General features: G+C 41.9%; 1 protein-coding gene across 2 annotated transcripts; it reads right to left on the reverse strand.

Annotated features, from left to right (window-relative positions):
• Positions 1-12075: 12075 nt before the first annotated feature.
• On the reverse strand, positions 12076-31770 carry RFC3 (replication factor C subunit 3). Of its 2 annotated transcripts, XM_061628419.1 has the most exons (9): positions 31504-31768; positions 28095-28232; positions 25106-25173; positions 21370-21467; positions 18826-19007; positions 16930-17066; positions 16751-16849; positions 12749-12818; positions 12076-12393 (listed from the first exon to the last, which is right to left on the reverse strand). In XM_061628419.1, exons 1-9 carry the CDS (start codon positions 31588-31590, stop codon positions 12202-12204), a joined length of 1071 nt encoding a protein of 356 aa, XP_061484403.1. In that variant the 5' UTR covers positions 31591-31768; the 3' UTR covers positions 12076-12201. The 2 variants fall into 2 exon arrangements, with proteins under 2 accessions (XP_061484403.1, XP_061484404.1); XM_061628420.1 differs by lacking the exon at positions 28095-28232 and having other exon boundaries at positions 31504-31770.
• Positions 31771-72089: the final 40319 nt, after the last annotated feature.

Raw genomic sequence — 72089 nt, forward strand, 5'->3', positions numbered from 1 at the left:
TCTCTGGCAACCCCTAAGTTGTGGAACTCCCTCCCACCGAGGTGAGTTTGGCAACCTCACTCTACAGCTTTAGGCAAGTGCTGAAGACATAGCTCTTTACCCTGGTCTTGGATACCTGAGACACATATTTTTAGGACCCATCCTATTTTGTGATTTTGGTTGTTTTTAATGGTTTTAAACACTGTATTTTAAGGTTGTTGTAGCCTGCCCTGGGACCACTGCTAATGCTAATGCTAATAATAATTTGATCCACCAAGCCATTTTGAACAAGCCACGCCCACCCGCCCTACACCTGACATCATGCAGGTAGAGTGGGGTTTGTCCAAAAGGGTGGAGCTTGCCCAAAGTCCACTTTGTGCAGCTCCCAAAGAAACCAACAACCAGCCAGTTGTCGGGAGCATTTGAAGTGCTGCAAAGCAGGAACACAGCCCTAAACAGGCTCACTCTCTCTTCACATCAGCCAATGCAAAGACTGATCCTGCTTAGTGCTGGGCTCGCTCATACACCCAAGCACAATGCTAAGCAGGATCATTGCCCCCACATTGGCTGATGTGAAGGGAGAGCGTTCAAGCAAGTGCTGTTCACAGCAGTCCCCCCACCCACCCTGGAGCAAACTTTAAAGGGGGGAGACTGCAAACAGGCATTGGCTGTGTCTGGCAGGGAGTGCTCTGTCACACAGCAATTGAGAAAAAAAATCTGTCTGCTTGCTTTGGAAAGACCACCCTATACTGCAGTCAAAAAGGTTTCCCACCCCTCCTGTAGTCACATGCTCAAAAGTGGAGCAAAAGCAAATATATAACTTATTTGGCATTTCAACTGGATGCTTACAGCAGGCAATACTTTTTAATTCGTCAGTGACTCCCAACTGTATTTTTAGAATGTAGTAGCTTGTAGTATTATTATCATACGCAGCATTTTAAACTGGTTTTTACCTGCTGTTTTTAAATTTCTTATATGTTTCTTGTGTAAACGCCTCTTTAGAGGATTTTATAAAAGTAATGTACGTATGCCTGCTATTGCCCTATACAAAATTTTAAAAAGCAAGCTTGATAGATAATAAATGATACAACCTTGGGCTTTTCAATATTGCCTTTCTATTTTTATCCAGATCCCGAAACGTTTTTTTACTTATGTGCGCTTTTTGTTGAGCTGACTTTGTTTTTTGCATTGCTTGTGATCATTTGAAGAATCATCCAGTTTACAAACCTACTTATTTACAATGAGATAGCAGGAAGAAATGGATTCTTGTAAGATATGCAGTTAAATAAGGCATTCAAGTAGAAAGAGAAAATATTAGTGGAAGGCACTGGCAATCTCAAAATATGATCATGTTCATCCCCCTAATATATCCAGGGAAACCCTTGTGCAAAGTGGCCTCTGACACATGGCTCTCCTTGCAGGACTGGGAACTGTGTCCAGAGCAGAAGCAAAGCAAGAAGAATCAACATAGTACCTTGTCCAATTGCATTACTTTTATTATGATGTGCATTAAACACCTACCTTACAACGTGGCTGGCTGGGATGACACAGCCACATATGCTGTTTCTGGATACTTGTCAAGTAGTGGCAGAATGAGATGCTAGCATTTACAGAATATAAAATGGGCTGAACCATTTCAGACTGCTGGGGGGAAAAAGATAATGCTTCTTAAATTGTCCTCCCTGTACTACAGGTGTGGGTGTGATAAATGAGATATATAGTTTGGGAACTATAGTATGTAGTGTTAATATGACAAAGCAGAAAATGGATTAACCTGAATTAACTTAGAAGCAGAAAAGCAAAATTCCTCTGTGGATACTAAAAGTGCCTGAGAAGGTCAAAATGCTTAGTTGCTGTTTGATGCTCAAAATGCTAGCTTACCAATGTAACCGGGCACCTTCCAAGAAGATAGGGACTGAGCAAAGAATATGCTGTGCCTGGGGGAGTTAAGAACACAGCACAGGGAGCGCTCAAGATTAGAACGCTCTAAATGCAGAGACAATGGAGTCGCTGACAAGTGTTGCGAACAAGCAATAAGGGAGGGGCTATGTGTATGTGGAGGACTTGAGAGCCATATATCAATCTATCTGTGCAGCTATGCTTTTCAGACCAGGATTCGGGCGTTAGCCGAATACTTTGTCTCTCTTTTGCAAAAGATGTAGGTAATTAATCAATAAAGGTGTTGTTTTATATCTGGTTTCTCATCTGGTGATTATTGAAGCTTCCTCCAGATGTAAAGAGCCTTTTTGCGTAACATGGGGAACTCTTGGTCCTCAAGGTATTGCTGAACCAAAGCTCCCATCATCCCTGGCTTATGGCCATGCTTGTTCGGCTGCTGGGAGTTGTAGTTCAGCAAAGTTCCCCATCCCTGCTGTACAAACCCTCTCTTTAAGAAGAAAACTTGCACTTGGAGAGACAAAAGCTGCAGCTCACCCCCTTTGGTGAAGTGCTAGTTTTCTGCTTGCTGAAATCTCTTTAACATTAAAGAGAATGTGTTTTTCCACCACCTGTAGCCCGAAATTGTGTACAGTCCATCATATCATCTCACAATTCTGCCACCTCATTCTGCTGTCTATGAAGAACTATCCTGTTGCAGCAGATAAAGGCCAAAGTGTGTGTAAATCAGCAGAGCTCCCCTTTATTAACAAAACTTAGCTTGAACGGCTAGATTAGAGAGAAAAGGCTAGATTTAGAACAGAAAAAGACTTTATTTGGAACAATTAAAGCCCATCCTAACATTTTTCCAATGTTAGGCGTACACAATTGCCTTTTCTAGACTGCACACTTAAACTGATTTACCTCTGAAAAGTGAGGCAGTTAGCACCAATTTTAATTATCTTAAATTGTTTTCATTTCTACTCTGTATCTCCCTAAAGGAAGAAACCCATTTAAACATTCGTTTTCACCTTACCTACTCTGGTGAATTAATGTATTTCAGACTTGACAGTACTGATAAAATGATAATTATCAGGGTCTATTCTATTTATCCTTAGAGAAATGAAACTATTCAACAAGAAGTTAAAATAAAATCTTGCTCTGAGGGCATCATAAGCCCCACTATTGCATTTTCTTCCCAACTGTCCTCTATCAATTGTACATTTGGAATCGCTTTATGAAATTAATGCTGCAGTCCAATGCACCAGGGAGTAAATCCCATTGAACTCAGGGGTACTTAAGTCTGAGTAAACATGCTTAGAAGCTGGCTGCATAATACATGCCAACTGAACAAACTGCAAAAGGCTTGCCTCAATCTCCTTTTTTAAAAAGCAATTCACGCAGCCTTCAGGGATTCCCCCCCCCCAAAAAGATTACAGTAGCCGCTGCCACACCAATGATCAGAGATGTTCCAAATTACAATGCAAGATTTAATTATGCAACCTTAAGCCAATATCAAGAACCTGTAGCAGAGATGGGGAATCTGTGCCCCCTCGAGAGGTTGTCAGACTACAACTCTCATCATGCCTGACCATTGGCCAAGCTAGATGGGGTTGTTGAGAGTTGGAATCCAACAACGTCTGGAGAGCAACAGGTTCCTCACCCCTGCCTATTGCCACTTGCTTCCATTATATTTTCCTGATTTTTAAAAAAGAATGCAGGTACAAAAGATGCTTTCACTACAATGTGAAAACCCTAGGCTCTGTACTACAGACCCACTATTTAAAACTACTAACAGTATTATTTATTTATTTATTATTTGATTTATATCCCACCCTTCCTCCCAGCAGGAGACCTGGGTGGCAAACAAAAGCACTTTAAAACATCATAAAAACAGACTTTAAAATACATTAAAACAAAACATCTTTAAAAACATTTTTAAAAAGCTTTCAAGACATTTTTTTAAAAAAAGGTTAAAAACATAGTTTTTTAAAAAAAGGTTTAAAAACATATTAAAAAGCAGTTCCAACACAGAAGCAGACTGGGATACGGTCTCAACTTAAAAGGCTTGTTAAAACAGGAAGGTCTCTGAGTACTCAGTACTCAGTACTGAGACAAAGGACAAAAAAGGACAACCCCAGACCTCTACATGCCCTCAGTCAGCATGCTTCGGTGGAAGACAGAATTAGAATGTTGAATTATTTTAACTGAAATTCACTATTAGCCTTTAGGAAAGATGAATGCAGGCATGGTTAACTTGGTTGCTTTCAATTTGTCCCCCCCTTAAGGTAAATTTAAGAGCTACACTTAAATGTTCGTAGACATTCCTTCCTAAGACCCATCATGCTGAAGATGTCTCCATGATAAATGACAGCAAACTAAGATGATACAGCAAAATCACTATGAAACTATTTTTAATGAGAAAATTCCAAGACAAGTTGTGAAATTTTAATCACACTTTTAATCTTGCTGTCAAAGAATGTATGACAAGACTATAATCGGCTGAACATCAGGAAGAACTTCCTGTTAGAGTCATAAGACAATGGAACCAATTACCTAGGAAGGTAGTGGGCTCTCTGACACTGGAGGCATTCAAGAGGCAGCTGGACAGCCATCTGTCGGGAATACTTTGATTTGGATTCCTGCATTGAGCACCTTCTAACTCTACTCTTCTATGATTCTGTGATTCTACAGGTGCTTCTTCTATGCTAACAACAATCCAGTAAAGACTAAACTGAGTACACTAAACACCCAATGAGTTTCCAAGATTGAAGACCAAACTAGACAGGATGAAAGCTATTGAAATTCTATTGAAATTTTTTTATTATGAAAAATAACAGTCTTGGGGATGGTAAGGGGAACTCATTTAACAGGGTGCCCTGTTGATAAAAATAGCCTCTCCAGAGGTGCCATCTGCGTTGCAAGAAAAACCTCTATTGGTGCCAATGGGAATCTTCCCTGTAATGCAAATAGCACCTTCAGAGAGGCCATTTTTATCAGGACTGTGGCAAGGAAAGAGTTAAACTCCCCACCCCAAGTCGTCACACATCTATTTATTTTCAAGGGCCTTGGGTTTTGCTCCTATGAGATGTCAAGATAAACTGCAGCAACCCTTGCACATGGCCCTGGAAATGACAGAAGAGCTGGTCTAACTTCTAGATGCCAGATTAACTTTTAAAGAATGCCAAATAGTGCAATCCTATGCATGTTTACAAGGGTTGCCAGATATCTGGTTTTTGACTGGAAACTCCAGTTTTTAGGGGTCCTCTCTGGGTCTCCGGGTGAGTCACCTTAATCTCTGGACTCTTAGCATTCATTTAAAAAAAATAAGTTTCCAGGTGGTCTGGTTCAAAAGATATAAACCAAAATGTCACCCCACACACAATTTATTACCAGCTGCTCTAATCCTTGCCCTTTCAGGTATTTAGCCAATAAGTGAAGTCATGGTTGTGATTGAAAATAGCAATAACTAAACCCCATTTCAAGTTCTGAGAAGTTTCCTTTTCCTGCTTGTCTCACATCAGGAATTCAGTAAATATATGGCTTTCAAGAGTACTTTCTCTATACAGGATTGAGACTTGCTTCTGAGTAAACATGCATAGGATTACACTACAACAGAAAACCACAGCAGAATCTTTGGTACACATAAAAGTGTACATGCAGGTTTTTTATTACTTGCAAAAAATGGCATATTATACTTTTATCTTTCAAATAATTTTTGAACAGATGCTTTAAAAAGTGCACATGCTGCAGTGTTATACTTCTCTAATTAAGGAATCAAACAAGTTTAAATTTTACTGAACTGTTGAAGAGGGAAGTTTATTTGTCTTGTTCATAACCTGTTTTGAAAACCTTCCCAATATGAAGTTTTTATGGGTATAAAGCTGCAATGCTAATTCCTCATACCTAGGGATTAACCCCATTGAATTCAGTAGGACTTACTTTTGAGTAGACATGGTTAGGATTGTGCTGAAAATCAATGGGACGTTTGAGTGAACATAGACAAGGATTGTGTTGTAAATCTTTCCCCCTCTGATCCTTTTTTTAAAAGCAGTTAGGCAGGGCTTATTTAGATGTCACTGCATTTATTTGGCAGGAAACTAATACTTTAAAAAATGTTCTGCAATGGCCAACTGGTTTTGACAATAAACTATTATATGGGGTGTATTTATTTTTACATCTCCAGTGTGTGTGTATGAAATATTTCAAACAACCCTGTGAGGTAGGCTTGGAAGCCAAGGCAGCTCAGAACAAGAAATAAAGCCATTTAAATTCCAAAAAACATAAAACAAATATAAAACACTTGCAAAATAGCTTAAAGTGGCATGATTCTGAATTTTGGGTTGGGTGAGTGAAGTACCTTATTACTGAACTGCAGTCCCGTGCATGCTTCCGTATGAAGAAGCCCCATTGAATACATTGGAATTTGCTTCTGAGTAAACATACATAGGATTCCACTAAAATATCTTAACAGGTTGTGTAAATAATAAACATTGTTGACATTCATGCTTATATAAATATTTCTTCATACTATGTCTTGATGTGTATCTGATTTCACACTATGGTTGTCAATTATGATTTACAAATTATTGTTTCCTCTACATTTTAAGTGTGCCCTTCCTCCTTGAGGTGGTCATGGTCCCCCTCTGTTGTTTTCACCCTGAGCAGCAGATTGGGCTGAGAGACGGTGCATAGCCCATGGTCACTCAAACTTTGTAGCTCATTTCCAATTTAAAATTTAATTAAAATGATTTATACACAGGCAAAGTTTATGAAGTAATGCAGATCCACATAATACATTTAAAGAACATCCAATTTGCATTTAAAGCACATGACTTCCCCAAAGAATCCTGGGACATGTAGTTTCCCTCTGTTATAGTTCCCACCACCCTTAAACTACAGTTCCCAGGATTCTGTAGTGGGATTCATGTGCTTCAAATGTGTTGAATGTGCTTTAAATGCATGGTCTGGCTCTGCCCTAGTATAATGTGCATTCATTAGTGAATTGAAAAGATCTTAAGTTGTGCCTGTGCCTTGTTCCGGTCCTCCCCACACCCGCAGGAATGTTGGTTGTCCTATCAGCCAGCCCTCGGATCTCCAAGTGTTGCTTTTAAATGCCAGGTCGGTATCTAATAAGATCTCCCTCGTCCATGATTTAATTGTTGACGAGGGTGCTGACCTGGCATGTGTAACCGAGACCTGGGTGGGCGATCAGGGAGGAGTTGCTCTTTCCCAGCTCTGCCCACTTGGCTATACGGTTCAACACTGTGGTAGATCCGAGGGTCGGGGAGGTGGGGTAGCTGTGGCCTATAGGAGTTCTCTCTCACTCATCAAGCACCCTGTCCAGTTGACGACTGGTCTGGAGTGCCTCCACCTTGTGCTGGGTCGAGACAGACTAGGAATTCTGTTGGTGTACCGCCCACCCTGCTGCCCAACAGGTTCCCTAACTGAGCTGACTGAGATAGTCTCGGAGGTATTGTTGAGGTCTCCCAGACTATTGGTACTGGGAGACTTCAACATCCATGCTCTAACTGGCGCAGCTCAGGACTTCATGGCCTCCATGGGGCTGTCTCAATTTGTTACTGGCCCAACGCATGTGTCAGGGCACACTCTTGATTTGATCTTCACCACTGGACACGGAGATGGTGATCTGGAGGTAGGGAGTCTTTCAACGACCCCATTGTCATGGACAGATCACCGCTTGCTGAAGTTTAGTCTTACAGCGTCCCTTTCCCTCCGCAAGGGTGGGGGACCTATTAAGTTGGTCCGACCTCGGAGACTAATGGATCCACAGGGTTTCCAAAGGGCTCTGGGGGATTTCCCGGCTGAGAAGACTGGCGCTCCTGTCAAAGCTCTGGTCGAACTATGGAACACCGAAATGACCCAGGCCGTGGACACGATCACTCCTGCGCGCCCTCTCCCTTGCAGAGCTCATGCAGCTCTGTGGTATACCCCGGAGCTGAGAGCGATGAAGCAAGAGAGGAGGAGGCTTGAGTGCAGATGGAGGCGGACTCCCGACGGATGCAATCATGCCTTGGTAAGTGCTTCCACTAAACGGTATACGGAAGCGGTGAGGGCAGCAAAAAAGCGATATTTTGCTGCCACTATTAAATCATCTCTCAACCGCCCAGCAGAGCTTTTTAAAGTTGTCCGAGGCCTTCTTCATCCTAACCCTCCAGATATCTTAGAACCATCTCAAACCCGCTGTAATGAGTTTGCTGGGCACTTCCAAGATAAAATCTCATGCATCCGCCGGGACTTAGACTCCAATATTATGGCAGTTGAACCTAATGAGATATCCGGAGCACGGTCTTGTCCTCACTTATTGGATGAATTTCAGTTGGTACAGCTTGAGGATGTTGACAAGGTACTTGGACTGGTGCGTGCAACCACTTCCGTACTAGATCCTTGCCCTTCTTGGCTAGTGAAAGCTGCCAGGGTTGGAACTGCCGGCTGGGCCAGGGAAGTGATAAATGCCTCCTTGAGAGAGGGAGTGGTCCCCTGCTGTCTGAAAGAGGCGGTGGTGAGACCACTCCTGAAGAAACCGTCTCTGGACCCAGATAATCTGAACAACTATAGACCGGTTGCGAACATCCCATTTTTGGGCAAGGTTCTAGAGCGTGTGGTTGCCAACCAGCTCCAGGTACTCTTGGATGAAACCGATTATCTTGATCCATTTCAATCCGGTTTTAGACCCGGTTTCGGCACTGAAACAGCCTTGGTCGCCCTGTATGATGACCTATGTCGGGAGAGGGACGGGGGGAGTGTAACCCTGTTGATTCTCCTTGACCTCTCAGCTGCTTTTGATACCATCGACCATGGTATTCTTCTGGAAAGACTCACGGAACTGGGAGTTGGAGGTACCGCTTGGCAGTGGCTCCGCTCCTACTTGGTGGATCGTCTCCAGAAGGTAGGGCTTGGGGAACATTACTCGATGCCCTGGACTCTCCATTGTGGAGTCCCGCAGGGATCGGTTCTGTCCCCTATGCTCTTTAACATCTATATGAAGCCGCTGGGAGCGGTCATCAGGAGCTTTGGAGTGCGTTGTCACCAGTATGCTGATGACACGCAACTCTATTTCTCCTTTTCATCTTCTTCAGGTGAGGCTGTTAATGTGCTGAACCGTTGCCTTGCCGTGATAATGGACTGGATGAGAGCTAACAAACTGAAGCTCAATCCTGACAAGACTGAGACGCTGTTGGTGGGTGCCTTCTCGACCCAGGTGGTGGATGTTCAACCTGTTCTGGATGGTGTTACACTCCCCCTGAAGGAACAGGTTTGTAGCTTGGGGGTCCTTTTCGATCCATTCCTGTCGCTTGAGGCTCAGGTGGCCTTGGTGGCACGGAATGCGTTCTACCATCTTCGGTTGGTAGCCCAGCTACGCCCCTATCTGGATAGTGATGACCTCGCCTCAGTTGTCCATGCTCTGGTAACCTCGAGAATGGACTACTGCAATGCACTCTACGTGGGGCTGCCTTTGAAGACGATTTGGAAACTACAGCTAGTGCAAAACACAGCAGCCAGACTGCTGACAAGGACCAGACGGTCCGCACATATAACACCTGTTCTGGCGCGTTTGCACTGGCTACCTATTTGTTTCCGGGCTAGATTCAAAGTGCTAGTTTTGACTTATAAAGCCTTACATGGTGCGGGACCACAATACCTTGCGGAACGCCTCTCCCGCTATGAACCTACCCGCTCACCACGTTCAACATCTAAGGCCCTCCTCCGAGTCCCGTCCCATAGGGAAGCTCGGAGGGCTGTTACTAGATCCAAGGCCTTTTCAGTGGTGGCCCCCGAATTATGGAACAGTCTTCCCGATGAGGTGCGCCTGGCGCCTTCTCTTCTATCTTTTCGGCGCCAGGTTAAAACCTTTTTATTCTCCCAGGCATTTTAATGCTTGTTTATTGTCAAGTTAATTTTATTCCAAGTGGTTAAATGCTCAAGTTGTATGTTTTTAGTGATTTTATCTGATTTTTATTTTTACTGTATTGTATTTTATTCTTTGCTGTGAACTGCCCAGAGAGCCATTGGCTAAGGGCGGTATAGAAATGGAATGAAATAAATTAAAAGATACATTTTTAAACAGGGCTGTAGTTCAGTGGTAGGCCATATGCTTTGCATGCAAAGGTCCAAAATTCAATCTCTGGAAGAGACGATTGCCTGGAATCCTGGAGAGGCAATGCTAGTCTATGTTAGCAGTACCAATCTAGATAGTACCAAATGGCCTGACTCAGTACAAAAGAGGAAAGAGACCCAAGGGCCACAATGTCTCCAAATTTTATTTATGTATTTTATTTACAACATTTATATACCGCTTTATTGTAAAAAGAACCTCAAAATGGTTTATAGAGGGAATTCAAACAATAAAATTATTGGCAAAAACAGTTAAAGACAGGTATTTAAAAATATTCAACATAATAAAACCAACAATGATTTAAAAACACAATTGCTTCTACATGCCTGGGTAGGCTTGCCTAAACAAAAATGTTTTTAAGAGGTGCCAAAATTAGTACAATGAAGGTGCCTGCCTAATGTAAACAGAACCCGTAACATGGAAAGCACACCTTGAACTTGGCTTGGTATCAAATTGACAACCAGTGCAGATTTCAGAGCAGAGGTATTATGTGCTGATAGGGTCTCACTCATGTCAGCAATAGTGACACAACATTCTGCACTAACTATAGCCCCTGGGTCAGGTTGTGCTACATGGGGATTTCTGTGACCTTGGCTGACTGGCTGCCAGGATTTTTGTTTTGGTTAGGAATCCTGACTGGTTGTAGGATGCTGAGTTTTCTGTCTTACCCACAGGAATCTTGTTGTTTGTATGGTATTGCATTTAGGAAATCACCACTGTCTCATGTTTTTCTATTTGCATTTCACTTACCTCTGACCTTATTCCCTTACATCCATAAAAGCAACAATAGTGGTTCCATGGAGTCAGCTCAATCCCCTTAAACCCACTGAATGATGCACCTTGTTGTTTGCATGACGATTTGTTTCTTGCACAATAGGGGTAAAAGAAAATTCACATACTGGGAAGTGTGGCTTCAATTGCTGTTGTTCCCTATCTACTGCCTATGAAGGTAGACCAAATCTTGTGTTTTCTCTCTGTCCATTATTACTTACTGGAATTGGGTTGGCTGTCAAAGTAAGTTTATAGCAGCCCACAGAGGCAGCAGGAAAGAGGAGATAATCTTTACTCTTACTCATTTCTCAAACCTCTCTCTGCAGTGAAGGGTCAAGTCTATAAAGAAGTTTGGAGCAGCCACATTAAAAGGCAGATAGGGCATTCCAGGCAGGGGACTGCCATCCCTGCTTTGTTATGGATATCACTGCAGAGGATTCCTAGTCAAGCCTTACTAAGAGCACAATCCTAACACTATCTACTCAGAAATAAGTCCTGTTGAGGTCTATGGAGTGTAGACCCTTAGTAAGTGTGTTGCAGACTTCAGGAGCATCCATCTTTAGTCCTCAGTGCTCCCATCTAACATCTCCACATTAGGCTCCCTTCTTCCTACAATGGCTTTCTGGTGACTAGTCTGGTCTGAGGGCACTTAAACCCTTCTTGCTAGAAACAAGTGGGCTAGATTAGATGTTCCCTACCCAAGCTCTCTAACCAGGTAAAAAGGAATGATTCTGTCACTTCAGCTTGGCCTAGAAAAACCCTCATTGAGCTAAGATTTCTGTCTTAATTTCCGATCAGAGAAATGTTTTTGTTTGAGTGGTATGCTCCAAGCAACTGAGGTTGATTCTTAATGTATCATGCTTAATGATATCACTAGGGCCCACAGGATCACCCCTGAAATCTCAGGGTTTGGGATGCTTCTGACCTGGCAACCCTAGGTAAGTTTCACTGGAGCTTACTCCCTATGTGCATTGGAGACTCCATAGGCTTTCTAGGAAGTAATTTCGTTTGTTTTGCTTAGCAAGAGATGGCTTAGAATGAAAAGTGTATTTGACCTTATTGAATTATTTCCAAGTAAATATACTCAAGTTCAGCCATCCCACCCACACCTCACCATCATGAAGCCTATTCAAGATTCATGCTTATAATCATGTGCCAGACTTGAGCTAAATAGGACCACCTCGAGGCACTGGATTACTTTTTGGAAAAACAGACCAGGATCCTGGCACTCCCCTGCTGCCACGTTTGTGGGTTCTTGTTTCCAAAAGTAGCTGAACTGCTATTAAAGGTCACATATAAGAGTTACAGAATAATTGAAATTCAACACTTTGGATTTTATTGTCCAACACAGCGATATATCCATGATCTGTGGTTTGTACAGCTTTCTAAACAGAACCCATCAGCATCACAAAAGCCAGGAGAGTTCTCAAAGCTGCATATTAGAACATCATTGCTTCTAGTCCATCTTCCATAAACTTCTTATAGATGGCCATAAACTTAGCCACAAATGCTTCCAGGTGATAAATGGCCTTGCTCCCCAGCTGCAATCGGTGCTCATAGAAAGCGGCCATCTGTGCAACCTCTCCTTTCAGTTGTCCATCACAGTTGTTCAGAAGTTCAGATAGAAGACCCTAAAATGAGCAATGCCCAACATTAGTAGTTAGATAAATATGTTTTCTTTCCTGCAAGCTCTAACCCCTGGAACGTTATTATTACTGCAGACACTGAACAATCCAGAAGACTACCTGTGAGAATCAAGGTCAAACGCTAATCTGATTTGGTAAGGAAATATTGCCGTACAACTGTTTTTAGTCACATTTACAGAGATATTCAATACCAGACGCCCCAGTCATCAAGAACTGAATTACTAAAATGCCAAGCGTTACGAATCGTGAAAAAGTAATACTAACTCTTCGCCATACACAACACTTCCAGTTAATCCTAGCTTCAGCTACTAAACCCATAAACAATCATGACATCAGTTACCTTTATTATAATCTCTGGAGGAATACAATGGGTTAAGAGTTCATAAAGTCTCCCACGAACTTCAAGTAGTCTATAGGAATAAATAATTGAAAAGTTAATGCATTGTAATCTAGGTTTTAAATCATTTTAATGCAAAATGTTTTTCACTTAAGTTGCTGGTGATGGGGAATTTTGTAGTTCGTTGGACTGGGGGTCCTTGAGGGAATTGAAGACACAGGCTTGCAGCAAAAAGGTAGGCCTTTATTGGATGACAAGCACACGCTTGGTCAGTCTTCCTCTGAGCGAGTGGAGAACTGCCACATGGCACTGGTTGCCTGGGGTTTTTATACATTTCAGAACAAAGACTTTAGCATCTACCAATCAGGAGGTTACTCATCAGTATTACACAGGCATTTGCACAGGTATTGCATAGGCATTGCATAGGTACTGTACTTTCTGCATCATGTTCTGGTTAATTTGTCAATGTTCAAAAGTACATTTTCACTGTGAGCTAAGCATTCCAGCTAATGCAATCCTTCCTATGTCTAGGAGAGCAAAAGGTTGTTCAGAGATGTTCAGTGTCTATTCAGTGTTATCATAATTGTTTACTCTGTTCCATACAAACCAAAACAGTCAAGGAAGACAGCTCCAAGATGAAAAGGGTCTGGCTGGCTACTAAACTTATTAAACATTAAACTAAACTATTAAAATGTTATAAACCTTTATAGCTTTATAAAAGAATATATTCTGCTTATTGTTTGTATATAATTTCCCCAACACTGGACTGTTTTGTTTTTATAACTGCTTTTAAGTATTTTTGCTTGCCTTCTATATAAATGGAAAATAGAAGCAGCTATGACAGTTTCAGTTGAATTACTAAGTCAGAAAATTCAGTTCTGAAAACACTACATTCAATTTACAATTCACCCTGTTATTGCTTTTTAAAATCATGTACAGAGCAACCATGGCACCAAAAAATATAAGCTGGAGAGGGTTAGGGTGCATCTCTACTGGCAAGGAGCCCACATGTATCATGAAGGCATCCACTATGCCCACTTAAAGTTCTGTGGCCCCAGATCTTTCTCCAAGTGTTACTGTGAGCCATAACTAGCATTAGTCCCAGAACCAGTGTGTTCAGGGTGTCTGGCACAGGCAGCCTTGAACCTGATGGATTCAAAGCTCTTCTGTGGCTCAAGGGTGACTTCTGATGTCCTGTATCTTTGTCATTTTCATATGTGCTTTTTAGACATTTGCAGCAGAATCACAACAGATTTTTAAAAATCATTCTTAAGAGCTCAACTGCTTATATTGCCCATCCTTATCTTTACTGGTTTGCAAGTCACTATACTTTCTTCCACGTTGAATATCAATTGGGGGGGGGAGAGAAGGGAATAATAATTAGATGGCAAGATAAATACAAGTTGTTCTCTTGTTTAAGTGCTTTTTACAAAATCAAATCTTTTAAGTTACAGTACAGTGACAACATTGATGGAAATTAGGTTGCCAAACACAATGCCAGAAAAATATGTTCTCTACCTTCCAAATTCTTTTCCTTTTTTAAAGGATAGACATTAATTATTTTTATTCTGTTTCCTATGCCACTAACTGCCCTGGAAAGACAAGACTTAATTCAGTATGCCAACATTTTCTGCAAGAAAACAGGGTTTTCCTCTTATCTTTCAGGGATGCTACAAGAAAAACATCCAGGATCCCAGCTTACCTAATTTTGCAATTCTTGGTGTATCATTTTTATCATTCTGAAGAATCTCCTAAATCTGAAAGCCTAAAATTGGCCAATTGCCAAAGCTAGCAAACAATACTGCTATTCTCCTGAGCAGCGTTTTCCAAGATGGAACAGCTTGTTAACAGTGGCATAGTCAGTGCTCTGCAATTTCTAAACAAGGCTTACAATAGCAACAAACTTCTCTAGCATGTCATGGTCCAATGAAAGAAGTCTCAAAATGCTTGTTGGACTACTTGAAACACCAGGAAACCATCTACAAGGCACAACAGTCGACAGCAACCTAGCCAACATGACAGTTGTCATTGTCTCTTGTCAGAAATAGAGAGCTACGGGTATCTTACTTATATACACCTGAAAAAATCCTAAGTGTCAAAAAAAAGTGATGAGACAAATGCCTTGGAATTAAAACATTTTTCCTGGCTCTGGATTTAATTGGTACCTGAATCATTTACCCCCACAGTGTCTTACACTTGGTCTCAAAGGCTCTACTCCTCAATTTCAGCAAATATTATTCTGGCACTGAGGCAACAACAGCCCACACTATGTAGCAGAAACACTCGTTTCACAACCACAGAGCTGCTACTGTCCAAAGATGCAGGATGTGCTCTAAAATGAGGGTGTTTGCTGTAAGGTGATAGGGCAGGAGGAAATACAGGCTAGAGACTTCCTTGTACCTCTAAAATATTTTTTTTCATTAAGAACAGTTATGGAATCCTAGAATGACAAATTAAAAACAGCTCACATTAAAAAGGGCCATGTATAAGGGAATCCATGTTTAAAACAATCAACATTGCCATATCCTTAGAATTGGACATTTACAATGGCAACAATAATGGAAGTTGTTATAAAGTTTTAATGAGATCAGCAGCAGAACACGTGACTAACAATATCATTTGTTCACACCAAGGAAAGATTCACTGCTCCAAGTTCACCATGACAGGATGTCATTCTTTTTCTGCCAACGCAACGTATCTAAAGCCAGACAAATGGTTGGCAGCTGTAATGACACTAGGACAGCAATAAATGAAGGCCAACACCATGGCACTTCATGGATGAAAGGGAAACGTTTGATAGCACTGCACAAACAAACAAAAAAGATGCTATTATTATTATTAGCTTTATATCCTGCCCTTCCTCCCAGCAGGAGCCCAGCTGGAAGTTCCAGATGGAAATACCTCATTGCACTGAGCAAGCAAGTCTGTTTTACAAGAGCTTGATTCACTGCAACAGTTTTTAGAATACTGAAGATGGGAGCTTAATCTCCGAATGAGTTATTTTATCCGCTATATTCCACAGTAGCTTCCTTGCTGAATAATAACCAAGACTCCAGCTAGCTATCTGGGAACATAAATTTTATCCCATCCTCACAAAAAATGAAAGCAAGAAGAGTAAGTGGGGAAATGTACTCCACCACATAGCCACTTACTATAGACAACCTTTACACAGTTGAAATTGCTCTGCAGTGAACTTACAAGCAGCCACTGTATCCACCACCAGAAGCAGACATGACAAAAGTCGTAAGAACAAAAATAAAGGTTTGGCCCAACAATCCAAAACAAGAAATCTGGTGAAGGAACCCCAGCAGAAAATAGGATTTTATTTTAATGAGCTTAAAAAAATTATAGTACTTGTCTTGGAATATCAGCTGCCAGGATAACAGAAGTTACTTTCAACACCCTGTTATTTGTTTGGGAACAGAGGAAGTCACCTCAGACCAGGGAGGCTGTTTGCCCATCCAGTCCAGCTCTGTGTGAGACTCAGTTCCCCAGGGTCTCAGGCAGCGTTTCCCATTACCAGCTGTTTTGTTTAACTGGAGATGCCAAGAACTGAACCTGGAATCTTCTTCATACAATGCATACACACGTGGCTGCGACACTGTGCAGTAGTTTCAAGATCCCTGCATGCAGAAAGTAAGCTACCTGCTTCTGTAGGACGCTTTCAGAAATGTTGTTTCATACAAAACGGAAATGGACTGCCTTCAAGTCAATTCCGACTTATGGCGACCCTATGAATAGGGTTTTCATGGTAAGTGGTATTCAGAGGGGGTTTACCATTGCCTCCCTCTGAGGCTGAGAGGCAATGACTGGCCCAAGGTCACCCAGTGAGCTTCATGGCTGTGTGGGGATTTGAACCCTGGTCTCCCAGGTCGTAGTCCAACACCTTAACCCCTACACCACACTGGCTCTTTGTTTCATACAAAACATTTTTAATTTCAGAAAACTGACAAGCATCATATATTTTGCAACACTTACCCACTGCAGCCCACCATGATTACTTACCTCTGCGGGGTCTGCTGACCAACAATGGCATTTGCTGTCTCTCTCAGATATACCTCCCAATCTGTCTCAGAAATGTCTTGGTCCAGTGTGAAAGGATACCTGTGCAACAAACATAAGACTTGCTAAACAAACTTTCTAACAAAACTGTCTCCTGTGTCCATCCACACTTCTGGACTTACTGTTGCACCCTGCATGCCTCGCACATCAGAAGGGCCTTTCGGAGATTCCGGCCAGACTTTTCTGCAATCCTCCGAGCTAGTTCCCGAGGAAGAACCAGACCCTCCTTCTTACAAACGATGGACAAAACGTTGCAGATCTAGAAATTCAATAGGACAATTAATAGTTTTCCATGATGGCTCACTTTTCAAGGATTCAAGTATCTCTGCACTAGTCAAAATTTCTTGCACGAGTCAGCTATGGGGCAAGTCCCTAAAATAAAGCAATTTATATCTGAAGGCAGAGAAGGACCAGTTTTACAAGTAATGCTTTCAGGTAGCCTGCACCCACCTTTTGAGTCACCTGTTCCCTCTCTTCCGGCTGCCACAAGCCCCATTTGCCTTGGAACAGCCCTCCTGGGTGCCAGGCAAGAGCAATACAATCACTTCCTATGTATATTTTTCCGCAGAGGAATAAATTCTTTCCTGCTGCTCCTTGAGTCAGAGACAAACAGAATCAGCAATTGCTCTCTGAACACTTTACAGGAGAAGGGAGATAGAACCTCACATATGGCCAACATGGCAATGCCCTGCATTTATGGATCAATCAGTCTCTAATATCACGGAGCAATTCCTATTTGCCACTAACAACTAACAATTTTCAAATTTACTAAGTGTCATATACAAAGCGCATTTCAGGAATCATTGCATTATCTGGCACAGAATTTAAACATTATGAACAGTTTAGCTTTCATGTAACGGAGGGGGGTGCAAGAGTTTCACTGGTAGCTGCTCATGTTTCATATTATTTATTTATTTATTTATTATTTCAATTTATATACCGCCCTTAGCAGAATAGCTCTCAGGGCGGTGAACAAACAAGATAAAATACAATATATCATAGTAAAAAATCACAAAAACATGTACAAACAAACAACAGAAAGCACAACAAAAACGAAATAGAACACAAATTAAGAAGGATACATGTTAAAAGTAGAAAGATTAAGAAAATTAAAAGATTAAAATGCCTGGGAGCATAAAAAGGTCTTTACCTGGCGCCGGAAAGATAGAAGTGTAGGCACCAGGCGTACCTCTTCAGGGAGGCTGTTCCACAACTCAGGGGCCACCACAGAAAAGGCCCTAGATCTAGTAACCACCCTCCGGGCTTCCCGATGAGCTGGTACCCGGAGGAGGGCCTTAGATTCTGAACGAAGTGAACGGGTAGGTTCGTAGCGAGAGAGGCGTTCCACAAGGTATTGAGGTCCCACGCCCAATCCCTGGACCCAAATCTCACACTGGCTATGAATTTGTTGGGTGGTATTGGGTAAATCACTCTGAACCTCACCCCCCTTTAATAACATGGACATACTACTAGCCTACCTTACAGGGTTGTAAGAAACACACAAACATGTCATTGAAGTGCATTCAGTAACTACTTGACAGATTCTGAAGAGTAGATGTTTGGACCTTCTTTGTTTCAGACATGCTTGGAGAGTTTGGATCAGAAAGGGGTTGAAAATACTGACAGTGGCAAAGGAGTGATTCCCAAAGATCCTCACAGCTCGTTGCATTTCTTCCATGATTTCTTCCCGGCCACCAGATGCCCAGCTAGCTTCCCAGTCCACATATTCTTCTTTCCCATTTCAGTCCTTGCTAAACAAATGCCAAATTCTTTACAACCCACGTTTTTGAAGAAATATAGGTGCCCTAAGTAAACATGAACCTAATTTGGAAGACACGCAGGCACAGCATAAACAGAACTTTGTTGTTAAGCAGAGATTGACCAGATAGGCATAGTCATGGAAAGACAATGAAGATGGAATCCCAAATATTAAACTCGTTGCAGACAACATTACATAAACTAAACTGTAAGTGCTTAAAGTGTCCCGAACGACTGTTTGCCTTTGCCTTGAAACTTACATCTTCAGTGCTGGGTGCAGGCACTCGGACAGCAAGGCACCTACTTCGGATAGGTGCAATGACTTTCGATGTAGAATTGCAACACAGAATTAATCTGCAGGTGGCCATATACTTCTCCATGGTTCGGCGCAATGCATGCTGAGCATCTTTTGTAAGTTTGTCCACTTCTGTCAACAGCACCACTAAAAAACAAAACAAGTCACCCTTTATCACACTCTCTCAGAGTAAATCTTAACTTGGCTTTTAGTTTCAACTAATACAGTGGGCCAGGGTTAAGGAAAAACCTTCCCACTTGTGGCTCTTTCACTGACACCCTCTTCTCACACGCACCCAGAAGCCAGGAGCTGCTTCCCCATGGTGCAATCCTATGCTGATGGCAGTTTGAGTAAACTTTAGGAACATAGGAAGCTGCCTTATACTGAGTTAGAGCACTGGTCCATCTAGCTCAGTATTGTCCACACTGACCGGCAGTGGCTCTCCAGGGTTTCAGGCAGGAAGTCTCTCTCAGCCATACCTGGAGATCCTGAGATTGAACCTGGGACCTTCTGCATGCAAAGCAGAAGCTCTACCCCTGGGCTACGCCCCTTCCCCATGAGTGTGAAAGACATGTCAAATGAGTAGCTGGGAGAATGGCTAGCTTAGCCACAAGAGCACCAAAAAAGGACGCTTCCAGCCCTCAGACCTTTCATTTTCAGGAAGGGGGCCAGAACTCATATGCTTTGAATCCTTCTGCTTGTAGTTTCCAGCAACTCCAGGTAGGGCTGGAAACGACTCCTTTCTCCAATGCTGGAAAGCCACTGCCAGTCTGTGTAGACCAGCCTTCTCCAACCTGGTGCCTCCAGTTGATTTTGGACTGCAACTCCTATTATCCCTGACCATGGGCCATGCTGGCTGGGCTGATGGGAGCTGTGGTCCAACAACAAGCTGTAGTCCAATTATATGGCAGCTTCCTATGTACTTATGCTCATGTGGGTGAAGTCAATCATATGGGTTCCCCCCCACCCAAGAGAAAGGCACCTCTCACAAGAAGGGAGCGTATTGATGGGGTGGGGTGAGAAACTGTGCACTCAACCTCTTCTGTGTGGTCAGAATGTATTCACAGACACTCGTTAGCAGCACAGAATCACAGCACAAGGAAATGACTTCCACAATGTTCTGTATGTGTGAGTGTTACATGTGAGGAGCTGGCTTGAGCTGGTGCTACTGGTGCAAAATAAATAAATAAAACTGCTACCTTGCAACTTCAAACCAAGAACAACAAAAAAGCTAGCTGTTTCGCCAAAGAAATAGCTAAAGAAAATTGATGATCAAATGAAGCAGATGAATGAATACTGTTGCACAGCCAATGCATGCTGCTGCAAATCTCTTATCTCCAAGGTTCAAGGTATTTATTTAAAGCATTTTTACTCAGCCCTTCAGCTGAAAAAGGCTCCCAGAGCAGCTTACAAAAATCAGGTATAAGACAGTCCCTGGCCTCAGGCTTAAAATCAAAAAGACAAAACACACAAGGAAAAGGGATTGAGCGGGAGGCAGGGGGGAAAAAAAGCAATCTTGGGCACTAGGTTCTTATTTACAAAATTCAGATCACTGCAGTCAGGGCTCCAGAGAGCCAACCTTTACAAGTAGTTATGTTAGTGATACCACCATTGCTATTAATAAATGAATACGGCAAATAAATATTGCACTTGACTGGGTTATTAAAACAAACAACGAACTTAAGAGTTGCTTCGGGAGGTGGCCAGTTTCATATGTTGTAAAACAGAGTATCTCAAGCACATGCTGCCAGAGTGCAGTCTGGAAGTTTGCCAAGCATGTTGCTTCTGCACGGCCTTCACATTTTGTCTCCTTTTGCCTCAGATTCCATCTGCTGGGTCAAGTGAAGGCAACTGCTGAATGTTTTGAGAACAGGGACACAAAAATCACAGAACGACCAACACGTCAGCAGAGTCTGAACACTTTTTAAACATGAGCAAATCTTCTATTTTTGAAATACCATGAAGCCTGGTGAAAATTCAAACACCAATTGCTACAGATCTTTTGGGCAATCGGTACAATTGTCCAATCTGAGTTATATAGGTCAACATAATTTCAGTTTTCTGACACTTCCATATAGCGGGAATGGTGGCTTATGGGCTTCCCTTGGTGAATTCTGACTTTTACACTGAGTTTATGTCTGTGTTTATGTATATTGTTTATGTATTTTGCTTTGTAAATTAATATGATTTTTTTATTGTACCTTGCGTATTCTATTGTAAACCGCTTTGAGATCTTTTAGATAGTAAGCGGTCTATAAATGGAAATAATAATAATAATAATAATAGTTACTGTATTTGGAGAAACTCCTAGGGAAATGTGAGATACGTGCAAAACTTATATCTTCTGTTGGGGAACAACAGTGTTCCTGGAAATGTTACTTGTCTAAATAGGACAGAATACAAAAAGAGCTGGAGAATATTAAAAATTAAAAACGTTTGAAGGACATGTTTGAATTTCTGCAAAAAATTAAGAGAGATGGTTCTTCAAGACTGTAGCTCATTTACAGACCTTTAAAATCTCGCTGAGTGCTTGTTTCAATTTGCTGTGACTGTGCTACTGTCTTCAATAATTCTTGAATTACGACCCGGTCACTGTTTCCTGCATCACTAAAAAAAATTCAGATTAAAATATTGTATTTTCCCTACTACAATATGTCTTTATCTGACACCCTGAACATTTATGCAGAACAAAGCCCCAGTGAGGGTTAATTCCCATTAAAATACACATAGGACTGCACCTTTTGTTTATGGATTCCTATTCAACACTATCCATTTCAATGGTGTACAGGTCAACCAATCCATATCTAGAGCTCCCATGCAAGCATGTGCCCTTCATTAATTTTAATGCTCAATGTGGACATGTGTGCAGAACTGTGAGAAACATCAAGATGCTTGGGGAAATACCCCTGTTTGTGAGAGAGGTCCATGTGCCCTTCAAATTTCCTTCATCTGGACTGGAGAATAGTATCTACATCAGGACTGGGGAATCTTTTTAAGCCCCAAGGGCTGCATTCCAGGATTAATAAAAATCAATGATTTTTTTTTAAAAAGTCATATTTTTAAAATTTAAACATTTTTTAAAATTCAAATTTCAAACTTTTCTTACTACAATTAGTAAAAAAAGAGCCTAAGTGAAAGATATCATCATGAATCCTAATTATACAACTTGTAATGATATTAGGTCAATGAACAGAGAATTTGGGGAGATGAAATAGATCTGAACAAGGAGGAGACCTATGAAGTAGTAATCCAGGTCTCAACAGCAGTAGCCTCTTCTGCAGGTGGAGAGAATTTTTTCTTCCTTTGGAGTAATTCATTCTAAACTGAGAAATAAATTGGGAACTGAAAAGCAGGAAAGCTTGTATCTCTTTTCCAGGCAATGAACAAGGAAGACAAAAGTGAAGACAAACTGTACCACCCAATATTTTCTTGTTCTTGGTTGAAATTGCCTAAATTTTATTTTTTAAAAAACTTCACATATATCTAAAAATTGAAATAGTTAACCATTCAAAAATCCATGTGTGTGTTTTGTTAACGTTGTTTGCTGAAGAAGAAAACTAACCATAAGAATAAACAATCTTAATAGTACAATTTAAAAGCCTATTTGGTGGTGGTGATTCTGGCACATCATGACAAAAATATCATGGTTAATTGAACAGTTGGCGCTAGTTTGTCTCCTGAATGACTTCACAAGTTCATTCTGCTTTAGTACTAAAACGACCAAATTATCCCATTTTCGATGAGAATTAATCTGAAAAACAATTCAGAATTGCTTAGTGTGTACCTACCTTCTAATGCAACCTACATCTGTGAATATGTATTAAGGTTATATTAAACAATAATGTACTTCTATTAAAAATGATTAAATAGAATCTTCCTCATTAGTGATTTAAATCATTAAAATCGAGTCCTTCAGAAACAATTTAAATCAAATTAACCCTGCCGCATTCCCTTTTGAGCAATCTTCTGGGGGCCACATGCCAGTGGTGGACACGGCCAGAAGCAAAAGGGTCAGAGCGACGAATGCAAATTTTACCTTTGTACATTAGCTACTATCTTGACATGCTTACACACCCTTCTCTATCTCCATCCATGTAAACAAGAAGCATGATCAGAGCTCCAAGACGCATCCCAGCTGAGCAAAAGCAATCAAGGAGGATGCAAAGCAGGGTAAGGGATGTGGCCTGAAAGGAGGGGGTATGGCCTGGGGAGAGTCCTAAAGGCCACATAGAAAAGCTTGGAAGGCTGCATTTGGCTCCCAGGCATGAGGCTCCCCATGCCTGATCTACACTGTGAGCAAGAAGCTAAAGTTGGCATTGGGAATGCTGCCCATCTCGTCTAAATGCATAGTCAGCAAATGTAGAATGCAGAAGCAGAAAGTGAAACTGTATACACACCATTTCTTGTAAATGGGCTGATTTCAGGGAAATGGGAACGTTCGTAAGTTTAACTTTCGATACGTAAGGATGCAAGCTGATAAAGAGGCTGGCTGCGTCCAGCACAGGCAGAACCAGCTTTGCTGCTTCTCCTCTTGCAAGAGCATCAATAAACTTGGCTTTGTTTTATCAAGACTTGTTTCGTCGCTTTCATGTTTATCGGAATCTTGTGATGTGGGAGCGAGCCTTAGCTCCATAAACAACTTTATTGGGGCGTCATTGGTAACAACATCAAGCATTACAAATGAAATATAATCAAATGTTAAGGTTCTCTTTGTCACTGTTGTGTCTCCCTCTCTCATAACACTGGAACTCATGCACATCCAATGACCCTGAATGCTGGAAGATTCAGGACAGACAAACAATAACACTTGCACAGTTAAACTATGGCATCCGCCCCCACAGGAGAAGCGATGACCACCAACTTGGATGGCTGTAAAAGAGGGTTAGAAAAATACGTGGAGGATAAGGCTACAAATAGCTACTAGCCGAGATGGCTGTGTTCTGCCTTCATAGTCAGAGGCAATATGCTTCTGAATGCCACTTGCTGGAAACCACAGGAGGGGAGAGTGCTCTTGCACTCAGGTCCTGCTTGAGAGGCTTCCTACAGGCATCTGGTTGGCTACTGAGAGAACAGGGTGCTGGACTAGATGGGCCATTGGCCTGATCCAGCTCTTTTTATGTTCTCTTGAATTATGAATTTTGAACACTTTATGTTCTGCCTAGGGAAAAATAAAATGACTAATAGCAATTAGTTCAGTAGAGACTTTTTCATGAATCTAATCTAAACATCTTCCAGATGTTGACTGCAACCTGCTTAACCAGAGCCGTCCTTAATATTGGTCTGGAAGCTGTGGCTAGTGCAGAATGTGGTGGCTAGCTTACTGGGTGGTGTGCTAGCCATGGGCATGTAACACCATTATTAAAGGCACTGACTGACTGGCGATATCTTATTGGGCAAAGTTTAACGTTTTGGTATTAACATATAAGGTCCTAAACAACTGGGGACCAGCCTATCTGAGAGAATGCCTTCTCTCATGCAGACTGGCTCAATCCCCAGGATCATCAAGAGAGGCCTTCCTAGTTGTGCCACAATCTGCAGGCATCCCTCTGGTGACAATCAGGACGAGGGCCTTTTAGAAGGCAATATAGAAACATTTAAATAAATAAATAAAATGGATCATTCCAGAATCCATAAAGGAATCGAAGCCTAGAGATCTATAGTTTGGTTTTTAAAACAAACGTAATATCACAAATGAAATATAAACTGTTTCTCATATGTATCTCATCTGTAGTATTATGTTTGGTTACAAAACTGGCCTATAGATCCATGGGCTTTTGCACGTACATACACAGAACTGCACTGTAAATATGCTAACATTTTGCCTGCGTATCTCCAAATCAGAACATGGCAGCTGGATTGTTAGCTGTAGAACTATATGTACAGACCAACTATTTCAATGGTCTAAAGATCACCCTTTTTAAAATTATGCCACACACTAAAACAATCACTAAGGCCCATAATTTTCAATTCCAGCCTGCAATATCTTTTTACCATATTAATGGGGGGGAAGTCTATTTTTGAAAAGATCTTCCTTGTTTATAAGAACAATTCCTTAGAGATATATGTTGGTTTCTTAAAATCCAAAGATGGAAGTACTTTTAAAAATTGAAAAAAGCAACAAAGAATCTTGTGGCACCTCTGTTGTTTTTGCTTCAAAGGACTATAAAACAACCTTCTGAAAATTATTTTTTAAATTGCATAATCCCTGTACCCTGTTATTAGATATGAGCTTGTTGCAAACATACCTTGGGTTCACTTCCAGATGATAGTTGCTGGCAATAGTGCTAATTTCAATTTTTTTTTTAGAAGGTGCCTGAAAAGAAAGAATATTCTCAAAATGCATTTTAAAGAGATCTGCGCTGGAGAGCCTTAACTGACATCACTGAGTATTTCTACAGGAAGAATACAGACTTCAAAAGCCACACACTGCTACCTGCCCAGCATGAAATGAGCTGAAGTATTTTAAGGACGTAATGGCACCCAAGCCATAATGCACCAGTGAAATGACTAAATAAACAAACACAGCATGAAAGGGCAGCAGGTGGATTGGCATGCAAGAAAAAGGATAACACCATGGGTTCAAAGCTCTCAAATATAACTAGCATACTAACCTCTTGAAAGGGAAAAGACATTAAATCACAGTTCAAAACAAACCATGGTTTAATATGAAAGAGCAGCATGCTCATGCACACTGCTCAGAACTTCCTGGTGTGCTCCTTCCCCATTCTGCCATGCTGTAGAAAAAGCAAGCCAGAAACCGGCTTGTCATGTTGTCCAGCCTTATGGTTTGTTCCCCAGAACAACCCACAAGTAGTAAGCCAAGAAGAATCTTGGTTACTACTCATGGATTGTTTGGAGACAAACAAACCTCAAGCCTGGATTCAGACAACACAACAAGCCAGACCCTGGTTTGTTTCGTTTATGACACTGCAGCAGTAGGAGTGGGGGGGCGAGCGCAGGGAAAACACCCTGGAAACCTTTGAGACGCATGCAACAGCATACTGCTCATTAACATTAACAAACCAGTTTGTTTTAAAATATGATTTAATGTGATGTGCAAACAGGGCCACTATGAAGTAGAGCAGGGGTGGCCACTCTGTAGCTCTCCAGATGCTGCTGAACTATAGCTCCCATCAGTCTCAGCCAACACAGCTCATGGTCAGGGATGATGGGAGCTGTAGTCCAGCAGCATCTGGAGAGCCACAGAGTGGCCACCCCTGAAGTAGAGCATCAAAATTAAAATGAAATATAAATACATATATAATTAGCAAAAAATTCTATACTGCTAACATTAACAAAAAATATCATGGAGGTAAAAAACAAATTCAATTTTAAAACTATTTTCATAGAACAAGTGCGAAATACATCAAAAACCAGTAGATCAACACAGCTGGATCACCCCGCCAGGAAATTGCTGATAGTATCATCTCAAACCCTAGACCCATAAGACGACATACACACACAAAAAGAGCAAAGTGAAGGCAACTACTCTACAACATTGTAATTCAAGCTTCTCTATAAGGTTATAGCTCCTCAATTTCTTGTAAGCTGAGTCATCATTTGTGTCCTTCCAATTTTAGAAACTAATAACAAAGAAACTGCATTATATAACTCTATAAACATTTTTCACAGGTACGGCAAGACTTTCAAGTATGCCTCTTCCCACAATGGTTACACAGATCTCATCCAGTTCAAATCACAAAAGGAAGTTATTCAGATACTGAAGCATCATTCTTCTATGTTCTATTCTACTAAAAAGTGCTAACTTTTTACATCCTTTTCTGTGCTTATATTAATGTTTTATGCAGTGCCTTTGGATTTTGAAGATGATGAAAAAGCCATTTGTCAAGCTCCACCTATAGCTAGATGCCACAGGATGTTTAGATTGGAAAGTAATATATAAGCAGTTGAAATGAAGGGAAGCCAATATTCTGAAAGACGATATATTTAAAACTGTTCCATTTAAAACTCCAAACATCAAGACCTACTTCCCATCAAAGATTATTTCTGAGAGGAATGTTTGGAGGCATCACATGTTCCCATAACTTAGTTTAAGTTAATAAGCTGTTAACAGGAAAAGTTATTCTAAAAAAAGAAATTGCAGTACAGACCATCTGTATTTCTTTTGCACAATGCTTTGGAAAGCTCAGTCTTCTCCAACAACTCTGCTGATTACTAAATACTGACACTCTCTTTGCAATTTGTTGATTAAAATGCAAGCTTTTCCAAAAAGAATTCTGAACTGATAGAAAGAAAATCTTTAATAATAGATTTTTCCAGTGGCTGTTTCACTCCCCAAGCTGCTAACTATGCAAAGAGTTGGTTCTGCTTGTTGAAAACATCACTTTGAAAATATGTCTTATCAAGTTATTAGTGGTATGTGAGAAAGTAATAATAATTAGTCAGCGAGAGCCACAATATAGATAAACTGTTTTCTTGGCACTAACTCTGGGCTTCAGCTTGAGACAGCAGGAAATCTAAGCAAAGTGCCTGACTAAATTATTTCAAATATTGCACATCTGAAGGGAGATAATAGCACCGGTAAATCTTTGATCCTGATTTGCCAAGGAGAGATCCCATAGCACAGAAGGTCTACAAACTAATCAAGTGCTCGTTCTTAATAGGAGAAAGCAGCCATTGGCTATTTAACCAACTGTAGAAACGGTGCTTAGACTGTCTAATAAGCCCTCTTTGGGCATTCAGCCTGAACACACGACAAAAGTGTGTAAACTGCTGGGGGCACACGTTGGCACCATCCCCCAACATTGGTAGGGACACCTCCTCCGCTACCAACCTTTGCATATTTAGGGTGGTATTCAATGCTAATCCTACTCAGAGTAGACCCATTGACACATGATGAACTCAGGTTCATTAATTTAAATGGGTCCACTCTGAATAGCACCTTAGCTGAATACAACCCTAACAGTGGTATTCAACTAATTTTTACTCAGAGCAGACCCACTGAAATTAAAGGGCTTAGCCATGTTTATTAAATTCAGTGGATCTACTCTGAGCAGTTGAATACAATCCCTAGAATGGAGGTCTAAAGGGGGCTTGTAAGCATGTTAGCCGAATAGAATATACACATTTTTGCCCTTAGGTGTCCAGGCTGAACGCCTGAAGAACTTTGTAGATTTAAAAACTGGCACATGTTGAACTGCCCTGGTTTTTGGCACACAATGTTGATTCTCAGCTTCTGCATCTCAATTTGCAAACATAAAGAGAGATTTTTACTGTTATACTCTGATGTTCAATCCTCAGCTTCTCTACTCCAGAGCCGTACAGCTCTCTCAGTAAACACATTATTCGGGTCTTTTTTCCAGCTCCTGAGGGCCCATACACTAACAGATGAGGGAAGTCACCACACTGAACCTGTCAAACAGAACACAGGAAAACTGAATTGACATGGCTCCTTTTTGCTTGGTCAGCATTATAAACACACAGACAATATGACCATGATACATATGTTGGTATGCCGTTCTCAACACTAGTTTTACAGCTCTTCCCATTGTCGTCATTTCCTTTTGAAGGCCACTGACAGTTATATTTATACAAGAGTACTAAACAGAGTTCGAGAGGGGATGAAATTGTTAAGAGGTGCCTGTGTATGGTGTGAAGCCAATAAAGGCCCTTGGCACAACAGGACTGGGTTTTCTAGGAGTCGAGTCACTTGAGAATGCATCCTGAAATAGACTAGAATCTGTGAGAGCAGAATTCAAATCTCCACTCAGCTATCAAGCTCACTGAAAGACCTTGGGTCAGTTAACTCTCAGCCTAAACTACCTCACAGGCTATTGTGAGGATAATATGGAGAGGGGGAGTATTAGGTGTTCCACCTTGAGCACCTAACAGGAAAGTTGGGTTATAAATGTAATAACAAAAGAAGTCAGCAAGTACCATGTGGTAACCTTCAAAAGCACATTTTAAAGAAACATGATGCAGAATTTTGCTACAAGTGTAGGCACCCTTACATGGAAGTAAGCCCTAAAATCACAGAGTTGGAAGGGATCTCAAAGGCCATCTAATCCAAGCCACTGCTGATGCAGAAGCTCTACTACCAGAGTATCTCTGAAAGGTGACACTCCAGCTTCTGCTGAAAAATGAAAGAAAGTACATCACCCTACAAGGCAAACCAAAGTGTACTAGCTTAATGGCAGAGTACATGGTTTTTACACAAAATGCATTGCACACTGAAGGTTCCAGGTTCAATCTCTGACATCTCCAGCCAGATAGGCATGAAGAGCTGCTGCCAGTCACTGTAGAAAACAATGAGCTAGAAGAAACAATGACCTGATTTGGTATAAGGCAGCTTCCTATTTTCTTAATGGATTTCCCCCCTCTTTTTTTACACATTAGGGTCAGACTGTGAAACTCATACCAAGCACACCAAATAGTCTTAGAGGAGGCACAATCAGCCTCTAATTTCTATCTTTCAAAGGGTCTGCCAGTTTCACAGGATGTCTGCAAAGTATGTTAGAATTCACTGTTCCATCCTGCAAGGTTTACGCATATCTTTCATACTCAGGTCACTGTATCTAGCTCAGTTTAATCTGGGGTTGATAGATCTGGCATTCCAGAACCAGGTCTGTCTCGTATCAGAGGAGCCAAAGCTTGAAATCTGTGTCAGATGAACTATTCTAACCCCCAAATGACCTCACTTTGTGCTGCCTTTTACAACAGAGCAGTTGCATGTTTTCTGATTAAAGTGCACAAGGTGTTCCTATTTCATTTTAGACCTGACATACAGTTCCTTGCAGTGGCACCGAGTTAGGTTTAAACAGACAGTTCATCCTGGGATAAAAAACCTTTCCATAAACAAACCATCAAAGTGGAAGAATAGCATAAGGTCTGGGAGAAGAAACCAGAGATCCCCAGTCCTGAATGTCTACAAGAGATGCGTAAGCTTGTCTAGTGTGTATTCTCCAACCTAGAAACCCTATGCCCAAATACCCAACTGACAGAGAATGTTGAAGGAAAATCATAACTACACATGCACAGACAAAAAGTAAAAGTTAAAAAACAATCCACACGTCACTCCAATCAAGCCACAAGAGCCAAAACTTCAAAATCAAGGCACAGTGGCATTGTGATGTTTGCTTTATAGAATTTTTGAAGCTGGGCCACACAAGTGAAGGGAATTCCCCCACCCTATCATGTAAATAATTATTTGTCCAGTTTGGGAGTTAGCATTCTTGAAATTCCACTGAAATTTGAGCATCATTAACTTCACATAGGACTTTATATATGATTTCTGGAGAGAAATGGAGCAGGGCTCAAACTTACTTAGTAGGTATGCTCTCTGCCCTGGAAGTGTGACATTCTCACAAATTACTGCTGTTGCAAGCAGTCACTGTCCTTAACATAGGAAGCTGCCTTATACTGAAACTACTGGTCACTCCAGTATTATCTACACCACACTCCCCCAACCTGGTTCAGGTGCTTAAAACAGCTCTCATCAGCCCCAGCCATCATAGTCATGCAACTATGGCTGTGGCTAAAACGATATGGAGGGCACTGAGTTGGGAAAGGCTGGTCTACACTGACAGCCAGCATCTCTACAGGGTTGCGGAGAGAAACCTTACTAGCATTTGAGCTCTGCATTAGAAATGTCCAAGTGCACCTCTTTAATTTCTGCCCTACTAGGATATTTTCCTCTATACGCATATGTGTAAATATACTTGCCAACTGAGGGTACTCTTCATGCTTAATATGAAGCTAGTTCAGTCTCTATGAAAGTCTGAAAATGAAATGAACTGCTTTCAAGTCAATTCTTACTTATGGCAACCTTCACGGTAAGCAGTATTCAGAGGTGGTTTACTATTGCCTTCCTCTGAGGCTGAGTGGCAGTGACTGGCCCAAGGTGGGCTTCATGGCTGTGTGGGGATTTGAACCCTGGTCTCCCAAGTCATAGTCCAACATGCTAACCACTACGCCACACCGGCTCTCAATATGAAAGTTTATGCCACAACAAATCATGTAGCCTTCCAAGTGCCATAAATTTATGTTTGCTCTTGAACAGTAATATGAGAGGTACAAGCTGCGAACCAGACCAGAGTTGACTCCTGAAATAGGTGAGGCAATAACAAAGAGAAATACACCTCAGCACGTGCAGAATGCATTTTCTCCATCACAGGTTACCTACTCCAAACATATTCAAGATTTGCTGTGGCACAAGCTTTGGGAATTTGAGGTCACTCATCAGCTACATAAAAGAGTGCCTTCCGTAAGTATAATATCCTCAATTAGCATATACACAACTGAAGTATCTTCAATAAGCAGGTGCACACGCTCATTCACTGCACATGCTCAGATATGCTTTTTCTTATTACTTCTGGAGGACTCAACGCTGGCTTTGAAAACCAGAAGCCGTGACTGCACTCTGGCTGTACTCCACCCGCCAATGAAACATGAGGAGGAGGAAGCAAAAGCTATTCCAGCGGTCAAAACACTCCCCAATATCCGAGAACTAGAGGGGCAAGCAATAACGGTTTCCAAAGCCACCATTGGGTTCTCGAAGAGGTGACGTGATAACACAGAGAAGTACACCCGAGCATGTGCAGAATGCGAGCATGTGCAGAATGCGAGCATGTGCAGAATGCGAGCATGTGCAGAGCGCCAGTCATCTCCCGCTGCCCTCTCTCACCAGGTTGCGAAGCTGTGCCGCCTGATCCCGGTGATAATCCACTTTGCCGAGCGAGTTTGGCCGGTACTTGTCGACCCAGAGGCTCATGGCCACGACCAGTCTCTCAATTCAACACCGAACGGGAAAAAAACATAAAAGGATTAGAAAAAGCGCGCGCTCGGCTCTAGAACTCCCGCCCAGGATAATTCAAGCCTCGGATGCATGTCACCAAGCATGCGCACAAGCTTCCTATTTAGGCTTTTAGCCTCAGCTTTTTCACTTCCGCCTGTTCGACTGAGTTTTGGCCCCGCCTTTGTCGCTTACGGTGGCTGTCGTGGGATAAATTAACCCACGCAACGAGCTAGCCCTAGAGGAGTTTTGGAGTAGTGAGCGGGAGTATTGCATATGTTATATGCAGAAGACCGTGACAATAGTGGAGCGGTCTATACAATACAATTTCTCGCCATCGGTGTTTGTAAGAGTTTATGCTTGAGTTTCCGTGTCAGTAGCAGCGGACAGAATGCATTTCTCGCACTGTAGTCTACCTTTTCTCAAAAAACCTCCGGGTTATAACATGGTCCTTTCTCCCTCCCCATGTATTTTAACCTCACAACAGCAGCCCCGTGAGTTAGGCTAGTTGAGAGGGAGAGACGCTGGCCCAAGATCAATCCATAATCCAGTGAGCATTTTGGATAAATGGAGACCTGAATCTCCATATCCCCAGTCCTAGCCAAATTGTTATTATACACCACACTGTCTCCAACTCCCATCAGCCCCAGTCAGGATGGTCATTAGTCAAAGACGATGAGAGGTGTAGTCCGACAATATCTGGAGGGCCGCAGATTCCCCCTCCCCTGCTTTAAAGGATCAAATTCCTTATCCCTGATTAGTTCAATATCCTGTTTCTAACAGTGCCTAGCTAAATGCTTTTGTGAAGCTTAAAGGCATGGCATGGGGACAACAGCATCTGAAATTTAGAAGTATACTTCAAACCTGGAGTTTTCATTTAGCTGCTAAGGTTAATAGCCATGGGTAGAACTATCCTCCATGAATTTGCCTAATCACATTTTTTTAAAAGCCATCTAAGAGTCAAACTAGACAGGACGTTAATCACATCCTTAATACGGTCTGCTACGAAGGCCCTCCTCCGGGTCCCGACCCATAGGGAGGCCCAGAGGGTGGTGACAAGATCAAGGGCCTTCTCAGTGGTGGCCCCCAAACTATGGAATAGTCTCCCCGAGGAGGTGCGCTTGGCGCCGACCCTATCATCCTTTCGGCACCAAGTTAAAACCTTTCTCTTCTCCGAGGCATTTTAATTTTTTGTTTAATGATGGTAATGTTTGTAATTTGCTCTTAGTTATGCAGTTTTTAGATTGTGAAATTTGATTTTAGATTGTGATGCTTTTGTATTTTCCTGTATTTTATTGTATTTATGTTCACCTCCCAGAGAGCTATTGCTAGTCGGGCGGTATATAAGTTTTAAAAATAAATAAATAAATAAATAAATTCTGTCATACATGATTTTTAAAAAGCTAGAGCAGTGGGTCATGATCTGGCTTCAGGGCTCTGCACTAATTATGGGGGGTGTTAAAATAAAAAATCATGACTGAGGTCACATTCCACTTTAAACAGTCATAACTTCCTCCAAAGAATACTGGGAGCTGCTGTTTGTGAAGGGTGCTGAGTTGATAGGAGACCCTTCTTCCCCTCACAGAGCTACAGTTCTCTGGGGAAATGGACTGACTGTTAAACCACTCGGGAAGGAGAATATGAGTCTCCAAAGAGCTTTGTTAAGTTTGTTAAGCGCCCTTAACAAACTACAGTTCCCAGGATTCTTTGGGGGAACCCATGACTGTTTAAAATGGAATAAATGTATAGTGAGAATGTGGCCAGTGATGCCCAGTGTGGGCCTGACCTTATGGTTCTAGGAAAAAAATCTTACTATCCAGTTTTTTCTCATGCTATGCATAATTTTATTAATCTGTCATGTCCCAGTGTTGCACTTGTCTGGATGTAAGCTCCAGTGTGCTCAATGGGGGGTAATCCCAGATAAGTGTGCATAACCTTAGGCTGTAATCCTAAACATACACAGCTGGATTCACTACTGAATAAACATGCTAGATAAGTCATCACCAATTGCAATCCTGCCAGCAAATATATGTGAAGTTAGGATTTTTTGCCTCCAGAATATCACTTTGCACTGAATCTCATTTTACATTCTGTTGCACCTTCACCTAGTTTGGAAGTTCTTACAGCTTGCTTTAGAATTCACATCCTAAGTAATGTGGTGACACCTGCAAATGCACTTACCTCATTGCTCTCTCCTGATCTCTCCAGATCATTTATGACTGCCCCAGTACAAATCCTCGGGGGACCCTTCTGCTTACTTCCCTTCATTGTGAAAACTGCCTATTTATTTCTGTCTTCTTTTCTTGTAGCCTTTAACCAGCTTCCATAATTTAACATTTTTTTGAACCAGTTAGCATAACCAATATATGAGAACATTTCCTCTTAGCATACAACTAGATTTCCAACACCTGTTCAAAAGGCCTTTATAGCACCTCTCACTTATAAAATGTTTCCTAAATTACCTTTGTTACAAGGGACAAAACTGTTTTCAGAGGATTGTCCTAACTTTGAAAGAATCACACAGCTGTACAAAACATTCCTCGTATTCTAAACCAGATGTGGAGAACCTTGGCCCTCCAGATGTTACTGAACTACAACTATCAGTCCCAGCAAGCAAGCATGGCCAATGGCCATAAGTGCTAGGGCTGATGGGCATTGTAGTTCAGCAACATCTGGTAGGCAAATTATTCCCTACACCTGTTCTAGATGTTACACAAGAACTCAGTAGACCAGATACTATAGTACCTCTTGGATCTGAGCCTATTTTAGAAATAAGACCCATTGATGTCAATGGGAATTGACTTCCAGGATCATGAGTGTTAACCTTCAAACTTTGATCTGGCAGTCTTGTAAATAGCTCTGCTATGAGGATGTTTTGTTCTGTAATAAGGAACAATTACTAAAAACCTAATGAAGGACATCTGGAAAGAAAGGGCATCTGGCAAGGTAGCTAACTCATTTTTCCTGTGTACATCAATTATTTGTTATAGTCTGAATTCAGATAAAAGCCTTAGGAAGAGGAAAGGAAAAGGGAAAGTCACATTGTGTGTCTTGGTTACACAACTTATACAAGGGCAAAGACAGTGCCAGCCTCTTAACTGTTGGGTTTTATGGGGTGGGTGCTCAGAAGTATACATACGTGTATACACATACATTGAGCAAATGAAATATGTCTAAAAATATATGGTTACCATGTGCACAAAAATCAGATAGTCATAGTGAATAGATTCCAGGCATACCTAAGAGGAATACATGACTACTTATACCGTGATCACATAACTCCCATGCTCCATCCCATCCCAATAAGTCAACAGGTGAAAAATGTATATGAGCTAAAGTAGTGCCTAGTTATTTGTTGTAAAGTGGTTGGCAAATTTAGGAAATAACATAATGTTATGAGCATGGGGGTTGGGATGGATGATTTCTGTGGGTCCCCTTTCCAGCCTCTGATTTGGAATCCTGTGCCTTGGAATGAGGAACTCTCTGTTGGTCAAATGAGTCTTTTGTTAACCAAATAGATTGGCCAGATAAGATAATGGGCCGATGAGTTGCCTAGCAATGTTGAATGGGCCAGGGAGATCCTTTTGTCATTGAAACTCTTCAGGAGACCCTTCCCCCCCCCTCTGGAGCCCAGGAGAGTTTTGTGTTTTTAGTGTGTCTAGAGAATTGCTGGGAACTGGAAGGCAGGCAGAGAGACTAGCTCTCTGCACCATGGCCTTTGGGGTGCCTCCTGCAACCCAGATGGAAAGACTGGATATTGGACTGCTGATGCCTTGAAGCCCTCCATTCTGAAGCTCAGGTTGGAATGTGTGTAAATAAATAAACCATATTTCATAAAGACACTGCAGTCTCCACTGACCTTCTTCCCAAAGGAAACCAAACCCTGGATGGGTGCAGGGACCCCAGAAATCTCACCACTCGGAGATTGGGGGAGGCGCACAACAATAATAATTAGGACTGGAAGCTTTAATCTGTATTTTATCATGCTTTTGTAAACTGCCTGGAAACACTGATGAAGGATCATTGGTATCTTTTAAATAACTAATTAAAAAATCGGCTAGGGCTGCAATTCTGCACTCACTTACTTGGGAATCACTCAGTGGGACTTACTTCTGAGTAGAAGTGCACTGTGAGGCTGCAATCCTTACATGGTGATAAGGACCATTTAACTCAATGAGACATACTTCTGAGTTAGACACATGTAGGATTGTGCTGTAATGTCCGCAGCCTGATCCTATGCATGTTTATTGAGAAGTAAGTCCTTCTGAGTTCAATAGTGCTTACTCTAGGGTTGCCGGGTTCTTGGCCTGGGACTGATCCTGTATCTTTAGGAGAAGAGAAGGTCAGCCAAGTGCAGGTGTTCTTGCAACAGTGTAATGAGAAAAACCACAAGGTGGAATTCTTTCTTGCCCCTGCACAACTTTTAAAGGTACAAAAGACCTCTTGGAGGCTGGGCCTGGCAACCAAGAGGTCTTCTGTATCTTTAAAAGTTGTGTAGGGGGAAGAAAGAATTCCACCTTGTGGTTTTTCTCATTACAGCATTGCAAGAACACCTACACTTGGCTGACTTTCTCTTCTCCTAAAGATACAGGATCAGTCTCAGGACAAGAACCTGGCAACTCTAGCTTACTCCTACATATATGCCGTAGCGGCTACAGCCTTACAGTACAATTCTAACCTTGTCTACTCAGAAGTAAGCCCTATTGAATTCAATGGGACTTACTCCCAGGTAAGTGGGGTTAGGACTGCAGCCTAAGTTGAATTAGTGGGGTCAGTTTTGATACAGGCAATTGTAATCATTGTATAGTTGCTGTTATTAAAGTTACTTTGACTATTTTAAAGCTGTAGTAGAAAATGAAAAAGAGAATGTTAAAGATAACCTAACAGTGAAGAGTAGGATTTGGGTTCATGAGCTGTACATTAATTTAAACCTCCTTCAGTATCTCAAAAAGGCACTCATGTTTGGGCTGTTCGTAATCTGCAAATATATATATAAAGAGAATTTGTTTTAATCTATCAGTTAAAAGGCTGATGGTCAGTCAGCTAAAAATTCGTAAGCCCCTGTAATTCTTCACTTTATTGTACAATATAACACTTGCTTTAATTAAACAAGCAATGGGAACCATTAAAAGCAGTTTCCTGAAGAAGTTAAAAAAGACAGTGGCATGCATATGGTTAACACTCAGTTATGCATCTGAATGAAAATAATGCCTGAGAGGGTGTTGTGCAGAGGCTGGAGTGTTTGAGTTTGTTTTTTGAAATCCCAGATTCATCCTGGTCAGGTAGGAAGCTTATCTCTCAGTCACTGTCTCTCAGTCCAGTCTGTTTTACAGGATGTTGCAACACTGCTTATTAAAAAAAGGCAGAATAAAGAAACAGTGAACAAACAGATACCAGCAGGATTATTATCACCAGGGAGCCAAACATACTTGCCACATGTACTCTACTGGAACCTCTGCAAGTACTCTACAGTGTATTTCATTTGTTCTCTCTCTTAAAAAAAACCACCCTCTTCTCTTTAGGGATTTCATTGAACAAAGATAGGTGTAGTAAAACTGGCCTTCTTTGATGGCCTGGTGTATCTACCCTGTCAGCTGTCACTCTGAATGATTGTCCTCTCTCCCCTTACCCCACCCCCATGATGAGTGTATGGCTACAAGCCCATTTCTGTGTGTACCAGCGGTCAGCCTACTAATTGGTAGAGAAAATAGACCTTCATAAAGCGGACAGATGGATTTGAGTGTCTGTAGGCTGGTGTCATCCCAATGAAATGAGATGGGAAAAAGGCAGCATTGATTACATGAAACAGACCCGTATTTTCATATATCGGGTTCCAAAATCCTGGCCAATGAAGGCAGCACCTCCTCTTTAATTGCTTTCAAGCGGCGAAGCACCCAGCCTTGCTCAACTAAGGTGAAGGAAGGCTGGGGGATAAAGAGATACAAGAAGGAGCCATATACAATGCAAGAAGGCTTGTATGTTTGACCAAGAGGTCCAACTGGAGAAAAAACAAAATGAATCCAGCAGCATCTGCTTCAGTGGCTGGAGGATCAACATCCCAGACAATTTCAGATGGAGAATGTATGTACAGCTGGCAGGAAGAGTGGACTATGGCTTTAAAAGAACAGACAAATTCAAGGAGGATAAGGCTATCAGTGACTACTACTATTAGAGGCAATATGCCTCTATTGCTGGGACTCACAAGTGGGGAGAGTGCTAGACTAGATGGGCCTTTGGCCTGATCCAATGAGGCTGTTTTGTAGAATCACATGAGAGGTGGCAAAGACTCAAGACAGAGCTTAAATAAGTGGGAGACGAGATGTTATGGGCATTAGTGAGAAAAGCAGTCAGCAGGCATCTGGGCCCTGGAAATGAAAAGTTACTCAGGTTAAGTCAGGGGTAGCCAATGTGGTGCCATCCGGCTATTGTTAACTCCAACTCCCACTAGCCCCAGCCACAATGGCTAATGGTCAGAGATTATAGGACCTGTAGTCCAGCAACATTTGGAGGGGCACACTTTCCCCATCCCTGATAGTGAAGGGCTCAGTTTCTGCAATAATCAGATTTGCCATCAGATTAATTATTTCTGGTATTCTTTATCTTTGCAGAGAGAATTTTGAAGTAGCAACTCTCCTCACCTGGTTTCCAATCCATTTTTTAAAAAATTTGCTTTGAAATCATCAATAGTGTTAGTGATACTTTGATTGAGCTACTTTCTATGTGAGCTCTTCTGACGTGCATTCCCTTTCAGGGATGTCAGTGAAGTGTTGATTGTAACTGATGCACACAGAAAGCAGCAGCAGCAGGGAATGTGGTGTTGATTGTAAGAAGCAGAGGGGAATGAGGTATTGATTATAAGCGGCGGGGGGGGGGGGGGAGATACTGACGATTATCTGCCTTAACCTGTCTACTCTGTTGTGCATTTGAAAAGGTATGTAAACAATCAATCATTACAGAGTTCAGAATAAAGATCAATGCCACTGAAGACTTGTGAATAAATAGTGATTATAATATCAATAATTCTCTGCAAAGCAAAAAAAAATGTTTGGAGAGGTTTGGAAAAATTAAAAGATATCAGAGGGAAAAGGAAAAGGATTGTTAACTATCACTAGAGGGGCACAGTTAAAAATGAAATGTCAAAAAAGACAAGGATTCTATCCCTAATTCCTTTCCAGGCTATTATTTCCAGTCCCACCAGAACATGCCAGGGACTGAAACCTCTGCATGCAAGCAACATGCTAAGTGCAGACTGGGTGGTGGTGGCGGCAGGGATCATCAAACATTAATCTGCCTCATAATATACGTTATTTTATCCATACTGTACATTCAGTGAAGATGAACTGGTATTTGTTGATTCTAAGCTGAAAACATTTCATAAAATCTAGAATGCTTGAATTTTACTGTACATTTTGTAAGATACCCCCATATGCAGAGATTAATAGCTATTCAACCACCTTCAAATTAAATATTCTGTTCCTGCTGCATACTAATTATCTTAGCAGGGTCTTTGCTCTTCAAGCCATAACACTGGCTTTTCATGTCTCTAACTTTTGCTTTTCCCTGGTGAAATTATTACATTTTTTGTTGGATCGTCTCACATATACAGTAGAAGCTTTTGAACGAAGGGTTCTCTTGAGAATTTTCTTCACGAGAGATTCTTTTTGAAACAGTTTCATTTCAAGTTCAGCATCAGTTTAAGAAAAGTTGGCTTTCCTTTTAAGTTCACTTGTTTTTCTTCCTCATGATTACTATTTGGGGGTTCACTTCTTCATATACTAAAGTTAAAGGCAAATTCCACTTGACTTCAATGGAATTGACTATGCCTACAGATTTGCTTTAAAGTTTAAACAGCAGAACTTCATGCTTTCCAAAAATGATTTTTTTAAAAAAATTAAAAGCTAGCTGGCTGGCTAGCAGGCTGGAAAAGTGAATAGGAGCATTCTATGCTGCAAAGTTGTATTGCAGCAGGTCCCACTTGTGACTTGCTAAGGATCATTGGAGTAGCCCTTGCTAAGGGTCATTGGAGTAGTGCTGATGCAACTTTCCACAGACAAAACACCATTAGGATGATGACAGAGCTTTTGGAAGGCAAGCGTTTTCTCCCTCCCATCAACTTGCCCTGTATGGGATCCCTTGTTCTGTGATAAGAATGTCCAACATAATTTTCTTCTTGAAAAAAGCAACCCTAAGGGGAGGCCAGTTTGCATCAGGGCCATTGTATGGGAAGAGAGAGGTTAATCCTTTCCAACCACAACAATGTCCAAATTTAATCCCCCCCTCCCATCCCCATGCTATTACTTTTACTTGTGGAAGGGGAAATGCACAACTACAATTGCCCATATGTTTTCATCTCTCAGCTAACATCAAAGCTGGAAGCATGATTTGGACTGGGGTGTGTGGCACATAGGGAAAGGGCTGGACCCCTGTACTCCAGCTCTGATTGAAATCTCCCCCCTGAACTATTTTTGAAGAAGAAAATTTTATTGCGAGCCAGTTGTAGAACTCCAACAAAGAGTGTAGTTTGGCCCTCAGAATGCTATTAAAGATGCATGTCCATATGGTTTTGATGTGTTGAAGTTCAATAAGCCAATCCCAGAAGTTCTGATAGAAAGATGATTTACTTACAAGCTGAACTAAGTAGGGTCAATGGTGAAATTATTTTGCTCCATTTGATGCTGTTAATCTATTGGAAGATGCCTTTATTTCTATAAATTTGTGTTCTTACTGTTAGATAAAAGGATGATATATCAGAAATTTGCCGAAAGCAATACTAAGCCTAGGAAAGAAGTAGCATTGCTGAGAAAACTTTTGGAGAATTTAGCTGGATGTTTTAACAGCTTTTCAAAGGGCATGAGCAGACGTTTTTGATCAAAGACACAGTACAAATCCTACCCAGAGCTTGGAAGATTACTTTTAAAAAGTAATAAATTACAGTTACAATTACTTGGCCAAAAAGTAGTAATTACAGTTACAATTGCAATTGCTCTGAAAGTAACTGATTACTTTACTTTTTCTCAAAAGTAATCACTACAATTACATTTCAGTTACTTTTTTAAAAAAATGCCTACAAGGTGCTGGCCTTGGCTGCTTCACATCTAAGTAGCCTAAAACAATATTAAAACTAAACACACACACAGGGGGTAGTAGAAGGGTTCGAATCCCCACATAGCCATGAAGCTCACTGGGTGACCTTGGGCCAGTCACTGCCTCTCATGAAAACCCTATTCATAGGGTCACCATACGTCGGAATCAACTTGAAGGCAGTACATTTATTTTTTTATTTTGAAGAAGATTATTATGATAATGCAGCATTTCAAATTAATTCTGTATGACAAGCATTCCATGCCAAGCTTGGAAAACCAAGGAGGAGGTATAAAATGTAGGCTAAAATACTTTTGACAAAATGCCATTTATCCTATCTATATCTATAATTAACAATACAGCTGAATGATGTATGTAAAGTATTTTTTCTCTTTCCCTTTTTTATTAGTATTTTAGTACTACTGCTAAAGTTCTGATGAAAGAATAAAGCATTCATTAGCCACGTTCAAATGGTTAGAAATCACATAAATTCCATTGAAGTTGGAGTTTTTGCCATAGAAAAGGCAAAAAATACATACCCTATGATAGCCCAATAGACAATCAGAACTAATATAAAACCCTATTGCTTCTCATTTGCAAATGTTGCAAGATCTAAGGTAACTCTAGATCATGTGAGTTCAGGTGATGCATGTTATGTAAATTTGTATAGATATTAGCAGAGATTGTCAGTCTGAGATGTGTGTGTGCCAATGTGTGCGTTTACCTAAGTGGCAGGCTTTTACCCTGCACTGAGATCACTGAGACTTAAGACTTAGTAAAATAAGAAAAGCTATTTTATTTATAGAAATACACAGTAGATAGGAAAGGCATACCTAGTTCTAACTAACTTGGAGGCGCAACACTCAGGTTTGGGAGTTGCCCTCCTGGCTCAGGAGGGAGAGAGCAGAGACAAAGGTGTCTCCTCTCTCTTGGATTACTTTATTGCTTAACTGCATTCTGTGTTTGCCTCTGTAATTCTCACTTTTTTTTACCCACTGTTTCATTGTCTTTTGGGAATGCCTACTGATTATTCGTTATCATTTTGGGCTGATTACCTTCAGCTATTATCTCACCAAAGTTGCATACACATGACAGATTTAAAGCACATTTCCACCACCACCCCAAAAAAGAATCCTGGGAACTGTAGTTTGTTACGGGTGCTGGGAATTGTAGCTCTGTGAGGAGTAAACTACAGTCCCCAAGATTCTTGGGGAAAAGCCATGTGCTTACATGTATGGTGTCTACTGGAAGACCCTTACGGATTGATTCTATACTCCCAGAAGTAAATCCTATTTACTGCTATGGGAATTACTTCCAAGTAAGTATGCTTGGAATTGCAGCTTTTAGGTCATGCTTAATAGCCACCTTGTATCAAACTGAACAGTTTCCAATCAGATTTAAATACTAACCACTTAAACTGGTCAGAGTGTCATTCCCTCTGTTTCTGAAGCTCAGGCTGGAAGTGTTGTTGCTTATGTAGCCATGGTATCACCATCCATACCACACATAATAAGGAGTATTAGTGGGCAAGAGGGAACCCCAAGTGTTGCAGTATACAAAAAAGTGAGATAGAAAACAGAAAGGGGATGACTCCCAAAACAGCCCAAATGAGTACTGAGCATGCTCTGTTATGGAATGCTCAGTGGCTGTGTGAGTGAGTGAGTGAGTGTGTGTGAGAGAGAGATGTCTCAGCTAACAGAAAATTATAGAATAGTAGAGTTGGAAGGAACCTTTAAGGTCATCGAGTCCACACCCCTGCTCAATGCAGAAATCCAAGTTAAAGCACACCTGACAGGCCAATTCCCCCCACAGAACTCCAGTCACAGAATTGTCTGAGAAGAGGGGCTGACTGTTAAACCACTCTGGACATTGGAGCTCTGTCAGGAGAATAGGAGTCTCCTAATAACACTCAGCACCCGTCACAAACTACACTTGCCAGGATTCTTTGGGGGAAGTCATGACTGTTTAAAGTGGCATAAATGTCTGGCGTGGGTGTGGCCAGAAGGTCATCCAGCGAGTTCATGGCTGTGGTAAGATATGAACTCAGAACGTCCCAGCTGCACCCAGCATGGAACTACACTTTCAGCAGCAAATACCAGAAAACCAACTAAATGTGTGCTGTCAATGTGCAAAGCATTTGCTGGGGTGCATTTGGGTAGGTGAAGCAGGAGATAGATGGAAGGGGCTGTTTTCCATGCCTGCCACTTTACCAGTGCAATGCCCCATGTTTTTCCTCATTGACCTCCATCAGCTAGGGAAAAGTGGCCAGGGAAGGGGTTGCAGATAAAAAGTTTCAGCAGCAAATTACCCCCTCTCATCACTTCTCCCTAACAAAATGCCCCCCACATCAGTAGCAGACACCAGCAGGAAAGTTCTTTTTTGAGTTGTAATTCAGCTCTCATTCTGTTAATTCCCAAACTACACCAGTTGTCATTTTGACCTACATGCATAGGGAGAAAGACAGTGTAAAGGGTGTGCACAATGGGGAGGGGATGACAAAGGATTTAGGACTTAAAGATTTAATATTCCATGAGTAGAAAAAAATACCCTATGCAAATGTCTATATTATTGCAGAAAAGTTCAGTTCTACATATGTTTGCCATCTTTTCCTCAAGCACAACTGTTTTTGAGATAACAGTCTTATTCTCTCTTGCCCTTCACCAAAAAGCCATGTTAGTTGTCCAGTATGTGAAATGACTGCAAGCAGGTGCAGCCCAAGACATTTTGCTACTTGAAGCAGAAGAGCAAATGGTGCCCTTCCCCCAAGTCAAGGGCATAGTACCATAGCTTGAAAAGTTATGTTGGCATTTGAGGCAGAAAATCTCACAAGTACCTCTTCCTGACAGTAAATATACAACAGCCAAAAATTAAAATAGCTAATAATTTGTTGCATGGTGCCCCAAATTAGTTGCTTGGGGTAGTCATCTCTTGCTGCCTAGTGAGAGTCGCTCTATGAGAGGCACATAACTGAAGCAAAACACACAAACAGAAGTATGAGACTGCACCTACCTCCTATGCTCTTGCCAGTTCCCAATTTTCACCCTCTCTGGAGGGGTGCAAGGACAAGCAGAGGAGATGCAAAGAGGGTGCAAGGACAAGCGGAGGGGATGCAAAGAGGGTGCAAGGACAAGCGGAGGGGATGCAAAGAGAGTGCAAGGACAAGCGGAGGGGATGCAAAGAGGGTGCAAGGACAAGCGGAGGGGATGCAAAGAGAGTGCAAGGACAAGCTGAGGGGATGCAAAGAGAGTGCAAGGGCAAGCGGAGGGGATGCAAAGAGAGTGCAAGGACAAGCTGAGGGGATGCAAAGAGAGTGCAAGGGCAAGCGGAGGGGATGCAAAGAGAGTGCAAGGGCAAGCGGAGGGGATGCAAAGAGGGTGCAAGGGCAAGCGGAGGGGATGCAAAGAGGGTGCAAGGGCAAGCGGAGGGGATGCAAAGAGGGTGCAAGGACAAGCAGAGGAGATGCAAAGAGGGTGCAAGGACCAGCGGAGGGGATGCAAAGAGGGTGCAAGGACCAGCGGAGGGGATGCAAAGAGGGTGCAAGGACAAGCGGAGGGGATGCATGGACAAGCAGAGGGGATGCAAAGAGGGTGCAAGGACAAGCGGAGGGGATGCAAAGAGGGTGCAACTACAAGCAGAGGGGATGCAAAGAGGGTGCAACTACAAGCGGAGGGAATGCAAAGAGGGTGCAAGGACAAGCGGAGGGGATGCATGGACAAGCAGAGGGGATGCAAAGAGGGTGCAAGGACAAGCAGAGGAGATGCAAAGAGGGTGCAAGGACAAGTGGAGGGGATGCAAAGAGGGTGCAAGGACAAGCTGAGGGGATGCAAAGAGGGTGCAAGGACAAGCGGAGGGGATGCAAAGAGGGTGGAAGGACAAGCGGAGGGGATGCAAAGAGGGTGCAAGGACAAGCAGAGGGGATGCAAAGAGGGTGCAAGGACAAGCAGAGGGGATGCAAAGAGGGTGCAAGGACAAGCAGAGGGGATGCAAAGAGGGTGCAAGGACAAGCGGAGGGGGTGCAGAGAAGGTGCAAGGACAAGTGGAGGGGATGCAAAGAGGGTGCAAGGGCAAGCGGAGGGGATGCAAAGAGGGTGCAAGGACAAGCAGAGGAGATGCATGGACAAGCAGAGGGGATGCAAAGAGGGTGCAAGGACAAGCAGAGGAGATGCAAAGAGGGTGCAAGGACAAGCGGAGGGGATGCAAAGAGGGTGCAACTACAAGCGGAGGGAATGCAAAGAGGGTGCAAGGACAAGCGGAGGGGATGCATGGACAAGCAGAGGGGATGCAAAGAGGGTGCAAGGACAAGCAGAGGAGATGCAAAGAGGGTGCAAGGACAAGTGGAGGGGATGCAAAGAGGGTGCAAGGACAAGCTGAGGGGATGCAAAGAGGGTGCAAGGACAAGCGGAGGGGATGCAAAGAGGGTGCAAGGACAAGCAGAGGGGATGCAAAGAGGGTGCAAGGACAAGCAGAGGGGATGCAAAGAGGGTGCAAGGACCAGCGGAGGGGATGCAAAGAGGGTGCAAGGACAAGCGGAGGGGATGCATGGACAAGCAGAGGGGATGCAAAGAGGGTGCAAGGACAAGCAGAGGAGATGCAAAGAGGGTGCAAGGACAAGCGGAGGGGATGCAAAGAGGGTGCAACTACAAGCGGAGGGAATGCAAAGAGGGTGCAAGGACAAGCGGAGGGGATGCATGGACAAGCAGAGGGGATGCAAAGAGGGTGCAAGGACAAGCAGAGGAGATGCAAAGAGGGTGCAAGGACAAGTGGAGGGGATGCAAAGAGGGTGCAAGGACAAGCTGAGGGGATGCAAAGAGGGTGCAAGGACAAGCGGAGGGGATGCAAAGAGGGTGGAAGGACAAGCGGAGGGGATGCAAAGAGGGTGCAAGGACAAGCAGAGGGGATGCAAAGAGGGTGCAAGGACAAGCAGAGGGGATGCAAAGAGGGTGCAAGGACAAGCAGAGGGGATGCAAAGAGGGTGCAAGGACAAGCGGAGGGGGTGCAGAGAAGGTGCAAGGACAAGTGGAGGGGATGCAAAGAGGGTGCAAGGACAAGCAGAGGGGATGCAAAGAGGGTGCATGGACAAGCAGAGGGGATGCATGGACAAGCAGAGGGGATGCAAGGACAAGCAGGGGGTGCCAGGAAGAGCAGAGGGGGTGGGCAAGCAGGCTGAGGGAGGCAGGATGAGCGGGGGGGGGGCAGGGAGTGTAGGCTGGAAAGGGTAACACATACACTCACCTCCACAGCTCTTCACTTCCATTCTGCTGCTTCTGCCTTCTACTCCTCCTTGCCCTCCAGCTCTGTCTGACTCTCCACTTCCTCCCTCGTGCCTCCATAGAGCACGAGGGAAGAGCTAAACAGCGCAGAAGCCCAGTTTGAGGCACATATCTTTCCTCCACCATTCCACCAATCACAGCAGCAGATGATTTCCCCTGCTTTCCCCCCCAGTAACGTCCAAATGTAACGCAAAAAAGTTAAATTTGCAGCTCAAAAGTAATGAAATTACCACTCGTTCTGTTACATACAAAATGTAACGAAGTTACCCACTCGTTATGCAAAAAAGTAACAAATTACAAGTAACTCGTTATTTCTAACGAGTTACTTCCAAGCTCTGATCCTACCACTCTTCTGAGCATTCACATAACTTCTCTTCATACCTTTTTCCTGCTTGGGGTGCCAAATATGGAGAAGGATGGAATATGGTATAAATACTGAAAGAGGATTCAGAAAGAATAATAATGAAAATTAAATAGAAGGCAAGTTTAGTTATGATTGATTTAAAATATAAATTAAAAGGGATTGATATTTAACTAAAAGGAATCCATACAGTTGGCAGTAAATACAGAAAGTCCACATTCTCTCCTGTGTAGAGATGGGTGAATCTATCAATTTCAGTTTTTTGGTTTCCCATTTTTTTCAATCTTGTATTCATTTTTCCACCTTTTTACAGCAATTTTTAAAAGAAAATCCTCATGATAATGCACCAGCATTTTAGTATGTATTCCTAACATACATTTATGTGTGCAGTTTTGACTAATCCACACATTTCCAAGCCATTCCCTAATATAATGCATTTTTGTATGCTATCTTCACTAATGTATGCATTTTCATGCACAGCTTCCCCTAATTTATGCATTTTAACACATTGCTTGGAGAACTGCATCACAAAATTCAAATTTTGAAGGATAGGTATGTTTTGGTGCATGTATTGGTCCAAGAAGTGCAAATTAGGTAGTTTCTCATTAAAAAGCAAAGAAAATTGAATGTTCCCCCATCTTATAGAAGAAAGTGTGAAACCTCTGTCTGCAAGAGGCACTGTTTTTCAGCTGGTGGATGTAAATTGCAACAATATAGATGAATTTTGTATCAGATCAAATTGCTAGACGGTTTTGTTGTTTTGGTGTCATACTTGGAGGCTTTTCAAATCATCTGGTTAGGATATAGGATGCTGAACCAGACAAGCCTATGGTCTGAAGTTCTTGTGTTGTGGTGTTGCATATTAAAACCAGAGTTTTTTGGCTTCTTAAGTACAGCTTTTCAGTGTTCATTTGATTGGCTGTACTGTGAGCACTCCCATGCCTTTCCGATTTCTCCACTCTGAGGACAAACAAAAGTTTTAAACTCATTCTTGGCAGTTTGGTTCCTGGTCCTATAACCACAAACCTGGCACGTCTTCCCTAGCAACCTTCTGGAATCCTAAAATACATTCCTTACGCTATAGCAGCCTTCCCCAATCTGGTCCCTCCAGATGTTTTGGGGTACCCATCAGCCCCAGCCAGCAGACTACAGACTATCTGGGGAGCACCAGATTGGGGAAGACTATTTTACAGCTTTGGAACTGCAGCATTTCTAGTACCAGGGAAGATGTCATACCTTAGGACCAAATTACATTTATTATCTTTTCAGTGCCTTCCTCTTTCAATGCCTTTCAAGGAGAGACCTTATCCCAGTCCGCATCTGTGCTGGAATTGCTTTTTAAGATCTTTTTAAAGTTTTTAAAGATGTTTTGTTTTAAGATGTTTTAACATATTTTGTTTTAAGATGTTTTAAAGTGTTTTTAGTGTCTTAGTTTGCTGCCCTGGGCTCCCTCTGGGTGGAAGGGCAGGATATTAATAAATAAGAAATACACCTGGCATTAATCAAATGTTTAAACAAGCATGTTTGACCTGGCCACTTTTATTCTGGAGAAAGCAGTCATGGGGTCCTGATCTGGAACATGCTCTAGATCTGGACCAGGGGCCCTCACCAGCTTTTCTGCTGAAAATTATTCCCCACCTACCTTCTCTTTGCCCTTGAAAGTTCTGTTTGAATAGCAGTTTGATGGGGCAGGGGGGGCAGACAGAAGGAAGTGAATTTCAGCAGAAACCCAGTATAGTCCTGATCCATGTCAGGAGCACATTCGAGATTGTGGCCCTATGGCTGTATTCTTCAAAAATAAAAGCTTCCAGGTTAAGCATGCTTGTAACCTCTCAGACCCTTGGCTTCTCAATTCTGGAGTGCCACAGGGTTCTATCCTCTCCCCCATGCTATTCAACATCTATGTAAAGCCGCTGGGGGCCATCATCAGGAGATTTGGGCTGCGGTGCTACCAATATGCGGAAGACACTCAGCTCTATCTCTCATTTAAGTCCTCACCAGAGTTGGCTGTGGATACCATGTCCAAGTACCTGGAATCCGTAAGTGAATGGATGGGAAGGAATAGGCTGAAACTAAATCCCGACAAGACCAAGGTGTTGCTCGTGGGAGATAGGGGCAGGTTGGGGGATATAGACCTGGTGTTCAATGGGGTAAGATTACCCTTAAAAGACCAGGTCCGCAGCCTGGGGGTCATTCTTGACTCCCAGCTTCCATGGAGGCTCAGGTCTTGGCAGTGAGCCGGGCAGCTTGGTATCAATTGCATCTGATAAGGAGGCTGCAACCCTACCTTCCTGCCCATCTGCTCCCACGGGTGATACATGCCCTGGTCTTCTCCCGCTTAGACTACTGTAATGCGCTCTATGTGGGGTTACCCTTGAAAACGGTCCGGAAATTACAACTGATACAGAATGCGGCAGCACGTTTGATTAAGAACAGCCGTTGCCGTGATCGTATCACTCTGGTGTTAATAGATCTACACTGGCTACCAGTTGTTTACCGGGCCCAATTCAAGGTGTTGGTGTTGACCTTTAAAGCCCTATACGGTTTCGGCCCAGTTTATCTGAAGGAGCGCCTCCAGCATCACCAATTATGCCGCCTAACAAGATCAGCCACACAAGACCTTCTCTCGGTCCCGCCAGTTAAGACAGCGAGGCTGGTGCGGACCAGAGAGAGGGCATTTTCAATTGTAGCCCCCACCCTCTGGAACTCCCTTCCTTTTGACCTCCACCATGCCCCTTCCTTGATAGGTTTCCGCCGGGCCTTAAAGACCTGGCTGTTCAGGCAGGCCTACGGGACCTCTGGGGTGGGTTAGTTTTTAATATGGTAATATTATTATTGTTGTGGTCCTCTTTGGCTTTTATTGTAATTTTACTGTGAAGTTGTACGTTGTGATGATCCTGTATTAGTGTAAATAGGGTAAGTGCTGTTTGAATAGAAGATACATGGTAAGTGGAGTGAAAGAGGAAGGGGAGTGAATGGGCAGTAGAATGCTGGATGATTGGCTGAGTGTTTAAAATGGCTGAGCGTATAAAAGGAAGAGTGACAGTGGAATCTGGGTGGAGGTGATGTGATGAAAGTGAGTGGGTTGTTTTGGTGGGTTTTAGAGAGTTGTTTGCCAGGAGAGCGTGGAGAAGGAGGGGGGTGGAGTTCGTATTAGTATTAGATGAAATCATATGCTTATGTGCCTTATGAAGAAATCTTGTTATCTTTGTTATCTTTGTTATATTTAATAAATACTTAATTTGGTTTACCGAAGGCCTGATCCTTGGCTGGGGTTTCACAGACCAGAAGGGGAGGGTAAGGTAATGACCAAGGCTGAAGGGAAACTGTAACAAATGTTGGCAGCGGTGAAGAGAATAACAATACAAGTATTCAGAGTCTCTGGGAATACTGGTATTAGGACGTGACTGGTGGTGATGCCTAGCAGGGGGATCTGTTGAGATCTGTGTTAGAGCGGGGAGAGAAACCATAAAAAAGGACAGTCCGGACTGGTGGAGTCCCTGGTGGTGCCTAGTGACAGGCAGTAGCCACGAGCAGGTAGGAACCTGACAGGGAGAGCCAGGGAAGGGCGTCACATGTGGTGGCAGTAGCGGTGGGATCCGAACAAAGGAGACTACGTCACAGGTGTTGGCTGTAGCGATGGTACGAATACTAGAGAATCCCTAACAGTGGTGTGGCAAACAGAAATAACAAAACAAGATTACTTGTGAGAGTGACTGGCAAAGAGTGTGTGGCAAAGAGTGAGTGAACTCAAACACCATGGCTGAATATATAAAAATGAAAAGAGAGGAGCTGGTGGAGAAGTGCATAACATTCAATTTACCTCACAAGGGTAAAGGGGTAGATGAATTGAGGGTAGCACTTATAGGATTTGCAACTGCCCAGCAAAAACAACCTGTCAGGGAAGAGACCCCAGAAGGATACTTAAGCAATCCCGCTTATATAGAGTATTTGAGAGAGAAGTTGAGGATGGAAGCTGACGGGAAAGATAAACAGCGAGAGTTGGAAACTGAGAAGTTGAGGATGGAAACTGAGAGATTGAGGATGGAAGCTGAGGAAAAAGATAAACAGAGGGAGTTGGAAATTGAGAGATTGAGGATGGAAACTGAGAGAATGAGAGTGGATGCTGAGATACAAGGGGAAAGATTAAAATTGGATAGAGAGAAATTTCACTCTGAGGAGACAAGGAAAGACAGAGATGGAGCAAAAATAAAAATTACTCCAAAGGACTTTGCTGTCTATGAGCCTGGTCAAGATCCTCAAATTTATCTCACAACCTTTGAAAAGGCAGCTCAGTTGTGGGGGCTACCTGAAGATAAATACATGCAGTATTTATCAAACCTGATCAAAGGGGAATTGGCAGAAGTATACCAATATTTCCCCTCAGACAGGCCTGTCACCTATGCTGAGTTTAAAGAGGCAGTCTACAAAAGATTCAGACTGGGGCCTGATTATTTTAGAAAGCTTTTCAGAAACTGCCAGATACAGACAGGGAGGTCTTTCGTGGAGCTGGGGGCAAAACTGATGGACATATTTGGGAAATGGCTGACAAGTGCAAAAGCTCAGTCTGTGGAGGAGGTGAAAAGCCTCATGATACTGGATCAATTATACCATCAGTTACCACCAGAAATAAGGCTCCTGGTCAAAGACCATTCCCCTACATCGGTGCAGGAGGCCACCGAGATGGCGGATCACTTTGCCTCCAACAGAACTGGCTGGGTGGGGAAAACATCAAGAGATTTTAAACCCAGACCATATAATGCTGGCAGAAGGGATGTGGTACCACAGCGAGTGAGTCCTCCAAGAAAATCTGAAGGGCACAGGACACCCCAGAGTGGATCTGTGTACCCTAAAAGTGAGGAGAAATTATGCTACAAATGTGGTAGACCGGGGCACCTACGTTTTCAATGTGAGGTTGCCAACCCCATTAGTTAATCCTGCTCAGACAAGGGCAGTGAAAACAGAGCCCAAGGCTTTAGAAACAGCGAAAAAGGTTCAGTTCTGCCAGATAAACTGGACAAAAGTAACAGACTTGGATTCGAGTCTAAGAGAGGAAGTGTGTGTTCAAGGGGCAAATTATTGGGCATTGCTTGATACTGGTGCCGCTCAGACGTTACTGAGGCCAGATTTAATAAAATCTGAGGAAATATTACCTCAGGAAACTGTGACTATCCAAGGAGTGAGGGGACAACCAGAAAGCTTGAAAATAGTGAAAATGGAGTGGAGAGGAAAAGGGGGAGAATATAAAGTCGGTATTAATGCCCAACAACAAGAACCAGTGATACTGGGAAGAGATGTTATGGGGGCACAAGGAAAATATATGTGGTGACCAGACAGCAGCTGGGCAAAGAAACAGAAGCCATGTTAACACAGGCTGAAAAGAACAGGGTGGAATCTGTTAGCCAGCCTCAGGTCACCATAGCAACCACTAGCAGGCCTGCTGAAGGAGACAAACTGTATCAAGTGGTCTCTTTGGAAGAAGCAGATCAATTCAGGGAAGAGCTGCATAAAGATATAAGTTTGAACCAAATAAAGGAACAAGCCCTGACCCAACAGATTCCTTTCACTGACAAGCTGAGGAATCAAGTTGTGTGTGAGAATGGGATTTTATATAGACTGTGGATGCCTGCTGAGAGAAAGGATGAATGTGAACCAGTGAAGCAATTGATAGTACCTAGCAAATACAGAACCAGATTGCTAGAGGTAGCCCACGATGTCCCATGTGCAGGACATCTGGGAATAAAAAAGACCAAGAGGAGATTGGCTGCACACTATTATTGGCCAAACATCTCCAAAGATGTAAAACAACATTGTCTATCTTGTGGTATATGCCAAAAGGTGGGGAAAAGTGGAGTAAAGACTAAGGCACCCTTAAAGCCCCTTCCTATAATTGGACAACCCTTTTATAGAGTGGGAATAGATTTGGTGGGCCCTTTTTCCAAACCCACAAGGCATGGCAAGAAATATCTATTGGTGGTGGTGGATTTTGCCACCAGGTACCCAGACACAGAAGCACTAAGATCTGTAGAAGCCCCTGTGGTGGCAGAGGCTTTATTAAAAATCTTTATGAGGCTGGGTTTCCCTCATGAAGTGCTGACGGATCAAGGCAGTGTATTCATGGGAGAAGTGATGCAATGTATGTGGACATGTTGTGGTCTAAAACATCTAAAGACCACTACTTACCATCCCGCCACTAATGGGCTAACTGAGAGATTCAATGGCGTTTTTTTTTTTTTTTTCAATAATTTTTATTCAGATTTTCATAAAACATACAAGACGAAATCATAAAACATTCGAAGACAAAAAACAAAATCAAAAATAGTTAAACAAAAAGAAAAAAAGAGAAAAAAAATAACAAAAATAAAAAATAAAGAGTAAAATATTGACTTCCCATTTGTCAAAGATCAAATCAGTTATAAGTCTATAATATATAACAATCCTGTCTCTTAAGTCATATTATAAAATCACTTTCCTCCAGTAGTTATCTTACTTAATCATCAAATCTCATAAACATTACTTTATTCTTTCCACAAAAAGTCAAAGAGAGGTTTCAATTCTTTAAGAAATATATCTATCAATTTTTTTTCCAGATAAGCATATCGATTAATCCATCTCATTACTAATTATGATAATCTTATTGTCATAACCATAGTCAAAATAAACATTTCAATTAATCCATCACATCAGAATCTGTTAGGTTCAATAATTTCAGTAGCCATTGTTCTATTATCCCTATTAGTTCCATTTTCCATCTTCCATCTTCAGTAGTCTTGTTAAGTCCAATAATTTCAGTATCCAATCTTCCATTATCAGTATTCCATAATAATCTTGCTGTCAAAGCCATAGTCATATAGTAAGAGTCTGATGGGAATTACCTCTATCCCAAATATTTTCTTGCCATCCATTCTGAATAGGTTGCTGAAATACTGCTGTAAAATCATATCTCTGTTCTTTTTTTCAAAATACACTGGGTCATCTCTTGAAAGTTTTTCCATTGTCACATGGCTGCAGTTAATTCCATAGATTTTCTCTATATTGGGCTCCATCACATCATTCCAGTCCAGAAGATTATCCATGCCATTGATAACTTTATCTCTAGAATCTTCATTAATTTCTTCAGAGATAACATTAAGTTCCAAACAATAGATTTTATTTCTAAAGTCCATAGACTCCAAATCTTGTTCCTGTTCCACGTTTGTTCCAATCTCCGGGATCTCCTCTCTCACAGGGACCCCTGTTCCAGTCTCCAGGGTCTCCTCTCTCACAGGGACCCCTGTTCCAGTCTCCAGGGTCTCCTCTCTCACAAGGACCCCTATGTCTTTAATCTCCTGTGTCTCCAAACAATAGATTTTGTTTCTAAAGTCCATAGACTCCAAATCTTTTTCCTGTTCCACGTTTGTTCCAATCTCCGGGGTCTCCTCTCTCACAGGGACCCCTTCCAGGGTCACCTCTCTCACAGGGACCCCTATATCTTTAATCTCCTGCTTCATTTTACTCAATTCAATTTTCAGCTCCTTACAACCCTGTCGCAGGTTTTGTTTCGTTATCTCAATCTCATCCATTATTTTCTGAAACATAGTTATTTCCAGATTCTCAGCCACTTTCTTAATTGCCATTTTAAAAGAAAAATATAGGAAAACCACTTCTTATTTCAGCAACAATTGGGTTAATACTCCAAACTTGGTGACATCACAGTATAAACAGAGCAGACAGCCTTATCTCTCCATGCTTAAGTAAACAAAATGTAGTTCCCAGGATCGAAACAATTAATGGCGGTCGTCAGGAAACAGATTCGTCAAAATAAAATAGACCAAAAAGAGAGTAGTCTCAGACAATATAATATTCTTCAAAATAAAAATCTGGAATAGAAATCCCTCTTCTGTGTATATCTTTAGAATGCAAATCCAGGACAGCTTTTTGCAACAAAAACAGAGATAAGCTATTAATTAGTGAGTAGCAGAGAGAAGTTATGGCTCCCCAGTGAGATGTCAAAAACCGATCAATCTGGCAAATCTCTTTTAAACAGCAACAATTTAAGTCAAGTAAAAGAAAAATATAGAAAGAAGGGTGCTTGCCTGTTAGTGCGTTCTCTCTTAGAAGATAAGATGAACGTTCGCTTTATCAGATAGAGCTTGTTGTTGAAAATCCGTCCCACCTTCGTCGGCTGGACCTCGTCCCATAAATTAATGAGATCTGGTCGTCCCAACAAAAATAGGCTTTGAGGTTAATCTCTTCGTTTCTCCCTACCCGGGAGAAGTTTAATCAGTCAAAAAAAAAAAAATCTGACTGATATATCTGAATAAGCTTCTTTTGAGGCAGGAGCCCGTCTCAAAAGCAGACACAGGCTAAGTCACCCTTCCCGGAAGTGAGCAGAGATTCAATGGCGTTTTGAAGGGCATGATAAGAAGCTATGTTCAAGATCACCCACAAGACTGGGATGAACGTTTGGGATGCTTCTTATTTGCATACAGAGAAGTCCCTCAGGAGTCAACAGGCTTCTCACCCTTTGAACTAATGTTTACTAGAAAAGTGAGGGGACCTTTGGAACTGTTAAAAAATTCATGGGAAGGAACCCTGGGAGAGTACAAAACATCTGTAGTAGATTTTGTATTGGAATTCCGCAATAAATTAACATCAATGATGGAAGTTGTGAAAGAGAATCTCAATCAAGCTCAGCAGAAGCAAAGTTACTGGTATGACAGAACAGCCAGGGAACGTGTGTATGATGTGGGAGATATGGTTATGGAGTTCATACCCAGGAAACATGACAAATTACAGGCTAACTGGGAAGGACCATATACCATAAGAGAAAGGCTTGACACAGTGACATATGTAATCACCACAGACCAATTAAACAAAAGCAAAGTGGTTCATGTAAATATGTTAAAGCCTTACCATACCAGGGATGCACAGGTGTTGCAAGTTACCTTATTCCCTGAGGGAAGTGGGCCTGAACTTCCGGATCTGGTACAGGAAAGCAAAGACAAAGGAGGGGTAGATCAAGTGGAATGGTCAGAGGAGGTGAAGGAGGAAGTAAAAGAAGAGATTCTGAGAGTTTTGAAAAACTATGGGAATCTCTTTAGTAATAAACCTGGCCAAACCAGTATAGCCAAACATTCCATTAATACTGGAGATCATGCCCCAATCAGATCTATGCCGTACTGTGTGAATGGGAAAGTTGTGAGTGAAGTAATCTGTGTAGGACATGGGGTGGGGAGTAGGAAAGTCACCCCCTTATGGAGCAAGGTAGAGGCAGTGCAATCGTGGCCTATCCCCTTGCATGAATTGACAAAGAAAAAGTGTTCTGAGCGTGTGGTATGGACGGATGAATGTCAGAAGGCTTTTGATCTGCTGAAGCAAGCCTTGTGCAAAGGACCCATATTAATAGCACCAGACTATGAGCAACCATTCATCGTGGCTACAGATGCGTCGGACCTCACGCTGGGAGTCGTCTTGCTGCAGGAGAGAGAAGGCACCAGACATCCAGTGGTGTATCTGAGTCGCAAGCTGACGCCGAGAGAGAAAAACTATTCGTCGGTCCAAAAGGAGTGCCTAGCGGTCGTGTGGGGACTGAATAAGTTGCGCCCATACGTGTGGGGACGAAGATTCACGGTAACAACGGATCATCGGGCCTTGTTATGGTTACAGACTATGAAAAACCATAATACTATGCTGCAGAGGTGGTCCTGGGCCCTACAAGACTATCAAGTGGACTTCCAGTTCATCAAAGGCAAGGACAATGTACTGGCCGATGGACTTTCCAGGCAAGTGGCTGGGACTGCAGTGACGTGACCAGATGGAGGAACAAAGAAAGACACTTTCCCCAGAGAGACTTGTTTTAATTGTTAACGCGACGTATAAATCCTGGAACAGGAATAATACTCTGCCGTTATGTTAAGGGGGGGAAAATGTGATGATCCTGTATTAGTGTAAATAGGGTAAGTGCTGTTTGAATAGAAGATACATGGTCAGTGGAGTGAAAGAGGAGGGGGAGTGAATGGGCAGTAGAATGCTGGATGATTGGCTGAGTGTTTAAAATGGCTGAGCGTATAAAAGGAAGAGTGACAGTGGAATCTGGGTGGAGGTGATGTGATGAAAGTGAGTGGGTTGTTTTGGTGGGTTTTAGAGAGTTGTTTGCCAGGAGAGCGTGGAGAAGGAGGGGGGTGGAGTTCGTATTAGTATTAGATAAAACCATATGCTTATGTGCCTTATGAAGAAATCTTGTTATCTTTGTTATATTTAATAAATACTTAATTTGGTTTACCGAAGGCCTGATCCTTGGCTGGGGTTTCACAGACCAGAAGGGAGGGCAAAGTAATGACCAAAGCTGAAGGGAAACTGTAACAAATGGTGGCAGCGGTGAAGAGAATAACAATACAAGTATTCAGAGTCTCTGGGAATACTGGTATTAGGACGTGACTGGTGGTGATGCCTAGCAGGGGGATCTGTTGAGATCTGTGCTAGAGCGGGGAGAGAAACCATAAAAAAGGACAGTCCGGACTGGTGGAGTCCCTGGTGGTGCCTAGTGACAGGCAGTAGCCACGAGCAGGTAGGAACCTGACAGGGAGAGCCAGGGAAGGGCGTCACATACGTCGCCTAGAGTGACCGTTAATTCGGCCAGATAGGCGACTCACAAATAAAATTTTATTATTATTATTATTATTATAGAAGGCATATTGGGCTTCTATTCAATTAAGTAATACATTGAGTAAACCCACTGAAAGCAATGGACTTGAATAACAAGGCCATTGATTTCAATGGGTCTACTCTGCACATGTTAGTTGGATATAACCTATGGGCTTTAGCCTTGTTGGACAAAATGAAGTGACTATTCTTAAAGCGGGGGACGGGGAGGATAACATGTTGATATTTGTATTCCTGGGACATAGTAAAACCTCAAAACAAATAATTCTACATTGTGTGAATTGATTGAAACCAACAATGCTATTTTTGTATTACAACTGTTTTGACTGTCTCGGAGGAAGTAACAATGCTCGCAAGCCATATGGTCTTGTGCTGCTGCAGAGTGGCCCTGTTATTTTCTTTTTAAGACAAGGAAAAAAACCTTATGTGAACTTTGGCAAAACAAATTTTTGCACTCTTTCTGTTATTAATAGGTGTCTTTGCATCCCCCACCATATAATCTTTTAAAATGTACACCTGAAAAAAAATAATGAAACTGTATACAGTACTAACAATATTTCAGTCTCTGATTATTAGCTCATACCTGATTATTGCTTGCTAACAGCTTTCTTAAGGAAACCTCCACTGAGTTACCTGGGCCTGCTTGATTGAAGAGAAGAATGCATAGCCTTCCTTTTAGAGTTAATTAAGCAGGTGACATGAGACCAAAGGCAAAAGATAGAGATTTATTTATTTATTTATTATACTTGTATACCGCCCCATAGCCGAAGCTCTCTGGGCGGTTTACAGTAACTAAAAACAAATACAATTTAAAATACATCTTTTAAAAAACAATTTAAAACACAATTTAAAAATTTAAAACAATATAAAACACATGCTAAAATGCCTGGGAGAAGAGGAAAGTCTTGACCTGGCGCAGAAAATTAACTGACATTCATGATTATTGTGACAATAAATAAAAATAGTGATGAGGCAAAACTCTTAAAACAGTCATTGGCTTCGCCTCATTCTGTTTCTTACTTTGTAAATCTATTTTTCCTGCCGCCACCCACCCCTTGTGTTGATTAGTAGTAACCTTTGTTGTCCTGTTAACAACATTGGCTATTAAAAAACAGTGGCCGCTGGTGCCACCTAGGGCAGGCTTGAGGAAGCTCCACTTTTTTCATATTTCATGATACCTCACTAAAGGTGCTTCCAGACTGCACCTATTTTGTGGGAGGGATTTAAGTGCACACCGTAAATTTAGGTTTGTGCAATTCAACAACAAATCTACTTTAAAAGAGAAATGAACTTTCTGTGGCTAGGAAAGTGATGGGGAAATGCAAAGTGTGGGATTAACGTGAGCAAATCAGGATGAATGGTCACTGTTGTAGAATCTCAAAACCAAATCAGAACAAATGCTCAGTAAAGATCAGACATAGCCTAACTTCCATGTAAGTTTCGTGCAAGCAAATTGGGATGAATGCTCAATTAACAGATAATTTGGAGGAGCCTTAAGTTCTGCTGATTTCCGATTTGACTCCTAAGATTGGCTTGTGTGATAAATAATCATGCCTTGTCTGGCACCTCCTGACGCCTTTGCTGGAGCATAAAAGAAAAGGGGAGGAATCACCTAAGATCCATTCACATGCACAGCCATGGCACAGAATTCTCCCCAGCCAATTGTTCCTGGGCTTCTCCTTGATGCAAGGCTGGCCCTACCATTAGCCTGAGTGAGACAGGCACCTCAGGCAGTCGATTTCGGGTGTCTTGAGAGGACAGTGAATGATTAGTTGTTGTTTTTATTATTTATTTTATTATTATTATTATTACATTTGTATACTGCCCCATAGCTGAAGCTCTCTGGGCAGTTCACAATTAAAAACATTAAAAACAAATATACAAATTTAAAAACACATTTTTAAAAAAACAATTTAAATTAAATATTTAATTTATTGTTGTATTTTTAGTCCTTGAGACAGGCATTTGTGGGATTTTCAGTCCCAGGCGCCAAAATAACTTGGATCAACCTATGGTACTGTACACCTTGAATTGTGGGGAGTGCCATTTGCTCTTCTGCTTCAGGCAGCAAAATGTCTTGGGACACTCTGGCTGAAATCACAAGAGAAGTTTAAATGACCTCCACCCACATTCTAGGCAGAGCTTGGAAAAGTTACTTTTTTGAACTACAACTCCCATCAGCCTAATCCAGTGGCCATGCTGGCTGGGGCTGATGGGAGTTGAAGTTTTAAAAAAGTAACTTTTCCAAGCTCTGATTCTAGGGTGGGGTCCATGTGGCTACACAATTAGCCCCAGCAATTGGTCATGCCAATTGTGTGGTCAGTGTCCGTCAGAAGATCCCTCTTCACACAGAAGATCTCTACACACATCAGCATGTGCTTAGAGCCCCTTCTCTTACACACTGAAGATAGGGTTGGGAGGTGCATCAGTGGCAGAGTGGAGCTAGCCCGTAGAGCCATGCAACCTCCCTCCTGAACACAGTAGGGGGGGCTTCTGGCAACCTGAAGATCACTGATGAAATAATGTTTCTAGTTGTGTTTTGTAATCTTTTTAACTGTGTTTTAGAACATTTTAAATTGTAATTGTGCTTTAGAATGTTTTTAACTGCTGTAATTCATTTTTCTTCTGGTTTTGTTTATGTTTGCCGCCCTGGGTTCCTTCAGGAGGAAGGGCAGGATATAAATTCAATAAACAAACAAACAATCCTCTGAGACCCCTCCCCCTTCCAGAGATACAAAGAGTCCTTTGTAAACTGGAAGCATATACATATGCACAGACCGTCCAATCACTTTAGCTGAGGAGGCACCTGATTGCATTCTTCCACTTTTGGAGGTGCAGCTGGGAGGGACATGGGACAGGGGCTGCTGCCTTGTGGAATTCCCTACCACAGGAGACCCACCTAGCCCCCTTCTTTGATGATTTGTCCTCAGCAGCTGACTATTTTTATAGTAAACAGTAAAAGCTGACTGCTTTTATTTTATCTGGCACCCTGCGTCTGTTGATTTTCATCTGTGCATCCTGCCTGTGTTCCATTTATTGCTCATTGTTGTCTGTGGTAGGCTTTTTTTCTCTCTTTGCAGAATACATGTATATTATTTTCATGTTAACTGCCTGAAGCATTGCTAACTCAAATGGAAAGTCTTCTTTTAAATAAATAAAAAATTGAATAAACAAGTGGAGTTGCAATAATCTCTGCAATCCCAGCAGCACTTTTCAGAATCTTGACTAAGAGCAACTGTGTGGACTGATTTTGCCTCCACAAATAATTGATTAGATGGAGAAAATGCTTCAAGGGGTAAAAAACAAACTGGCTGAAAACCACATCCACATAACTCCCAATTTGTCCCTCCTTTGGGTGTGGGGGGTGCCTATCACATGATGCTGGGTGACAGGATTGGAATTTCATGCAGTTCTGAAATTACCGATGCTTTGCTAAGTCAGGTAGACCAGTCATTATATTCAGCAGCCTGCATTTGCAGAGTAGCAGTGTGTCAGACTTTATAGAGAACAGTCCTGTGTTTGAAAAAATCCTCTTTCTGAAGGGTTGCCCATCCCAAGTCTGGTTTAGATATAAAGACCCTTAAGAAGAGCCACCCACACTTAGCAGCTGGACAGCATATTGAGCAGGCACACAGGTCACCTGGTCACCATCTTCCCCATAGGCAAATCTGCATTTTGTCATTTTTGGCACAGGGCCACCCTATGCATATGTGCTGTTTTCTTGCAGGGAAGCAGCAGTGAACTCATCTTGCCACTAGCAGAGATCCTGGGGCACAATGCCTCAGTCTAGTTGCCCTGGCACAAGTGGCTGTGCTGGAGAATTCCAAGAGAGGTCTGAACTTCCTCCTGTCTATGTTCTTTAAAATGAAAGTGTAAAATGTAAAGGCTCAAATGATTCCATCTGGGTGAGGAAATGAGAAAGGAAGAAATTCAGTTGTTATTGCTGTAGCTTTGTGTGTGCAAGACAGAAACATGTTAATCTTTATTTTGCTATTTATTGATTTACTTCCGTTTATATCCTATGTTTCTTTCACCACGGAGCTCAAGGCAGTATACAGATGCTTCCCAAGCGGTCACCCATCCAGGTGCTAACCACACCCAAACTTGCTTAGCTTCAGCAACTCTGTGGTTTCCTGTGCCCTCAGACCACATAAAGGAGAAGTTGGAATAGTGATGTCTTTGTGCCCCAAAAGAGAAGATCAATATCAACTGTAGGAAAATACACCAGTGCTAAAAATGACAGCCACTCATGTGGATGTGCACTAGGTGTATTTTGAGGAACCCATGGGAGGTACTTCTTCATGCCCTTTCATAAAAAATTGCATGAGATACATTTTCTGCTGTGGCACACCTAAGCAGTCTCTGCAGAAAACTTGTCCCAAGCAGTATTTATTAAGAAGCACAGAACCTTTTCCTGTCCTAAAATGTTTCCTCCTAATTGTTAAGAACCGTATTCACTTGTCTAGCTTTTATTTTTGTTCCAATGTCTTTGTGTCACCTTTGCATGAGCAACTGTTTGAAAGAAAAAGAATTATAATGAATGCTGTGTTCCCATCCTCATAAGTAAATCCTCTCAATCTGTAAGTGTTTATCTTTCCCATCATCATGCGAAAACAAATTATAGTTAATTGTTTTTGTCAGGTACTTGTGGAAATTTCCACCCTCTTTCTTCCCACATTACCTCAGAAGCTCTGCTTTGATTGTGTCATCCAACTTACATTTTGTTTTCCTGACCTGTGCCCCTGAATAGATTCCGCCCCCGCCCCTCCTGAAAGGGTTCTCTCATTGGTCTTCTAGCACTATCAAGTAGTTAGGCCAAACAGCATCTCTAAAACAACCAGCCAGGCGGCTACAATTTGCTTTGCGTATTATAGCTTGCTGATGCTGCAAGCTATAAATAAACATTTTCTTTACTAAAAAAACTTGAAGGACAATTAAAATCCTCAGTGGTTTCAGACTGTACACAATAGAGCCCGCCAAAATTTAAAGATAGACCTTTTACAGAAAGCCATCAGACTTAACTTGTGTACCTGTCATTGGTTGGAGAGGAAACAAACATCATTTATTTGTTTTTATTTTACACCAGTTCTGTTTTTTTCTGATTGGCTGGGTGGAAGCCTGTCATTCATATGCTTCAAACCCTTCAACTCCCTCCAGGGCCGGCCCTACCGTTAGGCAGAGTGAAGTGATCGCCTCAGCTGGCAGATGCTGACAGGGCAGCTGCTGCAGCCCCTTGGTTGTTGTCCTCTATTGGAAGCCAGAGCAGTGTGTGATTATTATGACCTACCACAAAATCAAATGTGATCACAGAAAACTTTATAAAATAAAATTCATGGCTGTCATGCACCCGCTGCCCCAGCCTGCTGCCCTCAGGTGTGTTGGAGAATGGCAGTCCACTTAGCTTCTGTACATGGAGGGAGTGGGTAGCATTATCTTCTTTGCCTCAGGCAGCAAAATCTCTTGGACCAGCTCTGACTCCCTCTTTGAGAAAATACTGGAGGAACTCTGTCCAAAAATACAGGCATAGTTACTGCTAGATGACTGTGGACTTCCTCCTATTGGAACAGGGAAGGACTGTAGCTCAGTGGTAGAGCATCTGCCTTGCATGCAGAAGATCGAGGTTTAATCCCCAGCATCTCCAGGTAGTGCAGGGAGTGATGTCTCTCTGAAATACTGCCAGTCAGAATAGACGATACTGAGCCAGATGGGCCAATGGTATAAGGCACTGCCTCTATCCTATGTGCCTGCTTTCTGTATATTTTCTTGGAAGTAAGTCCTACTGACCTCAGTAGGGATTACACATAGGAAAATAGGCTTTATTTTTGTACATTTATATCTCACCTTTCTTCCATTATGGAATCGAAGGCACTGTGCATGTGGCTCCCAAGCAGTCACCCACCTAAGGCACTGACCAGGCCCAGACCTGCTTAGCACAGGGATTGCAGCCCACTTTTTTGTTCTTTGCTTGACATTCCAAAGCAAAGAATAAACATCTCTGTAACTGTAGGGATAAAAGTAAACAAAGCATTTAAATTCACTTACAAACCTATGGGTCAACAGGGAGGCAAGCTACCTTGGATGGTGAGTTTGGAGTTCTATTAAGGGGGACAGACAGATGATGTTACCCCTGGACAACTCCCATTCATTTCAATTGGTCTTGCACCGTGTTTCTAAGTAGATCATGCCCCCTGATAATTAATGGGATCCAAGGTGCCAATTGGATTTTCTAACTTTGGTATCAAACTATATATCCATTAAGAAATGGTTTGGGGTGGGAGAGCCATTATTGCAGATAATGCATTCCTGAACACTTACTCTTAGGTCTCAAAGAACCAAGGCTAGGGGTCTAAGAGGTTTTATACGTATTGCACAGTTTTCTTGTCAGATGTCTTCTCAAAATATTAATAAACTCACATTAAGGGGTTCAGAGGGCAAACTCTTATGCATGTTTACTCAGAAGTAAATCCCACTGGCTTGTTTTGTACATATCAATAAGCCATGGTTTATTAAACAATGGTTTAGGAACATAGGAAGCTGCCTTATTCTGAGTCCAACCAATAGTCCATCTAGCTCAATATTGTCTATGTTGACTGATAGCAGCTCTCCAGGGTTTCAGGTTCCAGATCTACTTAGAGATACCAGGATTGAACCAAGGGCCTTCTGCATGCTGTACCACTGAGCCCAAATTATTAAACCATGGCTTAACGTTATGTGCCAAGCCTGACTAACAGCTTAACCATGGTTTGTTTATTGCCATCAAAACATGATTTGAACCCATGGTTTGTTGTTGTTGTTTGCTTATTAACCTTGGTTTATTATAACTATGGTGTTATGTACAAACTCAGCACCCACCCATAACTATGGTTTATTTTGCCACCCCATCCCATCCACCCCAGACACTCACATAAGTACAAAGGTGCAAAACAAGAGCAGCTGGAAAACAAACAAAACTTGGGAGAAATGCCATGGTTTGATCATCAACTCATGATTAACTTGTGATTTGTTAAACAAACCATAGCTTAGCATTATGTGCGAACCAGTGCACTGTGTCCACGAGGGCTTAATCCCCAGTAAGCATGCCTAGCCTTGCAACCTCACTCTGTGATTAAAAAATCTGTTTGGTAATATTTCAATACCATTTTTGTTTTTAGCTCAACATTTTTGTTTTTAGCTTTGCTTTAGTTCCAATCACTTTGTTGTTTTCTTCTCATCCAGTTAAGAAGGAATTGACAAGAATTGGATAGAAAAGAATTGGACCTTTGCTATAATGAAAAAGCTCTCAGGAAGCTAGGCCAGTAAAAGCTTCTCAAGAAGTCTGCAACTGAACTTACCTTCTCCTATTACTTAAACCACAGGCACTGCAAGCAAACAGTCCTAGCTTCCACTGAAAGCAGCTAAGGTAGCAACCACTTTACAGTGCTTACCTTTATATTAGATACAGGTTTGGCTGGTGTAACTAACTTTGTGCCTCAAATGCTCAAAGTCATTTTTCAAAACAAAGTGGGATTATATGCCCCTTTAAAGATCAAAGCATCCACTGCAGTAGGCTGTGGATGTTTGAAAAGGTGTTGGGAGGAAAAAAATGGATCTTATTTCACACCTGACGGTTTGTGATGCAGAGAGAAATGCACTTTATACCAAGTGTTCACTTCAGCATTCCAATTATGGAAATTAATTCATTATTTACATTTTAGAAGAGAAAAACAAAAAGTATAGAGGATAAAGGATGGAATAATAACATGCATTCCTCGCAGATATGTCCCCATTTCAAGTCCTATTCTGGCATGCAGCTGACATATAAATCCTACACATGAGTAGGGATGAGTGCATTAAGCTTCGTCCCTCTATCCTATCCACATCATCTCCCACAAGTTGGAGAGAAAAGTCTGGTTTATAGCCCTGCAAAATGAGGAATTTACATTTCGTGGGCTCTGCAAACACTGTTCAAGGCATACATTCATTTAGGACCAAATGAAAAGTGATTATTTGAAGGACTATCACACAAATGATAAAGCGATTTTGTCTTCACTTGTTCCACAGTGTTGGACCCAGTGGGTTCAAATTAAAAGAAAAGGAATTTAGTAAGTTGTTGTTGTTGTTGTTGTTGTTGTTACTGGTCCTTCACCTTGAGGTCCCAGGATGGGTTACAACAATTTAAAATACAATGTTAAAAACAGTTAAAAACAACTTACAAAATTAGGAAGAACTTCTTGATGGTGCCAGCTATCTGACAGTGGAACAGCCTGCCTCAGAAGGTGGTGAACTTAGAGGTTATTAAGCAGAGCCTGGATGGCCACCTTTCAGCTGTAGAAGCAGATTTTCTGCATTGGCAGGGGATTAGACTGGATGATCTTTGAGGTTACTTCCAACACTTTGATTCTATGAGTGCACTTGGATTTCGGAGCAGCTGCCAAAATCAGATGCGCTGCCACCTCAAGGAAACAAAAGAAAATAAATGTAAGTACGGTAACAAAATGGAGGGAAAAATTCAATGAATGACAAAACAAATCATTAATAATGAAAGGAAATAAAGAATGAAAGGATGGTGTAGAACATTTGCTAAATCGGAGTTGGTTTCGAATTCTTGGATAATCCACAAATCTGTCTTGTCATCACATAGGCTCCCACTCTTTGTGTATGTTAATGGGTGTCAGTGACATCATAATTTTTTTTAAAAAATCCGCAACAAAAATTACAAAATTATTTACGTAAGTATTTTTGTAATCAGCTGCTGCTGTACATATTATATAAATTATATAGCAGCGTAAGGAATAAAATTCTGTGAAACCAATAATTCGTTTCTTGCAAACGCATTTTTTGAGCAACCAAAAAGATGTCTGCACATCACCAAATGGTCAATATAGGAATCAAATTGATTATATAATTGGCAGCAGAAGATGGAGAAGTTCCATACTCTCTGCAAAACAAGACCAGGAGCAGACTGCGGTACAGATCATGAACTGGTAATATCGAAAATCAGAGTAAAGATAAAGAAGAACAACAAAGCAATTATAATGCCAAAATACAATTTAAATAACATTCCAGAAGAATATAAAGATCAAATAAGGAACAGGTTTGAGGCTTTAAACTTAGTTGACAGAGAACCAGAAGAACTATGGAATGAAGTCAGAGATGTTATCAGAGAAGAATGCAAAAAGACAATACCTCCAGCTAAAAAGAGAGAAAGACCCCCAATGGATGACTGAAGAAACTCTTAAAACGGTTAAAGAGAGAAGGAAAGCAAAAGCAGATAGAAACACGGTTAGAACCCTAAATGCAACAATACATCAACTAGTATGTAGGGACAAAGAGAACTATTACAATAGTTGCTGTATAGAAATAGAAGAGGACAACAAAAAGGGAAGAACAAGAGCCCTATTCCAAAAGATTAGAGAAATGAAAGGGAAATTTAAATCAAGAGTAGGGATGCTGAATAATCAACAGGGAACACACTGACTGACTGAGATGAAATAAAAGGAAGATGGAAGCAATACACCGAAGAACTCTATAAAAGAGATACAAGGATGACACATTCCTCCACGGAGGAACCATATGGTGAAGAACCAGAAATTTTAGAATGTGAGGTGAAAGGTGCTCTTAAAATACTTGGAAGAAACAAATCACCAGGAACAGATGGCATACCAATAGAGTTGCTACAAGCTACTGAGACTGAATCTGTCCAAATTTTGACAAACATTTGTCAACAAATATGGAAAACTAAATGGCACACAGACTGGAAGTGTTCAATATATCCCAATTCCAAAAAAAGGGGATCCCAGGGAATGTAGTAATTATCGAACTATTGCCTTGATATCCCATGCAAGTAAAGTAATGCTCAAGATTCTACAACAAAGGCTCTTACCATATCTGGAGAGAGAAATGCCAGACGTCCAAGCTGGATTCAGAAAGGGAAGAGATACCAGAGATCACATCGCAAACATACTTTGGATAATGGAACGGAGCAAGTAATTTCAGAAGGAAATCACCCTGTGCTTTATTATTGTTGTTGTTATGTGCCTTCAAGTCGATTATGACTTATGGCGACCCTGTGAATCAGCGACCTCCAAGAGCATCTGTCATGAACCATCCTGTTCAGATCTTGTAAGTTCAGGTCTGTGGCTTCCTTTATGAGATCAATCCATCTCTTGTTTGGCCTTCCTCTTTTTCTACTCCCTTCTGTTTTTCCCAGCATTATGGTCTTTTCTAGTGAATCATGTCTTCTCATGATGTGTCCAAAGTATGATAACCTCAGTTTCATTATTTTAGCTTCTAGTGACAGTTCTGGTTTAATTTGTTCTAACACCCAATTATTTGTCTTTTTCGCAGTCCATGATATGCGTAAAGCACATGTTACCAAATTCTTCCAAGCTACACAGGAAGTGGATTGGACTGTGAAAGACCAACCCAAATGGTGTTTGCATTTTGACCAATTTGTAGGGCAGTACAATATCTCAGAGAGGAGTTCAGGTCTCCTGCTCCCCTGGTGCATTCACTATAGCTGCCCAATTTCCCTGCTTTTTAAAGTTTGATAGAAATAGCTGTGGGCTATAGGTACATTCTTAAACCGCAAGGTTTTTTGCCTATTAGTGAATTTACAGATATTTATAGTCAGTCACGATTAGCTCTCTATACTAGCCTTTGCCAACTTGGTGCCCTCCATAGGGGCTAATGGAAATTATAGTCCAAAACATCTGGAGGACACCAGCCCGGTTGGCAAAGACGGCTCTACACATATACAAAAGCACTAAAAGTATGGGCTGTCATTTGTTTTCTCACTTTACTGGCATTTATTTATTATATTTATTTATTGCTTTTTCGAAAGTGATGTAGAATGTAAAAACAAAACATAAAAACAAAGTAGATGAGCAAGGGTGCCTGGCTTTGTGGCTCAGGCTGTCTATAATGTTGATGCAATGATAGAACTGAGCTCAGGCTGTCTATAATGTTGATGGAATGATAGAACTGTTTCAATACGGACTGGCAATGTTGTCAGTTATTTTCAAGGACACAGTTGAGAAACCAGGGATAGGTTTGGGACTCACCTCAAAGTTATCCCTGAGTGTACCTCTTCCCTTTCTCCTATGTGAATGAATCCACTCTTACACAGAAAAATAAAACACCACACTTGGAAACAGCAATGTGATTTGGGGGACAAACCCCAGTCATCACTTCTCACTTTGGGTGCAACTGGATTGGCCTCCATTGACAGAAGAACAAAGCATTCTTTTATGGGAATCATGATATGATGTGGGATCATACCATGAAAAAATAGGTTCCCTGTGGCTGCATATACTACTGTTGTAAGTTTGGAGGTTTGAACAGGAGAAGGCTAACAGAACCAGAAAATCATGAGTCACAGAGCAATCAAGCCACATGTATTGTCAGGGAAATTGCAGGCAAATGACTGAGAAAGGCTAGGGACTGCCTTGTTTATAATAATTTGGTATGCCACTTTTCACAAAAAAAGAAGTCTTCCCAAAACAGTTTGTAAGCCACATGCCAAACATACAATAAAATAGCATAAAAAGCCACAACAAGAGTCTCAAAATAGGATCTCAAAACATTACTAGAAGCCAATGACTGGAGAAGATTGCTCATCCTGATTGACCCCCCCCCCCCCAGGTGGGAGAAAGGGTGTGTGTATGTGCACACGCACGCAACTAGGACCAACATAAGAGAAGCTGCAGGTTTTGGAGACAAAAAGAGACAGAGAGTGGCAGTGAATGAGCTGAAGGATAAGGGCACTTTTGGGAAGTGTGTACTGGCTGCCTCCTTGGGAATTTGATGTAGGGCAGGTGACTTGCATCTGCACAAGTGTTAAAGTGTGCCTCCACCTATGATAAATAAACTCAAATATTACAGAAATGCCATAAATCTTCAGTGATCTCATTCTCCAAAAGGAAGCCAAATCTGGGTGAGTATCACACACACCAGGAGAAGGGGGAAGCTTGCAACAATACCAAATTTACCCATAATTCTCAGGGCACAATCCAACTGCTATTGACAATGGGCTGAGGTGTGTTGGATATGACGGGCCTCCGGCTGAGCTGGCTGGGTTCTGGTTCAGCCAGGCTATACTGGGTTATGCCAGCGTAAGCTCCTCTCAGCGGAGACCCAGCTGGCTTAGCCAGAGGTCCTCTGGGGAAGCCAAGCCTGGCGAAAGGGAGCAGACAGAAGCCAGTGAAAGGTCTACAAAAGGGGTGTTCCAAGTGCATGTCAGAGGTGGGGCCAAGGGGGGACTTATGAGCTATCAAGGTCCCATTCAGCCCTCCGTCAGCTGGTATGCCTGGAAAAGGGGTGGCAGAAGGAAGCATGTATTTTCTTTCCTTCTGCCGCACCCTGCTGGTACAGCCAGTGTCCTCCCCTCCAAGAGGCCTCTGAGTGGCAGCTGGATGTGGCAGCCCCTTCCATCAGCTCCGCCTCTGTCAACTTCCCTCCCGCTGGCCTCCAACAAGTTGGATTGCTCTGTCCAACAGAATTTCTCAGTGACTTCCAGAATGCAGCAATATCTCTAAATCAGTGGCATTTTAGGTAGCAATACTATGCAAATATTCCTGGGAGCAAACCCTGCTGAACACAGTGAGACTTGATTCTGCAAAAAAAATGCCTGGCACATCATGTATTTACTAATAAATTGTCCTTTCTCCTTCTCTGCAGTGTCTGCTAGAAACCAGCTGACCACACGGTGGCACAGTCCTCCTTGGAGTTAGCTATTATGCTTCAGTGCTTGCAAGCAAAAGAAAACAACTCTGCCCTTCTTTGTCTACTGGTTCATTTATAAAATGCACCTTCCTTCTTGGCATATAAATAATGATATTGTTACATTTCCATAGAGCATCAGTTCTAAAACTCTTTATTAAGCTAGGCATTAGTTCTGCAGCCACTTAGGTTAAGTTTTAGGAGGCTGATCCTACATTTGTTAGTCCATGTTGCACAAACACTGCAAAATAGCTGCAATAATTTAGGCTGAAATCCCAAGCAAATTTACCTGGAAGTACAACTCCTTGAAATCAAGTGAGACTTCCTTCTGAATAAAGAGTGGCTAGGATCAGGTTGTTAATTACAGTTGTGTCTTTAACACATGTCATGGACTCTCATTAGTACAGAGTAGTTTATACTAGATTTGCTAATAATTTATACTAGTAATATCACCAGTATATAACAAATTAAGCAATATTACTGGAATTAAGTCTCATTGAAATCAAAGGAGAAAACTGGTCATGACTAAGTTAAGTACCATAAAAGTCTTGTAGCATCTTAAAGTACAGATTGTGATAATAACATAATTAACAGTGGCCATTCACAAAAAAGTTGATGATAACACAGACATCCAGGATAGGAGGTTATCAGTTGATGAATACACTATTACCAACCTTGTGTTATCAGCAACTGCTTTTCTGTGAATGGTCACTGTTAGTAATGCAATTCTCACTATCTGTACACTTCTGTATTTCATTTCCTGGTGACCTGCATACACACCATACATTTAAAGCACATTATTTCCGTGAATCTCTGAGGGAAGTCATGTGCATATGGTGTGTATATAGTCCACAGCCCGATTCTTCCCTCCCAACCATGTGTACATGCACCTTCAACTCAGGATAACCCTGTTCACATGTTGGAGTGGACTGTAGCCCACAAGAGCTTTTGCCATAACAAATTTGTTAAAGGTGCCAGAAAATGCTTTGGTTTTGCTGCAACATGGCTATCCCTCTCCCGTTGATTTCAATAAGAGCTACGTTCAGCTAACTTATTTTAGCTCTAACCCTCTGGCTGTATCACATTTGTGTTCCACCTTTTCTTCAAAGGTTGTAAACGCACCTGGTCACCAGATCAACGTGTTTCCATTAGCCTCACCTGGAGGGGGAACGGGTTGATCTGCTGATCAGTTGCAAAATTTCTTTGAAGCTATTTTTTTTTAAAATGCAGTCAAGCTGCTCCCACCAGTGTTACAGTAAAAGGGGGTGGGGTTTGACTAGTGCTGTGTGCCCCCATTTTCAGGTGGAGACGCACTGGAACCACCAGAACAGTGAGTGTGTTTCTACCCTAAGAGTTTAAAGGTCTCCTATTCTCACATCGTCACTGGTTAGCTTAGATTGGGAGAAAGTGATTTGCATAAGGGTACCCCTGAGCTTTGAACATAGGAATCTGCCTTATACTGAGGCTAGAGACACACTCACTGTGTGTGGCACGTGACACTAGTCAAACCCTGCTCCTTTTGACTGTAAAACCTGGTGGGAGCAGCACGAGTGCAGTTTTTAAAAAAATTCAGCTTCAAAGAGATTTTGCAACTGATCGGCAGATCAACCTGTTCCTCCGCCAAGTGAGACTAATGGAAATGCTTTACTGTAGGCAGCTAATGTGCTCACAGTCTCAGTCAGACCAAAGATCCATCTAGCTCAGTATTGTCCACAGTGACTAGCAAAGCCCCTCTAGGGTTTTAGACAGGGGTCTTTCCCAGCCCTACCTGGGGATGCATGCAAAAACCTTCTGCATGCAAAACATATGCTTTACCACTGAGCCATGGCCCTTCCAAACTCAAACAAATATTACTAAGGAATTAATGCATTACTCAGTTATACTTTGAATACTTTTCCCAGGCATTTTAGCATGTGTTTTAAAATTGCTTTTTAAAAATGTGTTTTTAAATTTGTATATTTGTTTTTAATGTTTTTAATTGTTGTAAACTGCCCAGAGAGCTTCAGCTATGGGGCGGTATACAAATGCAATAAATTATACTTTGAATGTGAAAAGTACCTTTCCTCCATGTAACCACAGAGATGCAGCCGGGGGTGGTGAAGGGATGGGCCATTTGTCTGCCTCCCCTTGTCCCTCCTCAGATTCTTTCCCCTATATGCAGTGGACATGTTTAAGGTGGTTGAATTTTGGGATCTGGTGTTTATAGAAATGGTACACAACCCCCCAGAATTAGCCCTGTTAAATTTATTGAATGAAAACTAGGCTCTTAAGGATAAACAGTTGATAAACTTTTTATTGGTTGCAGCCTGGGCATTAAGTGCACAATTTTGGAAAGCTTTGAAAGGTATTTCTATTTTGTTGTGGTATATTAAAGTTTGGCAACAAGCATTAATAGAGAAATTGATACAGAAGCTGAAGATTGC

Source organism: Rhineura floridana, chromosome 5, assembly GCF_030035675.1.
Source record: "Rhineura floridana isolate rRhiFlo1 chromosome 5, rRhiFlo1.hap2, whole genome shotgun sequence".
Taxonomy (NCBI): domain Eukaryota; kingdom Metazoa; phylum Chordata; class Lepidosauria; order Squamata; family Rhineuridae; genus Rhineura; species Rhineura floridana.

Excerpts from the sequence above, each read along its gene's own strand:
- RFC3 (XM_061628419.1), bottom strand. The coding sequence starts at position 31,590 with ATGAGCCTCTGGGTCGACAAGTACCGGCCAAACTCGCTCGGCAAAGTG. Across the intron at positions 17,067-18,825 it reads CTGCACCCAGCACTGAAGAT|ATCTGCAACGTTTTGTCCAT; the intron begins GTAAGTTTCAAG and ends TTGAATTTCTAG. Across the intron at positions 12,394-12,748 it reads CTCCAGAGATTATAATAAAG|GGTCTTCTATCTGAACTTCT; the intron begins GTAACTGATGTC and ends TGCTCATTTTAG.